A 72089-nucleotide genomic window follows, 5' to 3' on the forward strand; every position below is an offset into this window, starting at 1 on the left:
ATAACCACGAAAGTTTAGATCAAGTTAATATTTATTTATTTTTCTTTCATCCAAATTTATATAACATTATCAGCTGGTTGGATGGTTAAAAAACATTACAGTGGAGGCTAGGAAGCTTTTAACGGCGGGAGGTCAATGACTATTGTATCAACTTCATTTTTTGAGACGTATGCTAAAATAATCTTGGAAAAACAGATGGAGAGGGTGGATATACAATGAATAAATTAGAGGTCCATTTGTAATCATGGATTCTAGTACAATTGGAAAGAAAAAGGCAACATAATTTTGAGCTTAGAAGTAAAATCAGGGTTCCAAAAGCCGCGCTTTGTTTGCTTCCCAAAGAAAACCAAAGTTTTATATTTCATCAGACAATTGTAATCTTATTTTTTAAATTAGAAAAATGTAATCTAATTTTTGATTGCAAATCAAATACTAGAAAAATATCAAATGAAGAGAAGTTATCTTTTATTCCCATGGAATCCATGATTTCAAATAGGTGTTATGGCCAATGGGCCATTCATCATCCACATTAACATTAAACTTAGGGCCTGTTTGGCCGGACCGGTCCCACAATATTAGGAGGGATGGCATCCCGATATCCCAGGATATGCATGACATGCCAAACAGGCATGGTGAAGTTGTCGTAGGATATAAGCAATCCCATGGATCTTAAAACAATCCACTGACATCACTATTATTGCCTTAAAATTAATCCCATCCCCTGGTTGGACAGATTGGAAGGTAAAATCTCGGGATATGTTGGTCGTGCCAAACAGACCCATTGAACCTATTCCAGGATATAGCAATCCCATGGATCTTAAACCAATCCACTAGCACCACCATCATTACCTTAAAATTGATCCCATCCCTCCTAATCCCATGGGATTCGCCCAAGGGCCTGTTTGATGCATGAAATTAGGTATGATTAAGTGAGATGGAATTGTGTTACGGGCACGCAGGGTGGTATTCAAGAAGTTCATTACGTCCTATTTCAATTTGGAATGTAACTATCATCTCATGTATATCACTCTTGAGTCAATTATTGTGTTTGGCTAGCAACGGTGAAAACCCACCAGCATTTGGTAGAGGAAATACCGTGGATTGTCACGAAAATGCACCAACTATGTTTGTATTTATATCACTACATTCTCTGGGGTCCACAATGACCTGTGTATTACATCCAGACCAGTCCTAATTGAATTGGGCTATTCCGAACGGTCTATATTATTTTTATTACGGTTGAATCCCTATATATATATATATATATATATATATATATATATATATATATATATATATATATATATATATATATATTTGGTCTTTCAATTATTCACTCTATTTTAAAGAAAAAGCAAAGCTGACTTTATTAGACTATCCCATCAACTACAACAAAATTACTAAAATACCATTTTCCCCTTGTTTCCAATCCGCTCCCGTCTCATTTGATGGTAGAGAAACATTTAACCCCTGCTACTCGCATTATCTACGGTAGGGATCAAGTCAGGCTGGCCCAGGCTATGATAATCTAAGTCCAAGCCCAGCCCATAATCCAAACTAAAAAGTCAAATCCCGGCCAATCGCCGCCCTTCACAATTCCAAAATATAAAGCCAAATCTGAATCGTTCGTTGCAATATGACCATTGGATATTTTCATTTTAGCCGTCCACTAATTTCTACAAGTCTGACAAATAAGTGTTGCTTTTGGTGGGTTTTTTTTTTATATTTTTTAATGTCCAGTTGGGACCACAAACCTAATTTTGAGTTACTGGTATGCCACGTGCACAATCTCCATCCCTGCGCATCATCCGTCACACTCTACCGGAGCATCAAAGCACTTAACCTTGGACGCGGATTTCCTGCGAAAGCCTTTCGCAGGAAGTTCCTGCGCTGGGAACGCAGATGGGGCCCACCGTAATGTTTGTAGGGAATCCACTCCGTCTATCCGTTTTGTGAGCTAATTTTAGGAGTTTATACAAAAATTGGATAGGATCCAAGACTCAAGTGGGCCGTACTAAAAGAAAAGGTTATTTAGAGAAATTCCTACCGTTGAAACCTCCCTGGGTTCGACAGTGATGTTTACATGCCATCCACACCGTTAATAACATCATTCCTACTGGGATGAACTGAAAACACAAATATTATCATGATTCAAAATTTCTGTGGCTCCACAAATATTTCAACTGTGGACGTTTAATTATCACGTTTTCGGCCCACTTGAGCATTGGATACGATTCATATTTGGCCTGATGTCCTAAAATGAACTCACAAAATGGATGGACAGTGAGGATTTCTCACAAACATCCCAGTGGGCCCCACATGCGTTCCCAGTGCAGGAACTTCCTGCGAAAGGCTTTCGCAGGAAATCCGCGTCCCTTAACCTTCGTACACGTGGCACGCATGTATGAGATGTGTTTTTTTCTCATTGTGTTGTGTTATACACCAAAAGCCACAACAGTTGGATGATCCTAACTACCAATACTAGTACTTTTGGCCATTGAATGTAGACCGTTGGTTGGACTTTTCCCAACCCACCCATTGTAAATAGTCATCCAATCAGCAGCTAGGGCTGCCCAAACGGTGAAGTCAATGGTTAGGATCTCGTGGATGTATCCCAATGTGTACTTAACCTCCTATTGGCAGGCTGGACCAACCTCCTATTGGCAGGATCTTGGCCTGGGCTGGCAAAGTGAAAGGCCCAAGCCTCATGTTCTGTGGAGAGATGGCCCACCAATTCCAAACCGCTGATTTGTGTATGAGATATATCCAGACTGTCCAATCATCAAACCTTTTCCTGTTCAAACCAAAATCTACAAACGGTTCCAATTAAAACTTCATAACCATCTGATCCATCATCGACTTATGGACGGCCAGAAAAATGTTTAGAGAAACTATCCATAGAGGAAATGAATAGATAGAATAGTACAAACACCTCCACACCCACAGCAGTAATTAAGCATAAAGCATCCATTGGATGGGCTATCAATTCGTACGGTCCAGATTGATGATATGATCACCAGATTTGGCACATGAGTTGAAGTGCGGATGGGCAGTGTTCCAAGAGCCTACATTGCTTGAATGCCTGGCAATGCAAAAGTGAAAGTAGAGTACAGCAACCAGAGGGACGCGGTTGGCTGGTCACCCCAACAATAGCCAGCCAGCTGCTGTCAAATCTCTGTGGGCCCCACCATATGTATGTGTTTTATCCAGCCGTCCATCCATTTTTCCATCTTATTCTAGGGCATGAGCCCAAAATCGAGGTAGATAATAATCACAGGTGTACCACACCACAGTAAAACAGTATTGATTGAACGGACACCATTAAAAAAAAAAAAAAAAACTTCCTAGGGCCCACTGTAATGTTTATTTGCCATCCAACCTGTTGATAAGGTCATACAGGCCTGGATGAAAGGAAAACATAAATACCAGCATCATCACAAAACTTATGTAGCCCCTAAAAAGTTTTAGGCAGTAAGCGCTCAATCCCAATTGTTTCCTGTGGTGTGGTCCACCTGATATTTAGATCTGCCTCATTTTTGAGCTATGCCCTGAAATGAGCTGCAAAATGTATGGACGGCGTGGATAAAACATATACATCATGGTGGGGATCGCGTGGTGAACCCAACACCATGGAAGGACAGTGGGGACCACCCTAACATCTAACATATGTTTTATCCACGCCGTCCATCCGTTTTGCCAGATCATTTTAGGGCATGAGCTCAAAATTGAAACATATCCAAAGCTCAAGTAGACTACACTAGAGGAAATAGTGGGGATTGAATGCCTATCATTGATAACTTCATGGGCGCCACATAAGTTTTGGATCAAGATGATATTTGTGTTTTCACTTCATCCAGGTCCATGTGATCTTTTGAACAGGTTGGATGACAAATAAACATCACTGTGGGCCCAAGAAGGTTTCAACGGTGGACATCATTATCCACACTGTTTCCCGTGGTGTGGTCCACTTGAGCTTTGGATATGCTTCAATTTTGGGCCCATGATCTAAAATGAGCTGGAAAAATGGATGGACAGTATGATAAAACAGATACATCACAGTGGGCCCCACAAAGTCCTCACACATAGCTTCATGGTGATGGGTACACCACACAATCCGTGCCCCTTCAAAGAGGTTGCGTTTGGATGAATTGAATTGCAATAAGGACACCAAGAAGCTTCCATGCATTTCAAACTGGAACAAGAAACAGTTGGGATTGCCATCATGGAAGTTACATGATGCGGCATCTTTCCAAAGTTCTCAATTCCAAGTGGGACCCATTGTTTGGTGATCCAGACCATTGGTCTTGTTGCATCCGATGGGCCTCAAAAGTTCTCCTTGATGGGCCAATGACAACCTAAGAAGAGAATTACAAAGCCAATCCACATTAAACTGAAACAGGCAACGATAATGGCTGATGGGAAACTTCCAATTTAGGAGATTTTTGGAGCAAGCTCCATACATGGTGAGACACAACAGACTAATGGTCTGGATTGCTGAACCATGGGCTCCACTCATCAGACATAAAAACCCATGCACACACCGCAAATATGCAGCCACTTGTCCCATAATTCCTCATTTTGGTCATTTCAACTTCATCCCAATTCAATTCAATTGAACATCCAAACACACCCAACGCATCTTTCTGAGAACTATATGTAAACCAAATCAATCTTGTACACAATTAAAAAAAGAAGAAGAAGAAGCTCTCAATTCCAAAAAAATTGCAATCCCGTGTCTGAAAATTTCTTACGATCGTTCGATGGTCCTTGATTACATAATCACCGGTGGCTATAGCTCATGCACACTGTAGAAATCCAAAACTCTATTTACATTCATAAAAAAAATAATTTACAATTCAGCTACCTATTACCCTACAACAAACCTGCATTGCATTTCAAATGGACATTAAAAACAACCGTAGATTCAAAGGCCAGTGGAAAAAGAATTGACAACCTTTGAGAATCAGTCAAGTCTAGAAACCATACTTAGTTTTCTCTATTAGTTTCATGTTCAAATCTTCCTCAGACGGCAGTTTGCCATCACCTCTCAAGGTCGCGCACCACCACGCCATGAGCTCATCCTGTAAATTCAGATGTTGTGTGATGGCTAAGAATAACACTTTTAAATATTGGTACAAGGCATTCATTTGTGGGGCTTTCAAATTTTCAATTCCAAATGTAGGTGGATAGATAACAGCCTTCCACATGGTACACCACATGCATCAAAGTCGAGCATGTGAGGTGGGTCTGCGTGGATACTCCAGGGCAATGTATGAAACAGATGGGGCAGCCAAGAGACATTAGGCAAGGTTTACTGGCAGCCCACTGTTGCAAACGTTCTGGCCCACATGATGAACGGCTGAGCTTTGGAGCATGCATAAAGTTGTGTTGGGGATCAATCTTCAGTCCATGCTGGAATGTGAGTTGTGTCAATGCAAGCCCTACCATGGCCAGTTCAAGAGGCCAGGTAAAAGAGAGATTGTGCTAGTGGTAGACAATTGTAAAACTTCTGCCAATCTACTATTTAAAAGCAACCCAAATTGCTGGGAGAAAGGCCAAGGTGTGCGCTCGCACATGCTCAGAAGATACAAAGGCTCATCAATATTCAGGTTATTGTGGGTGCACGCACACTCAAAAGGATACAAAGACTTGTCATTCCATGACAAAAATATTTAAATATCATAACAGATAGAATGGCAGATAAAATACATAAAGATATGGTTGAATGTATATCTTAGTGGATATCAGCCAGATAGAATTTAAAGATGTGGACTGGCGGTAGCAATTTACCTCAATGAAATCATGGTTAGATATGTAACGGCAGTCAACTAAGCATTTAAAACCCCCTACTTCCACAGAAATGGGAGTTCTACAAGTTCCACATGAACTTTCCTGGGATGCCCCTGTACATCAAAGAAACAAAATGAGGAAAACTGGAAAAAAAGAAAAAAAGAAAAGAAGAAGAAATAACCACACTCCAATGTGAGTCTCCTCAAATTCATTCTAATCACACAAGTAGGAATACCAAAGTTTGATTTTAAACTTCAATACTGTTATAGATTGATTGGTAAAACAAGTCTTGTATAGTTGGCCACAAATGGCTCAGATGAGTCATTATAGAATTGGCTTCTTTTTCTTTTTTTTTGGCTGGGCATAGGATTGGTTTCATAAAATGCCGCTGTGTGAATTGATTTGAAATAAGTTGGTGTACATGAAATCACTATAAGGAGGTGTTGAGCATACTTTAGAAATAGAAGAGACGAAAGAGGAAGAAGAGAAAAGAAAGGGAACAATGAAAGTAAGAAGAGGATCAGATATATAGATCTGCTACCATGCTATTTGAGAGGAAGAGAAGAGTGGGACCTGTTAATCTCCTCCCCTCTCCAAGCTTTATTTATAACCATTCAACAATCCAAGAAAACTCATAATCTAAAATTACATATAATCTCCAGTATACATCTCAATCTAGAAGGGTATGGTACTCTGAGGTACCATTCTAAAGTATGCTCAACACCTCCTCATAGTGCTTTCACGTACACCAAGGTTTGTGTACTCTAACAAAATAATTAGTATAATTGATTGGAAATGACCATCTCCTAGTTAGTCTTTAGCATTCATCAACTAGCTTGTAGCCTTCAAATTGAAAATGTATCGACTCATGACACAAGGTAAAAAGGGCATCATCTACAAGTTAGACAAGGAGAAGGAATACAACCATGTGGACCGGGACTTCCTTGATTACGTGTTGGGGGGATTGGGATATGGCAAAGATGGAGGAGGTGTTTCCAAGCACGTATCGGTTGGCCAAGTTCTCCATGTTGATTAATGGGTCACTCAAAAGGTCCTTAAAGGCTACAATGGGTCTTCAATAGGGGGATCTGCTATCTCCTTTTCTATTCGTGGTGGTTGCAGAAGCTCTCAGCAAGATGTTGGATAGAGGTTAGATCAACGGCCTCATTAGCGAGTTCAAGGTGGAGAATGCCACGCTTCATATCTCTCATCTCCATTTTACCGATGACACTATTATATTCTATGATGAAGAAGAAGAATTCGTGGACAATTTGAGGAAGATTGTGAGGTACTTTGAAGTGGCGTCGAGCTTGAAGGTTAACATCTTAAAAAGTGAGATGTTGGGTGTTCATATCTCTAAGGGGGAGGTGGTGAGGTTAGTAAAGGTTTTTGAGTGGTGCTAGCCGCTGGGTATTTTCTATCTTTATATCTTGGTCCACTGTTATGTGTAAGCAAACATGCGGAGCATTTGTGGGATAAGGTTATTGAATGAGTTGAAACAAAACTGCCAAGGTGGAAGAGTAGGCATCTTTGTTTAGGCGGCAAAATTATGCTCATTAAAGCAACAACGTCAAAGTTTCCACTTTACTTCATGTCTCTATTTAGATGCCTGAAGTCTGTTCTGAACCCAACTAGAGAAATTGAGGTGGGATTTCTTATGGCAAAGGGCCATAGAGAGCTAGAAGTTTCACCTATTGAGGTGGGAAGAGCTATGCAAGCCATATGGAAAAGGGGGAGCAAGTATGAGGAGGTTGGAGGCAGCAAGTATGAAGAGGTTGGAGGCCGTGAACCTTGCATTGTAGAAGATTTGGCATGGAAGAAGGGAACTTATGGAGAGATGTTATTGCAAGTAAGCAGTGTCAAGAAAAGGGGATGGTAGGTCAGGGATTCATCCTTATACAGGGCTTCTGGGATATGGAAGGCGGTTGCAAGTATGGTGATTAACTTTAAGGAGGGAGTTAGCTTCTCAATAGGGTATGGGAAAATGATTCATTTTTTGGGAGGAAGTGTGATTAGGAGAGGGTCCGCTCTAAGCTGAGTTTCCGGGGTTAACGCTTCTCCTCATTGGGTGAGGAAGTGGTTTGGTCTCCATGTAGGAAGAACTTGTTGGAAGAAGAGGTTAATGAATTCATTTGGCTTTTGGCATGGCTTCAAGGCTACTGCCCTTCGGTAGGTTAGAAAGATGTGATGGTGTGGATAAAGGAAAAGTCGGGTTGGTTTTCTGTCCGGTCCTTCTATAGGATGATTCTCCAGTCATTGGTGGGCAAGTATTATAGTCATACACCTTACGTGTGGTACTATAGGCTATAGTGTCCCCCCCAAGGTAGTGGCCTTTGCTTGGTTGGTGGCTAGGAAATAGGAACAAGGTACTTACAATTGATAGCTTAAATAGAAATCGATGGTTATCCCCAATATTTGCATCATGTGCATGCAAAGCGCGGAGTCAATAAATCACTCATTCATCCTTTACTCTTTTACTAGAATAGCATGGGAGAGATTCTTCTGCTAGACAGGTCGCATGCCTTGTATAGCTAATTAGATGATTCTGTATTTCTAATTTACATTGTATAGATGGCTGTAGATCTCTATATATTCAACACCTTTGGGTTGTCTTAAATACAAGAAAACCAAAGGAGTTCTCTTTGTTTTCATGGTATCAGAGCATACCGATCCTAATCCGGCACCTCCTTCGTCACCGACACCGCCTCCTGACAGATCCGACCGTTCTTGCGTCATCTCCTGACAAATCCGACCACCCTTGCCGGTCACACAGCCCCGTCTGACCACCCCTGTTGCTACGTCCGACTGCCCCTGCGTCATCCGACTGCCCTTGTTGCTCGTCCGATTGCCCCTGCTGTACCCTTTGCCTACGATTCGCTCCATCCCTTGGGTATCTCCTTCTTCTGCTTGCTGCAACTCTTTTGCTGCTAGGTACATCCAGAACTTCCTTCTGCTGCGACTCTTCGCATGATTTCCATTACTTCAGATCTATGGACAAGGACTCATCCTGTACAGAGGCCCCATGTTGTAGTTTTGATGAAACCAATTACAATCTATGGGCCATCCACTTTTAGAGCTTCCTCAAGGGTCGTAGTTTGTGGGGACTAATTGATGGATCTGTTACTGTCCCCACTTCCACCGATGCCGACAAATTAGCTGAGTGGGAAATGAAAAATGGACGAATTATTACATGGATTCTCGATTCAGTCGATCGGTCCATTGTTGTTGGCCTGACACCTCATCGCATTGCTAAGGCAATGTGGGAGCATCTCCAGACAATTTATCAATAGAGTAATGCGGCTCAGTTATACCGCCTGGAACAAGATCTGGTTAACCTTACTCAGGGTGACGACAGTATTCAATCATTCTACTCTAAAATTATCGCAATTTGGACAGAGATGGCTATGATGGATCCTGCATTTCCTCATGACTTTAAGATATTCCAAACTATGCACGAGAGTGTGCAAGTTCGACAGTTTCTTATGAAGCTGCATCTGGAATTTGAGCATTGTTGGGCTGCTCTCCTGAATCGTAGCCCTACTCCTTCATTGAATTCAGTTATTAATAATTTATTCGCTGAGGAACAACGACTGAAAGTTCTCTCTCTTATGTCCCCAACTTCAGAATCATCTGATCTGGTGCTTGCTGTATCCACCACTGCACCAAATTGTGGTTCCACTTCTTTGACTTGTCGCGGTTGCAACAAAGTGGGTCAAATCGTCGCTCAGTGCAAAGATTGGTGCGCTTATTATCGACGGACTGGTCGTGGTATTCAGGACTGTCGTTCACGTGCCTATGCATCTTCTTTCGGCCGTGGACGTGGTGTTCGTAGTCATGGCCATGGTTGTGCTCTTTCTGCTATTTCTGCCACTAATTCCTCCGAGCCTTCTGTTAGTGATACTGCATTTACTGTTTCTGCTGATGGTCTTTCCTCGCCTTTGACTCCTACGATGTTCTAGCAAATCGTGCAGGCTCTTTCTACGGCCGGTATGGCAGGTATATCCTCATCTTCTATATGGTTCTTCGATTCGGGTGCTTCCAATCATAAGACTGGTGCTGTATCCCATCTTCGCGATATTCGTCCCTACACCGAAAATCAGGCTATTTCTACTGCGAATGGCACTAGATTACCCATTCAGTCCGTTGGATCCTTGAGCTTCTCTCTTCTTGCCCATCGCCAGTTCACCCTTCGTGATGTGCTTCATATTCCCAACCTCTCCTCCAATTTAATTTCTATTGGTCAACTTACATCCAATAACTGCTTAGTCATATTTCTTTGAAATTATTATTTTGTACAGGATCTGGCAACGAGGAAGGTACTTGGGATGGGTAGGCGGCATGGTCGTCTGTACGTGCTGGACTTTGATCCATTTGTTACTCCAGCTCGTTGTTTCTTTTCTCCATCTTCATTAGATATTTGTTCAGCAAATAAATTGTGGAAACGTAACACTTTCGCCTGGGTCATCCACATTCTGATCGATTAATTCAGTTATTTTCTTCTGGCATGTTAGGAAATATTTCTCTTAATAAAAGTGATTTGGATTATTCTTGTTATTCTTGTTGTCTTTCAAAAAGTAAGTGTATTCTATTTCCTCTAAGTACTATAAAATCATCTTCTATGTTTGAACTAGTGTATACGGATGTCTGGGGTCCTTCACCAATTATGTCTCTCTCTAGGTTACGATACTATGTTATATTCATTAATGATTTCACACGTTATACTTGGATTTATTTTTTGCACTCTAAGTTATAGGTTTTTGAAAAATTCAAGTTATTTCACTCTATGGTGGACATTCAATTTCGGGTACCAATTCAAACTCTCCACTTTGACTCAGGAAGGGAATATCTCTCAACAGATTTTCTTACATATCTTAAGGGTTATGGGATTATTCATCAGACCACCTATTCTGATACTCCACAACAGAACGGGGTGACTGAACGAAAAAATCATCATATTATTGAAACTGCCAATACCCTGATGACAGCTATGAGTGTTCCTCATTCTTTTTGAGCAGAAGCAATGTTACATTCAGTCTACTTGATTAACCGGATGCCAACCAAAGTTCTGAATAGTAAATCTCTCTACTTTGTTCTCACCGGCTTACCTCTTACATATTTCACATTTCGTGTTTTTAGTTGTGTATGTTATGTTCACTTGGCTTCACGTGAACGTAACAAACTATCTCTAAAATCGATCAAATGTATGTACTTGGGATTTGGAGAAACTCAGAATGGTTTTCGATGTTATGATCCGGTTTCTCGTCATGTTCGGGTTTCACGAAATGTTGTTTTTCTTAAACATATTGCCTTTCATTCATCTGTTCCTCCTCCGCACGCACCAAACTCTCCTGGTCTTACCGCCTTTCCTGACATTCCTTTAGCCTCGAGTACTCTCCCTCGTCCATTGCAAGTTTACTCACGACGACCACGCACAGATCCACCACCAATTACTCAACCCAAACCTACTATACCTATTGCAGATCCCGAACCTACCTCGATACGTTGTTCCGCTTGTGTATATCGACAACCTGATCGCTTGATATGCTCTGTCTGCCATGAATGCTACTCTGGATACTATATTTATTCTTACTTCATACACTCAGGCAGCCACTCATGATTGTTGGAGGAAGGCTATGGCAGAAGAACTTGCAGCAATGGATGATAATCATACGTGGGACATTGTCACTCGACCCACTGACCAACAATTAATTGGCAGTAAATGGATGTAAAGCTCAAATTTGATGGATCATTGGATCGATACAAGGCTCGGTTTTTAGCTCAAGGATACAAACAGGAACACGGAATTGATTATGATAAGACATTCACTCCTGTGGTTAAGATGAAAACTGTTTGTACTCTTCTAGCAATATCATCCGTTCGTTCTTGGCCACTCGCTCAGATAGATATGAAAAATGCTTTTCTTCATAGCGACCTCCAAGAAACAGTATATTTACAACCTCCTCCTGGCTCTTTAATCCCTGCCAATAAGGTATGTCGCCTAAAGAAAGCTCTGTATGGCCTCAAACAGGCACCTCGGGCATGGTTCCAACGCTTTTACGATGTTGTTACGGGTGCTGGCCTTACTCAGAGTGGTCATGATTCATCATTATTTTTGCGCACCACTAATCGCGGTATCGTCATTGTTCTCGTATATGTTGACGGCCTACTCTTAACTGGTAGCGATGCTACTGGCATCTCAGCATTCAAGGACGTTCTGAAATCATCCCTCAAGATGAAGGACCTCGGCCCTCTAACATATTTTCTTGGGCTTGAATTTTCACGTTCTCAACGTGGCATCCTGGTCAGCCAGCGTAAATATATAAAGGATCTTCTCGCTTTAGCCTCATTGACGGATCAGAAGATAGTTCAAACTCCCTTAGAACTTAACGTTCAATATGATCGTGACGATGGTCATCTTCTTGTGTTGGTTGGGAGTCTGGTTTACTTAACAATGACTCGCCCTGATATTGCCTACGCTGTCTAAGTTGTCAGCTAATTTGATTCCGCTCCTCGAACTCTGCATATGATTGCGGTGTTGTGCATCCTTCGGTATCTATGTGGAACTCTAGATCGATCACTGTTCTTCTCTTTTACGGTACCTCTGGACCTTCGTGCTTATTCGGATGCGGACTGGGCCGGTTGCGCTCTCACATGACGATCTACCACTAGTTACTGTATTTTTCTCGGCACTTCTCTCATCTTTTGGAAGTGTAAGAAGCAGGCCACTGTTTCCAAATCCAGCACGGAAGCCGAGTATCGAGCGATGTCCGCTGTTGTAGTGAGATTGTCTGGTTACATGGTCTTCTTTTAGAATTGGGCGTGCATCTACAGAATCTTACTCCACTCTATATTGATAGTCTGAGTGCCATTCAAATTGCCTCCAACCTTGTTTTCCATGAACGGACAAAGCATCTTGAAGTTGACTGTCACTTCATCTGAGAGAAGTTTCAGTCTAGGTTCATTTCTCTTCCCATGTCACATCTCATGATCAAATTGCAGACATTCTCACAAAGTCCCTCACTTTTGCATGTCACTCATTTCTAGTTGGCAAACTATTATTTGTCGATGACTAGCATTAGTTTGAGGGGGGATGTTAGACAAGTCGTATGCCTTGTATAGCTGCATGCCTTGTATAGCCACATGCCTTGTATAGCTAATTAGATGATTCTGTATTTCTAATTTACCTTGTATAGATCTCTATATATTCAACCCCTTTGGGTTGTCTCAAATACAAGAAAACCAAAGGAGTTCTCTTTGTTTTCATCTTCGACCTCTTGGAGTGTCATGGTTGATGCTAGGGACAATTGAGGGCTTGTTTCTAGTGTGGCATAAGGGTGGATTAGGAAAAAAGGTAAGGTGATGTGGAAGTTAGCCATGCCAGCGGGTGGTCTTCTTTAGAATGACAAAGTCGGATGTTTTGGGATGGGCTTTAAGTTTAAATGTTGTTGATGAGTGTGTTTTTCCTTCTTGATTGGGCTTTTGCTGTTATTGTGTTTCTGTAATCCTTTGGGTGCTCTTGTCGGCACTCTTTCTAGTAAATTTTCATTACCTTTAAAAAAAAAACATTCATTTCATGTCCAACTTGCAAGTAACATGATTATGAACTAATTATTGCAATTTGAGGCAATTACAATTTGGTCATTTCCACTTCATTGAACTAATTATTGCAATTGAATGCCATAGTGCATTAAAAAATAGCCTAGAAAGGTAACATACTATAGAGTGCAGCTTTACCACTAATGCAAGCCACATGGTAACCGGTGCCCCCTAATCCTTCTTCCCACTTCCCAAGCCGTAGCCGAAGGAAAAAACCTTCAATAGGGAAATTCTGAACCGGGGATTTCATCCATCTGTGGAATCCATATAAGAAAACATATACATGAATCTATTTTGAATATAAGTTAACCTCAGTTAAAAAAAAAAAAAAAAAAAAAAAAAAAAAACTAGGTTGTATTCCAAAATTATCATAAATGGATGGAGCTCCACAGATTATGCTCGTCCAAAGAGCATCCCAATTAGACTACAATGGTAGAAATGGACTGTGGTGGGTGAGAAAGCATCTACACCTAAGGTATTCACCAATTTGAAAACATTTAGGCACCATTTTGATGCAAAAGTGCAAGGACTGCAAACTCTCAGTTTAATCAAGAAGGCATTACAAAAACTAGTGATATTTTCTAATTTTCAACATTCACAGCAAGGACGTAAACTCAAAAGGCAGTTACTTTTATTTAAAGTCCAACTTGAAGGCAATGTAGTCAGCCTATATCTCCCATATGAAGGCTACGGAAGGAAAGTGAATTTTAGATATATTTCCACTTTACTACAGTAGTAATTACAGTTCAATATGATAGCGCATTCATATGCACAAGTGAATTGAATTGCATTGATTAGTCAATTAAAGCAGAACCAATCAAGTTGTACTTTCTTCCAAAAGAATCAACTAATTAAATCTAATGGTGAAACTCGGGCATGTTGGGTCTGGTTGAGTGTCAACCTGACCCCCACCCGACCTCAAGAGGACCCAACCTGCAACCCAATCTGACCTGAATTCCAACCCAAGGTGCCCAACCTGAACCCAACCCGAAAAATCCTCTATACTCGACCCAACCTGAACCCAACCCAAAGAGTCCTCTATATTTGACCCAACCCAGCCTAACCTGACCTGAATCCACTCAACTCTAACCCAACCCAAATTCATATTGGGTTGGTGTTTTCCAACCTGGACCCAACTCAGGAACCTTGGCAACCCACCCCGACCCACACTCGGGTTTGGTCAATCAGGTTCTGGTTGTCCTGAACTCAAGTTGCAGCCCTAATTAAATCTCTGTGCAGTGGATCGGAGCTATCCATCCATTAACTGAATGTTTAAGTTCTAAAGAGGAAAGCATGATGCTAATGAAATATGCTCTTACTTGAGAATATCCGACCGTGACAAACGAAGCCGCCTTACCACTTCAAAGATTCCTCTTGGTACATCTGGGATGGGTCTGTTGACATAGTTGAAGGGCGTGATTTGATTTTCTTTCAACCCATTCTCCTTGGAACTTGAAGAAGCATGCTTCCCGTTAAGTATAAATTCTCTAGAGGCTTTCTTCCCCTTCATATTTCCATAATAACAATCTTTTCCTATAATATCCTTCTTGGCTGGCTTCAAATCCGAAATGCTTCCATTTAGGATCCTAGTTTGGGTTAGCTTGTTGTGGGCATCTGTATGAACCATATACTCATTCTCCTCTCTTGAACTTTCGCAGTGAGAATTTGTAAACGCAACAAGCAGTTGGCGTTTTCTGTCCAAAGAGGCATTACCATCTGGGTTCGTTTGTTTTCTGGAGGATGCATATGGGCATGCGATGGCCCAATGATTGAGCTGCAAGCAGCGAATGCATAAGCAGGATGATTCTTCTGCTCCATCATATAAATTTATATTTTTCAGAAGATCATCAAGCTCAGACTCAAGCACCTCTGAGCAGTCTCTTAATGTATGATCCCTGACGCCACAAAAGAAACACAATGTGGTTGCACGGCTCTCACTATCTGTAGCTTTTGAGCGTTTGATATGCTTGAGCGCATCCAACCTCCTTGCAAAAACAGAAGCCATCGCCTCCGAATTTTGTAATCTTTCAGAAGGTAGGATCGGACTTAATTTAGATTTGAACTTCTGATCAGTATGTACCATAGTCCTTTTTGAGCCGCATGAGACAGAGGGGCCCACTGAATAGTTCTGTATATTTCTGCTTCCGGTGTTCATTTCTTCTTTGGTGGAAGGCTCATGCCTATCCTCTACAATGTTTGGGCCCTTGACAGTAAAGACAACATTCTGAGAATGAGGAAGAAACCTATTATAATCAGTAGATACCTCGATAGCTGCTGCCATATCGGGATTGCATTGAACTGAGTTTAAAACAGGTGCAGAAACTTTTGGAGAAAAGCGAGTTATCCAAAGGCTCTCGAACAGACTGCTTCTGTTGGTCACCGAGTTCGAAGACTTGTTTCGACCAGCAGAATCATGTCTACTGGCCCCCTTACATTCAGTTGGAGAGATGGAATCGTTCTGGAGAGATGAACCGGAAGCGTGTCCTCCTCCCAACTCGATGGCATGTGCAACATTGCATGAATGGCGGTTCTCCCCAAAGTCACTTGTGGGGTTTTCCTCAACTCTAATAATATTGATGGAAGGAACGTTGGGTCGAGTTGAAGGACATTCTCCAGCTTGATAGACACCCGGGTTTGATATTGGGATTAGTTCAAGCAATTTAACGTTCTTCTCCCCGTCTGAGGACGTATGCGTGCTGCCACCATCACAAGGGATCTTGTGGGCCACCTCAAGTTCTTTTGGACCTTTTGTGTCTATTTGAGGATCCAAACTACTGGTTTTCTTGCCTGCTACCCTCAAGGGTGGACAATACAAGGCCTGAAAGATGCTTTGGAAACCCATAGGTCTGAAACTGGGATCTTGAATTCTGTTGGGCGAAATGACAAGTGAATCATGAAATCTGCTTCCATGATGAGTTGGTTTTCTGGTAATTGCCAAAGAAGGCATGTCGTCTGGATTGAACTTAGGAGACCCCTTCATCATGTTAGATATGTAATTCATGAAAGAGCTATCTTGTCCAAAGAAAGACGCCGAACATTGAGTTTCATGGCATTGTTTCTTCATCTTTTTACTTCTGATAAGCAGCTGCTGTTCAAAGCACCATGCTCTCTTTCCTGTGGAAAACAACCCTCCACTATTCCTGCTTTCGACACTCTCATGGCTGTCGTCCTCTTCCTTTGAAACAGCCCGATTGACTTCCACATCAGAAAGAGCCTTTTCTTTACCTTTTCTTCGATCAGGATGGATTCCACTGATATATGGAGCAGCTTCAACTGGAGTAACTTCATTGAACATCGGAGGTACCCTTTGATTCTGGTCTATGCAACGTTTACCTTCGTCCTCTGGCTGGGATGCGATTACAATCATGCCAACCTCAGCAAATGCACTTCCATCTTCTGCAGCTGTCTTTGAAGGTTGTACATCATTTTCTGCAGTCGACTCAGGCCTTTCCATGGAAGAAAGTTTTATCAACTTTGGAGTCTTTGTTCCATTTCCATTGTTTTCTTTGGCAGCTAGAATTGAGTCAGCATGTTTTCTCTCTGAAATTGGTGCCGGACTTTTGGGGAGATTATGTTGTTTAAGTGTAGAAACTTCAGAACACAATATATCTGTTGGCCCCACACACCGAATATTCCCACTGCCAATGTCTCTGCTTTCCTCAGAACGGTCACAGCTTGCTCCTTTGTTGCTATCTCCATGCTTGAATTCTATTGGTGCTGAATCAGAATCGGGTTCTTTTGGTTTAAATTGTAAAAAGCCAGCAGTTCTCCCATTGTATGGACCTGAAAGAATACCTGTAAGTAGGGAAACTTCAAAGAGGAGTGTTGATTGTACACTACCTTCTGCACATGACATCTCTACACAAGTTCCAGTGGGACATGCTACAGAGTGCATGTGATCGGACATGAATTACCTGTAAGTAGGGGTTACAAGCGATTCCTGTAACCCCTGATGTGGCTCAGGGGTTACAAGAAATTCCTGTAACCCCTGATGTGGTTCAATGAAAAAGCATTGTTTATGCCTGCCAAATGCAAGGGCTTGGAAAAGGGAAAATTTTTCATTTCACACTGGAATCTTTGCTTTTCACTGTGGTCCCTACATCTGATAGGCACAAATGCAATTTTTCATTGGACACATCCAAGGGTTGCAGGAATCCCCTGTAACCCCTAGTCACAAGCAATTCACATCCCATGTGATCTTGACAAGTCATGTTGCTCGCTACAGAGCTATGGCCCAAAAATCAAAAGGTTTGGAAGAAAATGACCAGCCCCATTTTTTGGGTTCTGAGAGGTGAGGATCAACAAAGAGGACTTTTTTTTTGGACCACATGCAATGTAAGGAGTGGCTTGCCAAATGAGGGACTTGGATCTTGCACGTTTCTTTAATGTCTCCTCTTCGACACACGTACAAAAAGCCGTGCAATTAGCAGCTCTCACATATGATTAAGTTTGCAGTCATGCACTTGCCTGGACTAGAAGCCTCGTCAGGGAAAGTTGCGGCTGTCTCTGTCCTGTCTTTGCAAACATCTACAATTGTTCGGGCCTCTCTCGGACAACATGTATTCATCTCTTTCTTCTCTGATTGATCGTTCTCCATGTGATTAACATCTAAACCCAATACTTTCATGGTCACAGTCAATGGTTCCATGTCACCACATGATCCTACTTGTACAAGAGATTCTCATGGTTGATATCTCGTATCTTTTGATATATATATTTTTTTTTTCTCACAAGGAAAATGGTCTTAGGTAAAAAAAAAACACTGCCCTATGTATAGTAACCTTGGGACCTAAGTTCCTAAAAGTGGGGCCTGCAGTTGAGTACCCAGTTCTGCGGATCTGATGGGTCCCAACATGTATGGGAATGCCCCTATGCCTTCCAGCTTGGAAGATCCTACCCATCCACTCTTTAGTTTTTTTTGGTTCCATTGGATGTGGACTGTCACTGTACTCTTTTTCTTAACTGTCTATTTACATGCAACTGATAGGATTGTCCAATCTTTGAGATTTTTGGGGAACAGCCCATTTATGACGAGGCCCACAGAGCAGCAGCCTGGGTCACCAAACCACTTGCCAGCAATACGGAGACACAGATCATATATCTCCCTCAAACAGAGAGATTTGTCTCTCCAATAAAAAACTGATAAGTGGTCACATTCAACTGTATGCAATTTAATTAGGGTTGCAAACAGGCTCAGCCTGGGTTGGTTCCGGCCGGGGCCTATTCAACATCTTGATTTCTCTCAGCTACCCTGGCCCATTTGCCATCCTAATTTTAATTGCATCAGTAACCTAATACCTACAAAAATAAAAATGAATTACTGCTCACTTGAATTTTGTCCATGGCTTGTCTGGCAGAGTGTTGTGATGCCAGCAATGGTTGTAGGAGACGGGACTGAAGTTCCTTTATCAGAAATTTCATTATTTGGATTGGGTGTCAATTGCATTGAGTTCACATTTCCTTCAGCCTCAGTTCCAGCCTCATCACTCTCATTGGCTTGAAGGCTTTGTGGTGGAGAAACTATCATATTGCCTGATTCTGTACTCCACAAAAGAGAGGACCTCTTCTCGGCTAGGCTAAAATCAGCACATTTAAGACTCAAACCTTTATGTGGGGACCACACCAGTTCAGAGAGGGGATTGTTGTTTACGAATGTTATTTCTGTCCTTGTACCTGCATTTGCACCTGCACCCGAATCTTTACTTAATCCCTTATGAGTGCAAGGGCTAGCAGAATCCAATGTGGGCCCTACTTCTGCAATTGATTTCTCATTGTCATCGACTGTGTTATTCCTCTGTGGGATAAATTGTTCAGTAGGATATGCTGAAATGCAGATTGAGTCCACGGCTGTCCCCTCCATGCCACTGCCCGTGGATCCTACACCTACAAACAGCACAAGAAATTATTTTCCTTTGTTTCGAGTTGATTTTAAATAAATAAATAAATCAAAATTTAAGTATGCGTGAAGGACATATAGATGAAATAGAACGAGAATTTAAGAACAAAGCCTATTCCAATCAAAAGGAAGTCAACCAAAATCTTCCTTATGGCCAAAAAAGATAAATGCAAGATGAACATTTTTACCTATATCCATATGGATGGATGTGGCATTATGGAAGAATGATTATAGACAAAGGCTTAAAGGGTATTAGAAGAGAACAAGATGACTAATATTTGAAAAAGCAACATTGGGGTACCTTGTTATTGACCCCATTGATTGAACTAATTAGTCACAAACTTTAATTTATTTTGAATGGGAGTTCTATCTAGGGTGTCTGCCCCTTCTTATAAACAATAGATGCATGGGTCTAACCATCTGCAGAATTGTGCCTTTTTCTTCTTCTAGGGCAACACTACTTTGCCCACAGCCAAATTCTTCATTCATTACTAAATTTCTCTTTACCAACCGTGAATTAGAAGTAAATTACCGGGGAAACGAGTACAATGAACCCACTCTTCCTTGTCCTCTCACTCTATTCTCAAGTCATACCAGAAAGCATTCTGACATAAGGAGTGTCAGGCAATAGAGGAGATGGTTACTCTTCATCAGACACTAGGGATCTAACCAATCTACCTATTGGTAAACATGTTGTTAGTTGCAAATGAGTGTACACTATTAAGTTTCATGTTGATGATGCGGTTGAACATTTCAAGGCTCATTTGGTTTCTAAGGGGTATACTCAGACCTAGAGCTAGGTAGAATCTGACCCGATCCGATCTGAACCGAAGGCCAGGATCGGGTCGGTTCGAGTAGGCCCACTCAGATCTGAATGTACATCGAGTCGAGTTCGGATCAGTGGCCAATCCGGGATCCGATCCAATCCGCACAACATTCATTCAACACTGTTTCCTGTAATGTTGTCCACTTGAGATTGGGATATACCTCATTTTTGGTTTAATACCATAAAATGATCTAAAAAAATAGATGGACGGCATGGATGAAATAAATACATCATGGTGGCGTCCACGGAGCATCGACCACCAGCCATTGGCCGGTGGCAAGGGGAGTAGCCAATCCGTCTCCTCTCAGGTGTACTTGAGACCAACCATAGCAAAAGAGAGAAATGTTTACATCAACCACGTATGTTGTTCCATGAGACGCTAACATTCTCGGCATTTTATGGCTTTGGCAGGATATCCAAGCCATGGAACAGGTGGAATGCATTATTACCTTTGGATGGAATGCAGGATGGTCCACTTACAAGGCAAACTGTAACATTAAAATCAATGGACATCCAATATCTGACTCTATATAGGGGTACAGCCTATCTAGATGGCTGGATTGGTCTGAATTTTGAATAAGAATCATGATTATGGTGCGGTACATTACTTTCACCGATCGGATTTTCCACCGAAGTTGATATAGCAAAGGAAAATCGGTGGTTGTATGTTAAAGTTCCCATGCAACACGGTTCGGTCAACGTTGTCTGAAGGGAAGATAAAGATGCATTCAAGCTGACGTGATAAAACACATCAAGTGCCTCGAGACTCCTGACAGGTGTACTGAGGTGACGTAGGAAGCGGATTGGCAGGTGTATCACGCACCAACTGTTATTGACGTCAGCAAGTTCTGTGGGTCCCATCATGAGGTATGTGTTACATCCAAACTGTCCATCCACTTGGCGGGCTCGTCTTAAGGCTTGAGCCGAAAAATAAGACAAATCTAAAGATCAAGTGGACCACACTGCAAAAAGCAGTGGGGGGTTGAACGTCTACCATTGAAACTCTTTTAGGGGTCACAGAAGTTTTGGATCAATATGAAAATTTTTTTCCTCTTCATAGCTATGACCTTATTAATAGATTGGATGGAAAATAAACATTATGGTGGGCCCTACGAAATTTTTAACGGTGCAAATCACATTTTTTAAAATTTTTCAAAAAAAAAAAAGTAGAAGACTCGATTCGAACTGTACCCAACCCGATCCGTCTCGGTTTCCCTGACCGAGTCGGACTCAGTTCGAGTCAGGCCAACAATGCAACAGATCGGATCGAGTCAAATGACCCGGACTCGGTCTTGAATCGGATCGAGTTCGGGTCAATTCATTAAAAATTTCGGACCGAGTCGAGTTGGACCCAATCCGGTCCGACTCGACTCGATGCCCACCTCTACTCAGACCCTTGGCATTGACTATATTGAGACTGTGAAAAAGGGAAAGAAGAAGGGTTCTAATAAAAAAAATAGAGACAAGAAAAGAAAGATGGAGAAAATAGGAGAAAATAAGAAAAGGGAGGAAAGAAGAAGGGAAGACTGCTCTCTCACAACCCTCACACGTCTCCACTCTTATTTTATTAGGGCTCAACTAATTACATTGAAAAATTACAGAAATGTACTCTTTGCTTAAGGATTTACTAAAACATCATTCCTACCAGCCTAAACTCAGACCGATAAAAAAAATAAAGCCCAAAGAGTCCCAAGGCCCCAAAACATGTGAATGTACAACACTTTAATGGAGACATTTTCTCATATTGCCAAGTTGAATTCCATTTGTGTTATCCTCTCTTTGGTCGTCAATCATGGTTGGCCCCTCTTCTAACTTGACGTAAAAAATACATTTCTTCATGGTGACCTCATTGAGGAGGTCCATATGAAGCAACAACCTGAATTTGTTGCTTAGTGAGAGTTGGACAAAGTCTGAGTAAGGAGATTAATGGGTCGAAGAAGTCACCATGTGCATGATTTGACAAATTAGTAAAAGTCATACTGAACTATAGCTTTATTCAGAGTCATGTTGATCATTCTGTCTTTGTATGGAAAAATACTTCAAATCTTATTGTGTCAGTAGTATCTTTTGATGATATTGTTGTTAAAGTGATAATAGGGGGATTGAGGACAAAGTATATTCAAAAGTATTTTTTCATAAAAGATCTTGGTCATCTTCGATATTTTCTTAGTATAGAAGTTGCCCAATCCAAGGAGGGAATTCATTTGTCTAAATAGAAACACGTTCTAGATTTGCTCGCGAAGACGGTTCTTCTTGGTAATAAGTCAGTTAATACACCAACGGATCCAAATCACAAACTTGTTGGTGATCAAGTTGACGTAGTTGAAGACCCAGAGGGGGTATAGAAAATTAGTTGGGAAATTTATCTATTTAACTATCATTCAACCAAACATATCTTATGTTATGAGTGTGGTGAACCGGTTTATAAGCTCTCCAAGGGCACCTCACATGGATGCAATTCTTTGGATTCTGTGATATTTGAAAGGAATGCGAGGACAAGGAATTATGGACAGATGGAACAATCATCTTTATATCATAGAGTACTCTAATACAAGCTAGGCCGACTCTTTAGTAGATAGGCAGTCTAATATTAGGTATTGCACATTTGTGGGAAGAAATCTAGTCACGTGGAAAAGTAAGAAGTTGAATATTGTGGCTTGATCAAACGTGAAAGCAGATTTTAGAGCAATGGCTCATACTACTTATGGGTTAATCTGAATCAAGAAACTATTGCATGAAATGAGGTTTGGCATAAATCTACCTATGTAGTTCTTTTACGATAATTAGGTAGCATTTAATGTTGCAAACAATCCGGTCTGTTAAGAAAGAACTAAACATATTGAAGTTGACTATCACTTTATATGTAAGGTCTCTAGTGATGAAATCTCTACACCATATGTCTGGTTTCATGATCAACTTGTCGATGTGTTAACCAAGGCCTATTCTCACAGTCATTCTATGCACATATACTCCAAGCTTAACATCAACAACATTTATGCTCCAGCTTGAAGGCCAGTGTCAACGCATGAGGACGTGGGCCATGTAGATGTACGACTCAACTAATAGATGTACATGTGGGCCGTCCCACCGTATGGCCTACCTAGCTTCTTTCTCTTTTATGTTTACTATTTACATGGATTAGGATTTGTTTGGAATATGAACATTAATAGTGATGGTATTTTTTTATACTTATTGGTTTTTATTATTAATACGAGGAAAAGTGAGGACATCCAACCCTAACTCTTGTTCCTCTCCTCTCAACTTTCTCTTCTCTCTCTTTTCTTCTTTTCTCTTCTTCTTTCTTTAGTCTATGATTCTACATAAATATTATGGAGTCAAATATTTTTATGAAGTAAAATTTTGATTATAAACCAATTTAAAAATGGGCAAGTTTCCAAGTTTGCAATATTTGGCTTGGCTTTGCTTGTCAAGTGTCTTAAGTGCTGGATACAACAAACTCCAAATCTAGGCACAAAGACAATTCCGCACGCACATAAGTAATTTTTTAACAAGTAAATCAATCAATCAATCGTCATCATAACCTTGTCCCAAGTATTTGGGTTCAACTCTGCAAAGCATATTTTACCAATTGAAACATGAATTCATAAAAAGCAAATAACGACATAAATGATGAAAACAAAAAATCAATGGAAATTTATGAAGTACTTTGGTATTGGGAGGATTTAAAATATGGAATAATTAATGTTGTTATTCTTTTTCAGAATTTATAAAGAAAATTCAGAAAGAATATTCACTTATTTCTAAGAAAAAAAATCAAACTACCAAAAAATCAATTAATAGAACATCAAATCACACAATAATCCTCTTAACAAATGGTAGTTTATATTGAAAGCAAAGAGATGTAGAAGCTTTTCTGTGTATTCGAGACAACCCAATGGGGTTGAATATATAGATATTACAATCATCTATACAAGGAAAGAATAAACGCAGAATTTTCTATCTATAGAAACAAGATATATAAGGTATGGATATACAACGTATGTGAGCTGTCTAACATCTCCCCTCAAACTAATGCTGGTCATCAACAAGTAATAGTTTGTCAACGAGAAAAGAGTGACGTGCAGACGTGAGGGACTTGGTGAGAATGTCAGTAATCTGATTATGGGATGCCACATGTGGAAGAGAAATGAGCCCAGACTGAAATTTCTCGCGGATAAAATGACAGTCAACTTCAATATGCTTCGTCTGTTCATGAAAAACCGGGTTAGAAGCAATCTGAATTGCACTGAGATTATCGATATGGAGTGGAGTGGGATTCTGTAGAGGAAAGCCCAAGTCTGAAGGAAGTCCACGTAACCAGACGAGCTCACTACACGCAGCTGACATCGCCCGATACTTGGCTTCTGTACTCGATTTGGAAACAGTGGCATGCTTCTTACACTTCCAAGAGATAAGAGAAGTGCCAAGAAAAACACAGTAGCAAGTGGTAGATCTTCATGTGAGAGCGCATCCAGCCCAATCAGCATCCGAATAAGCACGAAGATCCAGAGTGGCCGTGGAGGAGAAGAACAGAGATCGATCTAGAGTGCCACGAAGGTACTGTAGGGTGCGCAACACCGCAGTCATATAAAGAGTCTGAGGAGCAGAAACAAACTGACTGACGACTTGGACAGCGTAGGCAATATTAGGGCGAGTCATAGTTAAGTAAACCAGACTCCCAACCAGACGGCGGTATAAATCGAGTTGTGCAAGTAGATCACCATCGTCACGGCTATAATGAACGTTAAGTTCTAAATGAGTCTGAACCGTCTTCTGATCCGTCAATGATGCCAAGGCGAGAAGATCCTTGGTATATTTACGCTGGTTGACCAGAATTCCACGGTTAGAACGCGAAAATTCAAGTCTAAGAAAGTATGTTAGATGGTCGAGGTCTTTCATCTTGAAGGATGCTTGCAAAACTTCCTTTAAAGCCGAAATGCCAGTAACATCGCTACCAGTCAGTAGGAGGTCATCAACATAAACCAAAATAATAACAATGCCGTGAGCAGTGGTGCACAAAAATAAGAATGGGTCATGACCACTTTGAGTAAAGCCAGCACCCGTAACAACATCGTAAAAGCGTTGGAACCGTGCCCGCGGTGCCTGTTTGAGGCCGTATAGGGCTTTCTTTAGGCGATATACCTTATTGTCGGGAATTAAAGAGCCAGGAGGAGGTTTCAAATATACGGTTTCTTGGAGGTCTCCATGAAAAAAGGCATTTTTCACATCCATCTGAGAGAGTGGCCATGAGCGAACAGAAGATATAGCCAGAAGAATACGGACAGTTTTCATCTTGGCCACAGGAGTGAAAGTCTCATCGTAATCAATTCCGTATTCCTGTTTGTATCCCTGAGCGACAAGTCAAGCCTTGTATCGATCCAATGATCCATCAGACTTGAGCTTGACAGAATAAATCCATTTGCTACCAATTAGCTATTGGTCAACAGGTCGAGTGATAATGTCCCATGTATGGTTATCATTCAATGCCGCAAGTTCTTCTGCCATAGCCTTCTTCCAACAATCATGAGCCATGTATGGTTATCATTCAATGCCTGAGAATATGAAGTAGGAATAGAAACATTATCCAGAGTAGCATTCATGGCAGACATAGAGCATATTAAGCGATCAGGCGCTCGATGTTCACGAGCAGAACGACGTATCGAGGTAGGTTCGGGATCCGCAACAAGTACAGGAGGTTCAAGTTGAGTAATAAGTGGTGGATCTGTACGTGGTCGACCTGAGTAAACCTGTAACGGACAAGGGAGAGTACTCGAGGCAAACGGAATTTCAGGAAAGGTGGTTAGACCAGAAGAGTTTGGAGTGTGCGGAGGAGGAGGAGAGGAATGAAATGCAATATGTTCAAGAAAAACAACATGTCGTGAAACCCGAACACGACGAGAAACAAGATCATAACATCGAAAACCCTTTTGAGTTTCCCCAAATCCCAAGTACATACATTTGACTGATTTTGGAGATAGTTTATTACGTTCACGTGAAGCCAGGTGAACATAACAGATACAACCAAAAACACGGAATGTGGAATATGCAGGAGGTAAGCCGGTGAGAACAAAGTAGGGAGATTTACTGTGTAGAACTTTGGTTGGCATCCGGTTAATCAAGTAGACTGAATGTAACATGGCTTCCGCCTAGAAGGAACGAGGAACACCTATAGCTGTCATCAGGGTGTTGGCAGTTTCAACAATATGACGATTTTTCCGTTCAGCCACCCCGTTCTGTTGTGGAGTATCAGAACAGGTGGTCTGATGAATAATCCCATGACTTTGAAGAAATGTACGAAATTCGGTTGAGAGATATTCCCCCCCTGAGTCAGAGCGGAGAGTTTGAACTGCAGCCTGAAACTGAGTCTTCACCATAGAGTGAAATAACTTGAATTTTTCAAAAACCTGTGACTTTGATTGAAGAAAGTAAATCCAAGTGTACCGTGTGAAATCATCAATGAATATAACATAGTATCGTAATCCAGAGAGAGACATAATTGGTGAAGGACCCCAGACATCCGTATGCACAAGTTCAAACATAGAAGATGATTTTGTAATACTTAAAGAAAAGGGAATACACTTGCTTTTTGAAAGACAACAGGAAGAACAAGAATAATCCAAATCATTTTTATTAAGAGAAATATTCCCTAACATGCCAGATGAAATTAACTGAAGTAACCGATCAGAATGAGGATGACCCAGGCGAAAGTGCCACAATTTCCACAATTTATTTGCTGAAGTAATATCTGATGAAGATGGAGAAAAGAAACAACGAGCCGGAGTGACAGATGGATCAAAGTCCAGCACGTACAGACGACCATGCCGCCTACCCTTCCCAAGTACCTTCCCCGTTGCCAGATCCTGCACAAAACAACAGTTGGGAAGAAATATGACTAAGCAGTTATTGGATGTGAGTTGACCAACTGAAATTAAATTGGAGGAGAGGTTAGGGACATGAAACACATCACGAAGAGTGAATTGACGATGAGCAGAAGGAGAGAAAGTCAATGAACCAACGGACTGAATAGGTAGGCTAGTGCCATCCGCAGTAGAAATAGCCTGATTGCCGGTGTAGGGATGAATGTCACGAAGATGGGATACAGCACCGGTCATATGATTTGAAGCACCCGAATCAAAGAACCATGTAGGAGATGAGGATATACCTGACATACTGGCCGCAGAAAGGGCCTGAACGATTTGTTGGAGCATCACAGGAGTCAACGGAGATGAAATACCTTCAGCAGAAACAGTAGGTGGAGAACTACTAACAGACGGCTCGGAAGAAATAGCAGAAAGAGCACGGTAGTAGTAGCAGAAAGAGCACGAGCACGAGCATGACCACCACGGCCACGGCCTAAAGAAGATGCATAGGCACGTGTACGGCAGTCCTGAATACCATGACCAGTCCGTCGACAATAAGCGCACTATTCTTTGCATTGAGCGACAACATGACCCACCTTGTTGCAGCCGCGACAAGTCAAATGAGTGGAACCACATGTTGGTGTCGTAGTAGACACAACAAGCACCATATCAGATGACCCCGGAGTTGAGGAAGGAAGAGAGAGAACCTTCAGTCATTGTTCCTCAGCCAATAAATCATTAATAACCGAATTCAATGAAGGAGGAAGGCTACAGTTCAAGAGAGCAGCCCGACAATGCTCAAATTCCGGACGCAGCTTCATAAGAAATTGTCGTACTTGCGCTCTCGCGCATAGATTGGAATATCTTAAAGTCATGAGAAAATGTTGGATCCATCATAGCCATCTCTGTCCAAATAGTGACAATTTTGGAGTAGAATGATTGAATACTGTCATCATCCTGAGTAAGGTTAATGAGATCCTGTTCCAGGCGGTATAACCGGGCCGCACTACTCTGTTGATAAATTGTCTGCAGGGGCTCCCACATTGCCTTAGCAGTGCGATGAGGTGTGAGGCCAATAACAATGGACCAATCGACCGAATCGAGAATCCAGGTAATAATTCGTCCATTGTTCATGTCCCAATCAGCTAATTTTTCGGCATCTGTGGAAGTGGGGATAGAAATAGATCCATCAATGAGTCCCCACAACCCACGACCCTTGAGGAAGTTCTAGAAATGGATGGCCCATGGAGAATAGTTGGTACCATCAAAACTACAACGTAGGGCCTCTGTACGTGATGAGTTTTTGTCCATTGTTCTAAAGTAATTTAAAGTACTCAAAGAGTTGCAGCAGAAGGTGTAAGATGTACCATACAGCAGGAGATACCCAAGCAATTGTAGTTTCTGGATCTGGCCGAATAACACAGTAACAACAACAGATTTGAACAGAGATAGGATTCAGACAAGCAGATCTGGAACAGGATGGAACAACAGCAGCAGTAATAGGTTCGAACAGCAACAGTATTCGGACAGCAGATCTGGAGCAGCAACGGGTTCGAACAGTAGCAGGGTTCGGATGAGCAGATCTAGGACAGGACGAGCAGATCTGAAGCAGAGGGATCGCCAGACGACGCAGCAGGGGCAGCCGGATGACGCAGGGGCGGTCGGATGTGCAGGAACAGTGACCGGACGCAGCAGGGATGACCGGACGACACAGCAGGGGCGGACGAATGATGCAGGAGGGGCGGTCGGATGATGCAGGCGGTCGGATGCGTAGGGACAGTGACCGGACGCAGCAGGGATGGCCGGACGACGCAACAGGGGCGGCCGGATGATGCAGGAGGGGCGAATGATAAACATTATAATCAATATCACTTGTCCTCATTAAAATTTATAATCTTAGAAAAAGAACGAAAATGCAAAATGAACAACAAGATTTGTGATTTTTGTTATGTGTACCATGGTACGTAAAATAAAATTTGAACTAAAACATAAGAGTGTGAGAGGGAGCCTCTGTGATTATTTTTCTTCAGCACCAAGATCCCAGAGGTAAGCTTAAGGGCAAGGAGTGGAATGTCTTTGGCTAGACGAGAAATTTACATAATAATTTGAAAAAGATTTTTAAAAAAAATCGACAACCATATGCCTAGATGCCTTGCTTAAAATGTCCAAATTATGGTGCTTTTGTTTAATATCTTGGGACACTTTGTCCCTACACCTTTTGAAGTGTCGTGTCATGTTAAGAAGTGTCAACACATCATAAAAACCAACAAGTAGAGGTGCTTATGTTGCTAGAAGTGATACTATCTCATGTGCATCTTTGCATGTAAGGTTAGGGTTATTTAGCGTGTTTCATGGCTGAGAAAGAGATAAGATACAATGGCAAAAATCAAGTGCCAAAGATAAATATCGTTTCCTATCCATGGTTTGCAAATTGCTATTTGTGCATCAAATCATTCGTCATAGCGCCCCATATCAACCATGTATCTTTCATGGACGATACCAGTACCCTATACGTATTGGTATTGGACGATACGTGAAACCTTGGTCATGTTTAGCGTTGAAGTGAGATAATTTGGATTAGCACATGCTTCTTATTGATTTGGGAGTTCATATGTCCTCTCTACAACTCTCTTTGTCACGACACAAGAAGGATAAAGATTATACATATAATCTAGTGCTTCGGACTGCCACTTCATTTGAGAGCAATGCCGAAAGGGCATCGTCCCACTTTACATGCATTAACCACAATACAAACTATTGATATCTTTACTAAAGCATTAACTTCAACACAAAATGCATTCATTGACACTTACTGACCCACTAGTGTTAATTTGAGGGGTAGTTGATGCAGGACAATTAACCACCTGCTCTAAAAGCTCAAACTGTTAGAGTATGGCGAATTAATCCCTTTATCTCATAGCCTAGGCCCCATATCTCATGAGTTTAGGACCTCGGCCGAATCCCCTTCGTGGGACCCAAATCACATGGGCCGCCCACCCCGAGTGTGTCCCCGCATCTCACGGGCTACCCCACTCGAGTCCGATGTGAAATGCGCATTAATCACCCCTGGTGAGGAGTCTCGAACACGAGACCTCCCCCATGGGCCGCACCCACCCTGAGTGTGCCCCTACATCCCACAAGCGACCCCACTCGAGCCCAGTGTGAAAATGCCCCTGCATTAATCACCCCCGGTGAGGAGTCTCGAACACGAGACCTCCTGCTCTGATACCAAATTTGATGCAGGACATGGAAAATTAAATATGATATGCAAGATTTCAGGCTTAGATCCTACCAATTCAAAAACAATCACACAAATTCCACGTCCCACATAAAAATCCAAACATACAATTAAAAGGGGAATCAATGCGGGTCCAAGCCGACACAGGCTAGGACTAGACTAATAAAAATTATAAACCAAACGATGTCAAAGGGAAATAAAATCAACTACTCATGCATAAAAATCAGTCCCTAATCCAAGGGATTCCCTAATTTCAATTCAAGGAATCTTAAGGTGATAAAAAGGGGCAAATCAATTAGGGATCATGTAATCTAGGGTTAGGATTCATGAAAAACAGCTATGAGAGGATAAAAGAGGATAAAAACCTGAGCCAAAAGATGATCCCGCGTGTGGACAGCAACAATGGCCTAGATGGAAGTGCGTGTGATCCAGGCCGCACGTGTGGGGCCCACTATTTAGAAAAAGGCCACCTTGGCCCTGGTCGGCTAGGGATGGACTCCAAAACCCCCAAATCTCAGCTCGATCCAATGTACGGTTTGTGCGTAGTGCTCCGCCGAAGTTTCAGCTCACCTGCGGGCCGAAATCTGGAAACCTGCTGTAATGAAGAAATCTGATGCAACAAAAGGACAAATTCGAAGTACAGATGGTGGGGGAAGATGGAAAAAAAGATGATGGAAGATGGGGATGAATTGGGATCGATGTGGCTTCGCACCACGGTAGTTAGCCCTTCGAAAAGGGAGGGCTTCGCACCCACTTTTGAATTCTTCCACAACTCACGAAGAGAGCAGAAAAATAAAGAAGGAATTTTTTTATTAACTTCAATGAATCGAAAGAACTACAAGGGGTGCCTATTTATAGGGAAAATCCTATACCCCAAAACTCGGACCATGTGCGCAACCTATTACTTGGCGATGAAGTAAACTAAAATAAAAACCAAACAGAGAAATCTAAGGGCCAGTTTGGGCAGTTGGCTTAATCGGTATTACGGTGGATGGGATTCTCTAATCCCTGATGTGACGAATGAAGAAGTGTTTGGATGGCGTCCGTCTCTTGGCGTATTAAGATGGATAGGCATGTGCGATGGAGTTGGCGGGATTGACGCCAGCTACAGTCATTCAATCCCTCGAGCCGCACCGATCCTCTTCCCCAAAACGTCGTTCGGAGCCTGCGAGATGGGATTTCAGCTTATCTTCTCAACAGACCCGAATTGGAGAGAATGCAAATTGAGAAGAAACTCACACAGCAGCAATAGACGGCAATGGAGGGCAGAGAGTCAGCAGCAGGGGCGACACAGGCCATGAACTGACAACTGGAGTCGACGCCACGCTGCTGTAGAAAGCCATGAAATCCAATTGACGGGCGAGCTTCTTCAGCAGGAAATCAAGCACCAGCCCGGAAATCGACCATGCAGCTACCGGTTGAAGGCTTTGCTCCATCTACCCTGAATCTGATGCCCAAAAACTTTTAAAGGAACGAAATTTGATTCAGACGATTTCGCATCCTCCAGAAACCAAATCCTCGGTGCAGAAACCCGACGTCAGCGTTGAAATTACCGAAAAATCCAGAATCCTTGGATCAGAGATCGACAGACGAGAGGGAGAGGGGGAGCGATAAGGTCCCAGTGGGTGAAGTTGCAGGGAGGGAGGCCGTTTCGGATATCCAGTTGAATCCCATGGGAAATCCAAACAACCCCATTCCCAAACACTTCACCGGTGGTGCATGGGATAGAGGTGTACACCATATGCAACCGACAATCCACTGCAGCTCATAAATGATGGGATGGCCGTAATTCCATCCCATGTAATCCACCATAATTCACACAGCCAAACAGGCCCTAAAGCGTTCACAATGTTCTAAATAATAATAATAAGCAAATATGAAATCAATCCGATGAGTGGGCCACAATCATGAGATCCCATGATGGGCTTTTCTTGACTACCGGGCCCACTTTTCTGAACCAAAACTTGTCTTTTAGCTAGGAGGCCCTCCCTGGACGTCGTCATCGAGCCAGATCGATGGTGGGGTCCTCCTTCTGCGTACGTACGTGCGTAGGGGTGGTGTTGTGCGGGTGTGCGTGTGCACGATGTCCTCCTGAACCGCTCTAGGATGTCGGGATCAAGTCTCTGAAGCTCCTCAGTGAGCCACGAGCTGTCCGAAGCTGGGCGTGACTTCCATTTAACTAGGTATTTCTGAAACCCGTCATCCGACGTGGAAATTATCTCATGGTCCAGGATATCGTCATCCGACGTGGAAATTATCTCATGGTCCAGGATATCCTCTATTTCCTCTCTGGATGTGTGAAGGCTAGGTATGGGAGGTAGAGGCTGTGATGAAAGGTCGGGAAGAGGCCTTGGATCAAAGGGTAAGGTTGGGACATTAGGATGGGTGGGTGAAGGGCCGGACAAAGTATCAGTGGGTCCCTGAAAAGCAACTAGATTCTCCACATTGAATGTGGAACTAATTCCCATGGAAGGTGGAAGATCTACCTCATATGCATTGAGACCGTTTCGCTTTATAATTTTGAAGGGCCCAGCGCTACGCGCGTGTAACTTACGAACGGCCCCTGGAGGGTACCGCTCGGGCCTGATACAGACCATCACAGAGTCCCCAATATTGAACTCTTTGAAATATCTATGTAGGTCTGCAGAAAATTTGTAATGCTCATTACTAGTAGTGATCTTTCACCTGATTTCTTGATGCAATGAATGTATGTGATGCGCAAAAGACTCTGCAGACTCTGATGGCCTATGGGACAATGACATGGGGATAAGTTCAATAGGTTTCCTAGGCTTATAACCAGTAACGACTTCAAAAGGACTTAGACCTGTGGACCTATTGGCAGAACTATTGTATGCAAACTCGGCTATGGGTAGTACGGCGTCCCATGTCCTAGTATGCTCTATATCCCTCCTAGGGGACTCATCCGGTAGATCATTAGTACAAACATCACGAAACTCATCCACTACTGGAATGACCTCAGTGGGTAACTCTACACTAACATTTGGTGCACTCTCTCCAGTCACAAGGCTGCACATGTTGTACCCCTCAAAATAGTGGTCTTGATGTCCCTCATGGGGTGGGTACACAGGTGCACGCCCATAACTGATTCCTTGGCCAACTCCATTCATCGGTCTCTCCTTCAGGCCACTTGCCTGAGATTGGACATCTACCCCAATGGTGGGGTTTGTCTTGGAGATGGTCTTTAGTCGGGCAATGCGTTCATCAAGCTGCTCAAAGCATTGGTCCATTTCCAAGCGCTTAATCATAAACTCCAACTTCTGGGACAACTTGTTTAGTGACTCTTGCAATTATTCCATGTTTAGTGTAGGGTGCCAACCAAAATTTAGCAATATAGTTGTCAAAATATAAGAGATTTTTTTATTTTTTTTATTTTTTATTTTTTTAAAAGAATCGACCTAGTTTCTAAAAAACGAAAAAGGAAAGTTTCTAAAGAAACAAATTAGGAAAGCTTCTAAAAAAAAAACAAATTACAGAAGTTTCTAAAAAAAACAACCTAGTTTCTACAGAAAAAGAAAAAAGGAAAGTTGCTAAAAATAGAAGTAAGTTAGTTTCTAAAAAAGAAAAAGGAAAGTAAATTAGTTTCTAAAAAAGAAAAAAGAAAGGAAATTAATTTCTAAAAACAGATTAAGAAAGTTTCTAAAAAATTAGTTTATAAAAAAACAGAAAAGGAAAGTTTCTAAACCTAGAAATAGAAAACTAAGTTAATTTCTAAAATAATTCAAATAAGGGGATAACAAAAAATTTCAGTAGCTTATTTCAGGGTTTATGGACCTCTAAACAGCCATATATGATAAGAATTGATGCGTAATGGACATAAACAACCAAACCCTAAACATGTAATGAATTCCCCTACAAGAACCCTAGGCTTTGATACCAATTTGATGCAGGACATGGAAAATTAAATATGATATGCTAGATTTTAGGTTTAGATCACACCAATTCATAGCCCAGGCCCCACATCTCATGGGTTTAGGACCTCGGCCGAACCCCCTTCGTGGGACCCAAATCACATGGGCTGCCCACCCCAAGTGTGTCCCCACATCTCACGGGCTACCCCACTCAAGCCCGATGTGAAATGCGCATTAATCACCCCTGATGAGGAGTCTCGAACACGAGACCTCCCCCGTGGGCCGCACCCACCCCGAGTGTGCCCCTGCATCCCACAAGCGACCCCACTCGAGCCCAGTGTGAAAATGCCCCTGCATTAGTAGTGCATCCCTTGTGCATCTATGCATGTATGGTTTATGTAAGGGTAAGAGATGTGTGCATAAAATGTAAGTAAGTGTGGGTATCTTAGTCATTTCTATTTTATTTCTTAAACCTCTTTTTAAGATAATCATGTATTATGAAATAACACAACAGGTCATTCCAATGCAACAGCTCAATGATAGTAAACAATGTCTTTCCGCTAAAACATCCCTAAATAAACAAATTCTTTCTTTGAGCTTTTCAAGCATTTTCTATTGTTTCACATTGTATTCAGTTGATTCATTTTTTTTTTCTGAATTTTCTGGCACAAAAATAAATAAAATATAGTTTCAAATTTCAACATGTTTGAATCAACTTCAGCTGTGTGATCTCAACTCAGAATATAATATTTTGAACTTTAAATTGTCAGCTCAATAGAAAACTTCCTTATATGAGGGCAGTTCCTCAAGAAGCATGAGCAAGAGCAAATAATGGCACGAGAAAACTAATCAATAAAGCAAGTTTGAAAGAGGAGGATGATCACAATACGGATAGAGATGAAGAAAATCAGATGTTCAGTGAAAGCATGGAAAAATCCAGGGAAGACTTCAACTGCTCATCAAATGCAAACGAGTTGGGGATTGGTACAAGTTCATATTACTTATGGTAGGCATGAAAACATGGGTGCTACTAGCAAAAACAAAAGAAGGCAAACGGCCACATTATTTTCAAGAATGGCAATAGCCTTCATTGTTTTTTCACTGAGTTCATTCTCCACGATAAATTTCCCAAGCCCTCCTTTCTGTCACCGAGGATGATTTTAAGATCTACGCACACTGGCGTCTGTGTCTATTATTTAGTGCCAAGTTCGGGCATCCTACCTAACCTATTGCTTGTCCTCCAAAAAAAGGGGCCATATACATAAGAGAACACTTGGAATGATTGAAGCCAAATGCCAACACACTAGTAGCAAGCATGAAGTGAACAAGATTGTTAGATCATGATGCTCAGTCGGTTCAACACATATCCAACGTACAATCAAGCCAATCAACTTAGATAACATATTCACCAATCATCATCAACATCACCACCATCATCATAGCCTTATCCCAGCTACTTCAGGTTGGCTTTACAATTCATGTTTCCGTAAGGCCCTATTGTCGGTAAGTGAACGAGCCCTCATTATACCTTCTCACCAACATTCACAGGAAAAAAAAGAAAGAAGAAGAAACAACGAGATACTAGCAAAAGAAAGTTGTAATTGTAAACAAGGAGAAAACGATAAAGGCTTCTAGGAAAATGATTCTCCTTTTGGTTTTCTGTGTATTTAAGACAACCCTAAAGGGTTGAATATATAGAGCTTTACAACGACCATACAAGGTAAAATGATAAATACAAAATCCTCTACTTATACATCGTCTATCTATAGAATCGGCTATACAAGGCATAAGGCCTGTCTAACATCCCCTCTCAAACTGATGCTGGTCATCGACAAGTAATAGTTTGCCAAGTAATAATGAGTGACGTGCAGAAGTGAGGGACTTCATGAGAATGTCTGCGATATGATCATGGGATGTGACGTGTGGAACAGAAATGAGCCGAGACTGAAACTTCTCGTGAATGAAGTGACAGTCAACTTCAATATACTTTGTCTGTTCATAGAAAACCAGATTAGAGGCAATCTGAATTACACTCAGATTATCTACACGGAGTGGAGTAGGATCTTGTAGATGAACGCTCAAGTCGGAAAGAAGTCTACGTAACCAGATAAGCTCACTACAAGCAGTTGACATTGCTCTATACTCGGCTTTCGTGCTTGATTTAAAAACAGTTGCCTGCTTCTTACACTTCCAAGAGATGAGAGAAGTGCCGAGAAAAACACAGTAATCAATGGTAGATCTGCGCGTATGAGAGTACAACCGGCCCAGTCAGCATCTGAAAAAGCACGAAGGTCCAGAGTGGCCGTGGAGGAGAAGAACAGAGATTGATCCAGAGTTCTATGTAGGTACCGTAAGATGCGCAATACTGCAGTCATATGAAGAGTCCGAGGAGCAGAAACAAATTGGGTGACAACTTGGACCGCGTAGGCAATATCAGGGCGAGTCATTGTTAAGTAAACCAGACTCCCAACCAAACGGCGGTACAATGTGGGTTCCGCAAGGAGATCGCCATCGTCACAGCCATATTGAACATTAAGTTCCAAGGGAATCTGAACTGTCTTCTAATCCGTCAATGAGGCCAAGGCGAGAAGATCCTTGGTATATTTATGTTGGCTAACCAGGATTCTACGTATAGAACGCAAAGATTCAAGTCCAAGAAAGTATGTCAGATGTCCCAGGTCCTTTCTCCTGAAGGATGACTTCAGAACTTCCTTTAATGCCGAAATGTCAATAACATCGTTACCAGTCAGAAGTAAGTCGCCAACATATACGAGAACAATGACGATTCCACGCTCAGTGCTGTGCAAGAATAAGGATGGATCATGACCACTTTGAGTAAAGGCAACTCCTATAACAACATCATGAAAGCATTGGAACCATGCCCGAGGGGCCTGTTTGAGGCCATATAGAGCTTTCTTCAGGCGATGGACCTTATTGGCAGGGATTAAAAATCCAGGAGGAGGTTTCAAATATATTGTTTCTTAGAGGTCTCCATGAAGAAAAGCAGTTTTCACGTCCATCTGAGTGAGTGGCCAAGAGCGAACTAATAATACTGCCAGAATAGTGCGAACAGTTTTCATCTTGGCTACAAGAGCGAATGTCATCATAATCAATTCTGTGTTCCTGTTTGTATCCCTGAGCGACAAGCTGAGCTTTGTATCGATCCAATGATTTGTCAGACTTGAGCTTTACAGAATAAATCCATTTACTGCCAATTAATTGTTGGTTAGTAGGTCGAGTGACAATGTCCCACGTATGGTTATCATCCAATGCTTCAAGTTCTTCTGCCATAGCCTTCTTCCAACAATCATGACTGGCTGCCTGATGGTATGAAGTAGGAATAGATACAGTATCCAGGGTAGTATTCATGGCAGACATAGAGTATATCAAGCGATTAGGCTGTCGATGTACACGAGTGGAATGACGTACCAAGATAAGATCTGGATCGATAACAGGTACAGTAGGGAGAGTAGTGATGGATCTGTACATGGTCGTCGTGAATAAACCTGCAATGGACAAGGAGGTGTACTCGAGGCAACCGAAATGTCAGGAAAAACAGTAAGACAAGAAGAGTCTGGTGTGAGCGAAGGAGGAACAGATGAATGAAAGGCAATATACTCAAGAAAAACAACATGTCGTGATACCGGTACACGATGAGAGCGGATCATAGCAACGAAAACCCTTGTGAGTTTCTCTAAATCCCAAGTATATACATTTGACTAATTTTGGGAAAAGTTTGTCACGTTCACGTGATGCCAGATGAACATAACATACACAACCAAAAACACAAAATATAGACTGTGTAGGAAGTGAACCGGTGAGAACAAAGTAGGGAGATTTACTGTTCAGAACTATGGTTGGCAACCGATTAATCAAGAAGATTGAATGCATCATAGCTTCCGCCCAGAAGGAACAAGGAACACTTATAGCTGTCATTAAGGTATTGCTAGTTTCAACAATATGGCAATTTTTTCGTTCAGCCACCCCATTCTGTTGTGGAATATCAAAACAGGTGGTCTGACGAGTAATCACATGACCCTAAAGATATGTACGAAAATTTGTTGAGAGATACTCCCCCTGAGTCAGAGTAAAGAGTTTGAATTTTTACTCGAAATTGAGTGTCTACCATATAATGAAATATTTTGAATTTTTCAAAAACCTATGACTTAGAGTGCAGAAAGTAAATCCAGGTGTAACGTGTGAAATCATCAATGAATATAACATAATATCGTAGTCCAGAAAGAGATATAATTGGTGAAGGGCCTCTGACATCCATATGTACTAGTTCAAACATATATGATGATTTTGTAGTACTTAGAGGAAAGGGAAGACACTTACTTTTTGAAACGCAACAAGAAGAATAAGAATAATCCAAATTACTTACATTAAAAGAAATATTCCCTAACATGCTAGAAGAAAAGAGCTGAATCAAACGATCAGAATGTAGATGACCCAGGCGAAAGTGCCAAAGTTTCCACATTTTATTTGCCGAACAAATATCTGAGGAAGATGGAGAGAAGAAACAACGAGCTGGAGTAACGGATGGGTGAAAGTCCAGCACGTACAAACATCCACGCCGCCTACCCTTCCCAAATACCTTCTCCGTTGTCAGATCCTGCACAAAACAACAATTCGGAAGAAATATGACTAAGCGGTTATTGGATGTAAGTTGACCAACAAAAATTAAATTTGAGGAGAGTTTAGCGATATGAAACACATCACGAAGGGTAAATTGGAGATGGGCAGAAGGAGAGAAAGTCAATGAACCAACGGATTGAATAGGTAGTTTAGTGCCATTCGCAGTAGAAATAACTTAATTTCCAGTGTAGGGACGAATATCGCAAAGATGTGATACATCACTAGTCATATGATTGGAAGCACTCGAATTGAAGAACCATGGAGAAGATGAGGTTATACCTAACATACCGGCCGCAGAAAGGGCCTGCACGATCTACTGGAGCATCGCAGGAGTCAAAGGTGAGGAACCACTGGATGTAGTATCACTAATAAAACTAATGGATGCATATCACTAACAGAACTAGTGGATGCAGTATTACTAACAGAAGACTCGGAAGAAGTAGTCGCAGAAGTAGCAGAAAGAGCACGACCATGGCTACGACCTTGACCACCACGTCCATGGCCGAATGAGGATGCATAGGCACGTGAAAGATAGTCCTGAATACCATGACTAGTCCTTCGACAATAAGTGCACCAATCTTTGCACTAAGAGACAACATGTCCCACTTTGTTACAGCCACGACAAGTTAAAGGAGTGAAACCACGGTTTGGTGCAGAGGTGGATACAACAAGTGTCAGGTCAGATGGTCCCTGAGATGTCCCCTGAGAGAGGACCTGCAGTTGTTGTTCCTCAGCTAATAAATCATTAATAGCCGAATTCATTGAAGGAGTTGGGCTACGGTTTAGGAGAGCAGCCCTGCAATGCTCAAATTCCGGACGCAGTTTCATAAGAAACTGTCTAACTTGCGTACTCTCGCGCATTGTTTGGAATATTTTAAAGTCATTTGAGAATTCTGGATCCATCATAGCCATCTCTGTCCAAATTGTAACCATTATAGAGTGGAATGTTTGAATACTTTTGTCACCCTAAGTAAGGTGAACCAGATCTTGTTCCAGGCGATATAACCTAGCCGCATTACTCTGTTGATATATTGTCCAGAGGTGCTCCCACATTGCCTTAACAATGCGATGTGGTGTGAAGCCAACAACTATTGATCGATCGACCGAATCGAGAATCTCGGTAATAATCTGTCCATTTTTCATTTCCCAATCAGCCACTTTGTCAGCATCGGTAGAAGCAGGGACAGTAACAGATCCATTAATCAGTCCTCACAAACTACGACCCTTGAGAAAACTCTGAAAGTGGATGGCCCATAGATTGTAGTTGGTGCCATTGAAACTACATCATGGGGCCTCTATATAGGAGTTTGTCCATAGATAAGAAGAGATAAGAACTATGCCAAAGAAGAAAGTACCTTGCAGCCATAGATCAAAACAACAACTAGCAAAAGACAGAGACAACAATAGATCAGAACAATAGACAACAACAGATCAACAGACAAAGACAACAGGATGTGCAGCAGTAGGTGTAGCATGAGGTGCTGTAGGAGGGATCGGATGCAGCAGGGATGTGCGCAAAGGCGTGCTCAGGGTCGTGTACAGGGGCGTGTGTAGGGACGTGCGCAGGTGCGTGCATAGGGTCGTGCGCAGGGGCATGCGTGGGCAGGGGCGTGCACAGGGGCATGCAGACAGGCCTGGAGAAGATCGGACGTGCCTGGGGATGGCTAGACGAGGGTTGTTGACGCAGCAGGATAGCAGGGCAGGGCCGGATCTGAAAGAGGAGGGCCGGATCTGACAGGACAAGGCCGGATTTGACAGAGGAGGAGCCGGATCTGACAGGGCAGGGCCGGTGATGAAGGAGATGCCGGATTAGGATCGGTATCGCTCTGATACCATGTAAATAAGGAGAAAACAATGAAGGCTTATAGAAAAATGATTCTCCTTTTGGTTTTCTGTGTATTTGAGACAACCCTAAAGGGTTGAATATATAGAGCTTTACAAAGACTATACAAGGTAAAATGATAAATACAAAATCATCTACTTATACATCGTCTATCTATAGAATCGGTTATACAAGGCATGTGGCTTGTCTAACAGCAATAGCCCACCCACTAACAAGAACTCAATCATAGGCAGTCTTTATGTATCGTTATCATTATATGTATCGCACAGTTCGCACCCCTCAGATACTAAAACATCTATCAATATCATCGATAATTTCACAGATGCTGGGAAATGTATCATTGTCTGAGAGAAACATTGGGAAACATTAGGAAATGGCGGAAGTATTCAGTGAAACTTCATGAGTTGTTAAAAGACACATGATTACAAACTTAAGATTAAAAAGATTACAAAAAAGAAACCATGCATAGTAGTTTTCCATTGTTTACGATGAACCATGCCTTGTTGGCCATGAGTGATGCAATTCTATCCAGAATGGGTTCATATCATTAAAATGTCACGTAATACAAGTAATACAACACAAACAATACAACCAAAAACTAATAAGAACCAAATGTATTCCTTGACTTTTCTGATTTGTTGGGAGAACACCCTTAAGAAGAGATTTCCCCAAAAAAATTTTGAAAAGATTGAGGATTTTTAACTTCTTTTCTTTTCTTTTCTTTTTTAAAAATTTATTTTCTGAATTATGTTGTTATCTTCAATACATGCAGTAATATCGATAATAATATCGCATGTATCAACGATACAATGCATTCTTACTAAAGGGTTTAGCCAATATCTCACAATATTGTTGATATTGTGATATATCGGCATTTATCAGCCAATATTATCAATAATATCCTCAATATTTTGCAAAGTTTGTTATCCCCCATGTGTTTCATACCAATAGGGTGTGATACTAATAATATCAACCGTTTTATAGGTTGCATTATTGATACATAGATCACTGCATATAATAACACAAGTAGCCACAACATCCATGGACATCAAAAGGAGGGGGCATTCACAACTATCGAAACTGAGGCAGCAACTTGGGTTTGGGTCAACCCGATCCTGTAAACAGTGAAAACAGAGAAAAGACAATAGGTTTTCTGTATTTGAGACAACCCTAAGGGGTTGAATATATAGATATTACAGTCATCTATACAAGGTAAATAATAAAATCAGAATTCTCTACCTATGGAAATGAACTATATAAGGTATACAAGGTATACAAGGCATGTGGCCTGTCTAACATCCCCCCTCAAACTAATGCTAGTCATCGACAAGTAATAGTTTGCCAACTAGAAATGAGTGATGTGCAGAAGTGAGGGACTTGGTGAGAATGTTTGCAATCTGATTCATGGGATGCGACATGTGGAAGAGAAATGAGCCCAAACTGAAACTTCTCGCAGATGAAGTGACAGTCAACTTTAATATGCTTCGTCCGTTCATGAAAAACCGGGTCAGAGGCAATTTGAATGGCACTTAGATTATCTACATGGAGTGGAGTAGGATTCTGTAGATGAATGCCCAAGTCGGAAAGAAGTCCACGTAACCAAACAAGCTTACTACAAGCAGCTGACATCGCCCGATACTCAGCTTCCGTGCTCGATTTGGAAACAGTGGTCTGCTTCTTACACTTCTAAGAGATGAGAGAAGTGCCGAGAAAAACACAGTAGCCAGTGGTATATCTTCGCGTGAGAGCGCAACCGGCTCAATCAGCATCCGAATAAACACGAAGGTCTAGAGTCACCGTGGAGGAGAAGAACAGTGATTGATCTAGAGATCCACGTAGGTACCGTAGGATGCGCAACACCACAGTCATATGAAGAGTCCGAGAAGCAGAATCAAACTAGCTGACGACTTGGACAGCGTAGGCAATATCAGGGTGAGTCATTGTTAAGTAAGCCAGACTCCCAACCAAACAGCGGTATAATGCGGGCTACGCAAGGAGATCACCATCGTCACAGCCATATGGAACGTTAAGTTCTAAGGGAGTATGAACTGTCTTCTGATCTGTCAATGAGGCCAAGGCGAGAAGATCCTTGGTATATTTACGCTAACTGACCAGGATCCCACGTTGAGAACGTGAAAATTCAAGCCCAAGAAAGTATGTTAGATGGCCGAGGTCTTTCATCTTGAAGGATGATTGCAGAACTTCCTTTAAAGTCGAGATGTCAGTAGCATCGCTACCAGTCAGGAGTAGGTCATCAACATATACAAGAACAATGACAATTCCACGAGCAGTGGTGCGCAAAAATAAGGATGGGTCATGACCACTTTGAGTAAAGCCAGCACTTGTAACAACATCGTGAAAGCGTTGGAACCATGCCCGAGGTGCCTGTTTGAGGCCGTACAGGGCTTTCTTTAGGCGACATACTTTATTGTCATGGATCAAAGAGTCAGGAGGAGGTTTCAAATATAATGTTTCTTGGAGGTCTCCATGAAGAAAAGCATTTTGCACATCCATCTGAGCGAGTGGCCAAGAGCGAACGAATGATATTGTAAGAAGAGTACGAACAGTTTTCATCTTGGCCACGGGAGCGAATGTCTCATCATAATTAATTCCGTGTTCCTGTTTGTATCCCTAAGCAACAAGCCGAGCCTTGTATCGATCCAATGATCCGTCAGACTTCAACTTGACAGAATAAATCCATTTGCTACAAATTATTTATTGGTCAGTGGGTCGAGTGACAATGTCCCACATATGATTATCATCCAATGCTACAAGTTCTTCTGCCATTGCCTTCTTCCAACAATCATGAGTGGTTGCCTGAGGGTATGAATTAGAAATAGAGATAGTATCCAGAGTAACATTCATGGCAGACATAGAGCATATCAAGCGATCAGGTTGTCGAGGAACACGAGTGGAATGACGTATCAAGGGAGATTCTGGATCGGCAACAAGTATAATAAGGGGAACAATAGGAGATGGATTTGTACGTGTTTGTCGTGAGTAAACCTGCAACGGACGAGGGAGTGTACTCGAGGCAAAAGGAATGTCAGGAAAAGTGGTAAGACCATGAGTTAGGTGCGGGCAGAGGAGGAACAGATGAATGAAAGACAATATGATTAAGAAAAACAACATGTCATGATACCCAAAGACGACGAGAAATCGGATCATAGCATCGAAAATCCTTCTGAGTTTCACCAAATCCCAAGCACATACATTTAACTGATTTTGGGGAGAGTTTGTTACGTTCACGTGATGCCAGGTGAACATAACAAACACAACCAAAAACACGAAATGTGGAATATGTAGGAAGGAAGCCAGTGAGAACAAAGAAGGGAGATTTACTTTTCAGAACTTTGGTTGGCATCCGGTTAATCAAGTAGATGGAATGTAACATAGCTTCTACCCAGAAAGAATAAGGAACACTCATAGCTGTCATCAGGGCGTTGGCAGTTTCAACAATATGGCGATTTTTTCGTTCAACCACCCTATTCTGTTGTGGAGTATCAGAACAGGTGGTCTGATGAATAATCCCATGATCCTGGAGATATGTACAAAACGATGTTGAGAGATATTCTCCCCCTGAGTCAGAACGGAGAGTTTGAATTTTTACCCGAAATTGAGTGTCCACCATATAATGAAATATCTTGAATTTTTCAAAAACCTGTGAGTGCAGAAAGTAAATCCAGGGGTAACGGGTGAAATCATCAATGAATATAACATAATATTTTAAGCCAGAGAGTAACATAATTGGTGAAGGACCCCAGACATCCGTATGCATAAGTTCAAACATAGATGATGAATTGGTAGTACTTAGAGGAAAGGGAATACACTTACTTTTTGAAAGACAACAAGAAGAACAAGAATAATCTAAACTACTTTTATTAAGAGAAATATTCCCTAACATGCCAGAAGAAAATAATTGAATCCGATCTGAATGTGGATGACCCAGGCGACAGTGCCAGAGTTTCCACATTTTATTTGCCGAACAAATATCTGAAGAAGATGGAGAAAAGAAACAACGAGCCGGAGTCACAAATGGGTCAAAATCCAGCACGTATAGACGACCATGCTGCCTACCCCTCCCAAGTACCTTCCCCGTTGCCAGATCCTGCACAAAACAACAGTTTGGAAGAAATATGAACAAGCAGTTATTGGATGTAAGTTGACCAATAGAAATTAAATTCGATGAGAGTTTAGGGACATGAAACACATCATGAAGGGTGAATTGACGATGGGCTGAGGGAGAGAAAATCAATGAACTAACGGACTGAATTAGTAGTCTAGTGTTATCCGCAGTAGAAATAGCCTGAGTTTCAGTATAGGGACGAACGTCGCGAAGATGTGATACGTCACCAGTCATATGATTGGAAGCACCCGAGTTAAAGAACCATATAAAAGATGAGGATATACCTGACATATCGGCAGTAGAAAGAGCCTCCATGATCTGCTAAAGCATCGCAGGAGTCAAAGGTAAGGAAGGTCCTTCAGCAGAAGCGGGACATGCAGTATCACTAACAGAAGGCTAGGAAGAAGTAGCAGAAAGAGCACGACCACGACCATGACCTCAACTACCACGTTCACGGCCGAAAGAGGAAGCACAGGCACATGGACGACAATCCTGAATACCATGACCAGTCCGTCAATAATAAGCGCACCAACCTTTGCAATAAGCGACGACATGTCCCACTTTGTTGCAACCGCGACAAGTTAAAGGAGTCGAACCACAATGTGGTGTAGATGTGGATACAGCGAGTACTAGATCAGATGGTCCCTGAGTCGGGGATGTGAGAGAGAGAACTTGCAGTCGTTGTTCCTCAGCTAATAAATCATTAATAACAGAATTCAAGGAATGAGTTGGGCTACGGTTCAGGAGAGCAGCCCTACAATGCTCAAATTCCGGACGCAGCTTCATAAGAAACTGTCGAACTTGCGCATTATCGCGCATTATTTGGAATATCTTAAAGTCATAAGGAAATTCCGGATCCATCATAGCCATTTCCGTCCAGATTGCAACAATTGTAGAGTAAAAAGATTGAATACTTTTGTCACCTTGAGTAAGGTGAACCAGATCTTGTTCCAGGTGATATAATCGAGCTGCATCACTCTGTTGATAAATTGTCTGAAGATGTTCCCACATTGCCTTAGCAGTGCGATGGGGCGTGAGGCCAACAGCTATTAACCGATCGACCGAATCAAGAATCCAAGTAATAATCCGTCCATTTTTAATTTCCCACTCAGCTATTTTTTCGATATCTGTGGAAGGGGGGACAGTAACAGATCCATCAATGAGTCCTCACAAATCACAACCCTGGAGGAAACTTCAAAAGTGGATGACCCATAGATTGTAGTTGGTACCATCGAAACTACATCGTGGGGCGTCTTTATCCATAGATCTGAATTGATGTAAACTAAATGAAGGAAGGATTTACCTTGCAGCAGAAGGGTTGGTCACAGCGACGGCAATAGAGTAGCAATAACCATAGCAGAGGTGGCAACAGCAACTGTAGCAATAGCAGGGCCGGACGCAGCAACAGGGGTGGCCGGACGAAGCAGATGTGGCTGGAGTAGCAACAGGGGTGGCCGAACGTAGCAGAGGTGGCCGGAGTAGCAACAGGGGTGGTTGGACACGACAGGGACAGCCGGACGCAGCAGTAGGGGTGGTCGGACACAGCAACAGGATGGTCAGACAAGTTGTGTGACGCTGCAGGGGCGGTCAGACGGGGCTATGCGACGCGACAGGGGCCGGATCTGGCAGGAGGTGGTGCCGGTGACGAAGGGGGTGCCGGATTTGGATCAATATGGCTTTAATACCATGTAAATAGTGAAAGCAGAGAGAAGACAATAGGTTTTCTGTATTTGAGACAACCCTAAGGGGTTGAATATATATAGATTACAGTCATCTATACAAGGTAAATAATAAAACCAGAATCCTCTACCTATGGAAATGAACTATATAAGGTATACTAGCTATACAAGGTATACAAGGCATGTGACCTGTCTAACAGATCTAACCTGAACCTGATTGACCTGCCCTGAGTTCGAGTTGTTGTCAAGGTTCTTGGGTTGGGTTTGAATTTGAGTGGATTTGGGTTTAGCAAATTTGAGTCGGGTCGGATATAGAAGACTTCGAGTTGGGCACCTCGAAGTTGGGTCAAATTTGAGTTAAGTTGGGTCGGGTATAGAAGACTTCGGGTTGGGCACCTCAAGTTGGGTCAGGTTGCAGTTTGAGTCCTCTGGTTGGATTGTGATGTAGACATCAGCAGTGCACCAGTTAGAGTATACCAGAGGAGGAGGCGTCGTCGACAGAGTACCGGAGTGGAGGAGTTGATGTGGATGGACGTTAGGTCCATTGGACCCATTTTCTGGCGCGCTATGAGCATGGTGTGCCGTAAAGGCCGTTACAGGGCCTTAAAAGCTATTACGTAAAGGTAACGGTGGCAACCATTACACGTTACGGGGTCATAACAACCGTAACAGCCGTTATGGAAAAAAATGACCTGTAATTGCTGTTACGGGCATGTTATATTCCTTATAAAGGAGATAATAGCCCCGTAATGGTCTATTACGAGACATATACAGGTTTTTCATACTTTTTAATCAACATTATATGGCAGATACAGGTTTATCGGAGGGTTTTTCAATAAATAAATTAAAATAAAAAAGAGAAACCGTAACGGCCGTTACGGGGCCGTAACAGGGGCCGTAACAGCCGTTATGCCCCATATCGTAAAGGTAAAGGTGGTGGCCGTTACGGCTACCGTTACCGTTACGGAACACCTTGGCTATGAGTGCGGGAGCAGCCTAACCGCACCCTGACCATAGATCCATGGGTCGGATTTCACACCCTACCATACGGGTGTTTTAGTTTTAGGCGTTTTTGTTCTTTTCCTTATTTCAGGGGCTTTATTGCACTTTCTTTACTTTTTGTCTCTTTTTTTTTGTTATTTTTCTTTTTTCAGGGGCTTTAGTGTACTTTTACTTTTTCCATGGCTTATATATACGTTGTGAGAAACCATTTTTTCATTATTATTGAATGAATAGAAATTTGTCACTTTTCTTCCTCTTTATTCAAAATATTAGAGTTTCAGGATTAGCCCTTGGGAGTTGAGGATTCCACCCCGATTTCAGGTTTCCTTCTTTCTAGATCTTCGAGGTGTAGGAAAAGATAAGAATCATCCCCCTTCTTTTCTTTTAACGACAAAAGGGCCTGTACTTTCTTCATCTCGAACCTTTCATTCTTCACCCCTTTCGTTCCTCTCTGGATATCCCATTTCTAGTTTGAACGAAAAAGAGGGATGGTTAGTCAGTAGAATCAGATCCAAACTTGACTGTGGACTGACTCATGCTATATCTGGAATATTCTCATATCCTTAGGTCCTCCCTTTTTACTGTTTACGTGATTTTATGCTAAGAGACATGATCCTGACGGAATGACTCCATCTTTGTTTTGAAGTTTACCTAATCTCTTTGACTGGAAACGGTTAGTTAATTGGTGTATTTATTTGAACATTCTTTAACGTGATTATACATGCATCTAAGATTAGCTCATCACATGTCCCTCAGATTGGGCTCAGGTCAACCCCCAACCTGCCAAAATTGCTCCCCTAACCCAAGCCATAGAAAATCCTCAATTTCACAACTGCTAGTCTCCTTTATCTGACTGTAATTGGATGGAAGATATAGCCCTTAGTCCCTTATCCCTTAAAAAAGAGAAAAAAGATATAGCCCTTTACTTTTTATCCTTGAGGAATCCATAACCCAAATTTCTTTAACTACAAAAAGAAAGATCCAGTGTGAAACGCCACATTGTTCTGTGTAAATCTCATCACAAACCCCATCAAGATCTAATTGTAATGATATCTGGGACCCACCTGGTCTACTTTAGCAGGTGATGAAGTGGGCCACACATCTCCTTGGCATCCAATCCTGTTGTGAGAACCCAAATCAGATCATGCATTTCTGATCTTAAGGACACATTTTCTGTCACCAGTGTCCAGATGCCAATCTGTTTCCAACTTGTGTTCCTCCATATCAAGTCATCTCATGATCTCAAAGAAATCTTTCAGAAGATTTAGAAAGAATCAACTTATAACATTCCTGAATTCTGATATACCTAACTAATCCAAGTGAAGCCAAGCGCAATTCTTAACTTTCTTTAGTCCTTTGAATTCTACACAACAAATTTCTCTACAAAATCAGATATCATCCAGCCTCAAATTACAACAGACAGAATTTCTGTGCTAGAACACCATCCCTGACCTTAGTTACTCTATAATGCAATTCATCATCAACACCATAGCCTTGTCCCAGATATCTGGGGTCAGCTACTGCAAGATGCAATTATTCGTATCAGTCGAGAAACTCAATCAGTGAATAGAGCGAAAACCACAGTTTAATCTCACTACTCAATGAATCCGAAAACCGAAAAACAAGGCAACATAACTAGAAAGGAAGAGCAATTCACTTTCTTATCAGGATCCTTTCACTTGAATTTTTCTAATTCAATTCATTTTTATTTTTTTTTCAATTTGTCGTATGCAGTTCATGTAGCAAGCTAACGTTAATCCAAGCACCATACAATCAATAATTTAAATTTATATAAAATAGAAATAGAGAAATGATTCAGTGGTCTAATATCAGTACAAGGTATAGTTCTAGTTATACACGGACACATGATTCAGAGGTCCTAACCATCCATTCCATGATTAGGAAAACCAATGGCTACCAAAGGAAGAAGAAGAAGAAGGCTCCCAGATGGATAAGATCATCCAATCAATCAATTTTTCACATGGTCGCCACAAAGAACAGAACAGATCTAACAACGACTCAGATCAATTGATCAGACTGTCCACATATCCAGATGCAACTATGAGCACGATATCCAGTCATTTCTCTACAAATAAAAGAAAATATACAAACAATTCCAAGAGAAAACACCATAAGAACTGAAGCTAATAAAAGGGTCGCCTCCTAATCCATGGAAATGAAGCAATGAAACAAATTTCATCAAAAAAAAGAATACCCACTAAAGATTGAGAAATTATAAGGCCCTGATACATCCAGTTAGCACAAGTGGGGCCCAAATTTAGATGATCCAAGCCGTTGCGATGGGTCCCGTCGTGGATGGTGGATGCACAAAGAGAAAACTCCCAAGTTGGAAATTCTAACTCTTTGATCAGTGGCCCATGAACAACAGGAATAAAAAGGCCAGATGTTTGATGGCTAGGATATTCTAATCTAGAATGTTTTTGGGGTGTGGCCCACCATTTACACGGTTCTGATCAATAACAAGAAGTTGGGTTATTTCACATACCTCTTCCCACTAAAATCCATGCAATTCTTTTGGGGTCACATGAATTTTTCACGAAGAGAGAGGAGAAAATTCAGAGAGAGGGAGAGAGGGAGAGAGGCCGAGTGAATGCATGGACGTCGGAAGAGCAGGTGAGAAGCTGCTTCGGTTTCTCTGCCTTCACTGCCATGCGTCCTCCAAAGCTAGCTTCATGGAAATCTGTCCTTTACCACCGCTTTCTATTTTTGGAGGACAAGACTCTGCCACGTGGATGCTTTTCAGCCAATAGCTGAAGTCCCGACTAGCATCTCTGTTAAAGTGTTCTTTCATTTGTTAAATAAGTAATTAAGAGATACGCAAGAGTATGGTATGTGTTTGTCACCAGGAAAAAAAATGTGGTCGATCAATCTGGACCGTCCAAATTTCTGGGACTCAAGGAGTGGGCCTAGATATTCAAGTGAATGGAATATCATGGAAATCCAATTGGCGGTTTTGAAGGAAATGGTACGGGGAATCAACGCAGCTTCAACCAACATTGTGTGGCCTTGACCATGGGGCCCACCATGATTTATGTATTGCATATCCATGCCGTTCATCCGTTTTTTCAGCTCATTTTAGCTTATGAGAACAAAAATAAAGCAGATCAGAACGTCAGGTGAACCACACAATAAGAAAGAGTGGTGATTGAACACCCACCATTAAAAACCTTCCTTAGCCCACCTAATGTTTATTTCCCATCCAACCCATTGACAAGGTTAAAATAAAAATATTAGCTTGTCCAAAACTTTTTGCCGCTTATAAGAAGTTCGTAACAGTCAATCATAATTATTTCTTGTGTGTGGCCCACTTGATAATTGAATCTCTAACCATTTCTTGTGGTGTGGTCTACTTGTTAATTAAATCTCTTGCACTTTTAGAATAATATACTAAAATGACCTCACAAGCACATATGCAGCTGCGTCGGTATGCAATACATGTACATCAATGTGGGCCATGGTCACATCGGCACATTGTTGTGTGAGGTTGGGTCGCACCTAATCGGCTACCAATGGTATGGCGTTCAAATTTGATCGGTGAAATCAAACGGTTGATACCATCTGGTGTTACTTTTACGGTATGTAACTGCTGTACAGTGGGCCACACGGTTTGGATGGTCTGCATAGACGCTTAAGCTCTTCACTTGTGTATTTGATGAGTTTCCACAATTTAATAAATTTGGACTTGTGACACACACGCTAGTGCTAAAAAAAAAAACAAAATTATCTTTTTTTTCGTAAAGTGTGATTTTCTTCTTTAAAATACAATTCATCAAGGAGCTTTTTCATACCGTACGACTTACTTACGAGCCACACACCCTACCATGCTCTCCCAGTCTTACCTTCCAAGAATACTTCCCCATTGTACGGACACACATTTACGGGATAAAAATGCCCCTGTTTTATTAGAAATGTTATTTCTAAAAATTGGATTCCCTATGGTTATAGATTATAACAGTATCCATTGAAATTAACCGCAAAGTGAAGGAAATTAACCGCGAAGTAAATGGAATTGGTCGCGAAGTAAAGGAAATTAACCGCGAAGTGATGAAGTGAATGGAATTGACCACAAAGTAAAGAAAATTCATCATGAAGTGAATGAAATTGACCATAAAGTGAATGAAATTCGCTACGAATTGAATGAAGGGAATAAAACTGACCGTGAAGTGAAGGAAATTCATTGCGAAGTAGATGAATTGAATAAAATTCACCGTAAAGTGAAAGAAATTCACCACGAATTGAAGGGAATTGCCGCGAAGTGAATGTAATTGACCGCGAAGTGAGCGAAATTCACCATGAAGTGAACGAATTGACCGCGAAATGAATGAAATTGAGCGTAAAGTGAATGAAATTGACTATGAAGTTAATGAAATTCACCACGAACTAAATGAAATTGAGCGCGAAGTGAATAAAATTCACCATGAACTAAATGAAATTGAGCGCGAAGTAAATAAAGTGAATGAAATTCACCGCGAACTGATTGAAATTGACCGCGAAGTGAATGAAATAGACTGCGAAATTAATGAAATTGACCACGAACTGATTGAAATTAACCACGAAGTGAATGAAATTGACTATGGAATTAATGAAATTGACCACGAACTAATTAAAATTAATCGCGAAGTGAATGAAATTCACCGCAAAGTGAATAAAATTGACTGCGAAGTGAATGAAGTTGACTGCGAAGTGAATGAAGTAAATGAAATTGACCGCGAACCGATTGAAATTGATCGCAAAGTGAATGAAATCGATTTTCAACCATCGACCTAAAGGCGTGTTTGATTTTCCGGTGAAATGGTAAATATCGTGTAAAAAAGTAATAATTATTTCCCCATGCATTTACAGTGTACCTGATTTGACTGTTTACTTTTTGACACGAAAACTAATAATATTACAAAATATCTATGGGTCCCACTGTGATGCATTTCGCTTATCCACACCGTTCATCCATTATTCCAGTTGAATTCATAGCGTGAGTAAAAAAGTGAGGCATATCCAATACTCAAGTTGACCACGATCATATAAAAAGAAAATCGAATACTTACCGTTAAAAACTTTGTGGGGCTACTGTTTCTTTTGGCGTGGGCCACTTGAGTGTTGAATCTGCTTCATTTTTTGTCTAATGCTCTAAAATATTGTAATAAAACAGATGGACGGAATGGATATATCATATGTATTACCTTGCAGTTTAAAAATTTAAATTATCCCTTTTGAACCAATTTCAAAGGCATGAATTTTTTATGAATTTTCAAACACGGTGAAATCGTAATAATTACCAATTCCCGTGTATTTCCCAATGCTCTGATAAAACAAACAGGCCCTAATGAAATCTTCTCATTGTTAAAAAATAATAATAATAATAATAATACTGCACAGACTATTGCAATAGCCTCTACACTATTTTTTTGTTTTTTGCTGGATCAATCCCTACTGCTTTTGTGGGTCCCATCATGAGGTATGTGTTATATCTAAACTGTCCATCCATTTGGCGAGCTTGTATTAAGGCTTGAGATGAAAAATAAGGTAAATCTAACCATCAAGTGGAGCACACTGGAGAACGTAGTGAGGGATTGAAAGTTAGAAATTTTGGATCAATGTGAAATTAGTTTTTACCCTTTATCTATGTCTTTGTAACCTTATGAATAGATTAGATGAAAAATAAATGTCATGGTGAGCCCTATGAAATTTTTAACGGTGAAAATCAAATTTTCCGCTGCTATATATGACGTGGTCCAATTGATTTTTGGATATGATTTTTTTAATTTATTTATAATGCCCTAAAATGATCTCGGAATATGGATGAACGCCTTGGATATAATAAATGCATAAATATGGGGCACGTAACTTTATCTCTTTTGAACCGTTCGTACGATTCGGAGTTCGAGGAGCGTCAGCGCTCGTCTTCCCGCACCAGCCAATCCACTCACGAAAGGAACGGGGGTATTTTGGTCTGGTAAAAAGTCACCCGTACGTCAGGGGCTTATTTTGGTATGGTAAGTTAGGACGGGCGTGATAAGGTGGTGGCTTAAATGTGAGACGTACAGAAGGAAAACACTCTATTTTTCTCATGTCAAATCGCTGACGATGATGATGTGATCCCCGGGCCTCGCACACGCGGCTGGCGTGACGCGTGCAGGATGCAGGCCAGTCATTGTTGGCCTCGCCACACGTGCCAGAACGGCGCACAGGTGCCAGATCTAATCCATCCATCTTTGTTGCTCTGACTTGTACATGTTTTCATCACAAAAAATCTGGTGCAATCAGCAGTGGGCCCAGTATTAGAAACCGGTGGATGGGTTAGAAAAATTCAGCCAAGTTTTTCAGATCCGCACATTTTTTTTGCGAACTGTGGACCACCTGAGCAGCTGATCAACCCTGATTCTTGGGCTACGACATCAATATTGTGGTGCCTTTCTGATGGATGGATTGGATCTCCGACCTATCATGCTATTCTGGCACGTGTGGCCTGGACACGAGCTTTGGACGTGGTTTGGGTAGTGACGCTGCCAGCAGCCAGGTGGCTAGTGGTCGTGAACCCGCCATGATGTGTGTGTTTTATTACGCTGTCGATCCATTTTGAAAGATAATTTTAAGAATTGACCCAAAAACATGAGGTAGATATAAATCTCAACTGGACCACACCATGGGAAAACAGTTGTGATTCATTGTCCACTATTAAAAACCTTCTAGGGTCCACTATAATGTTTATTTGACATCTAACCTCTTGATTAGGTCATACGGACTTGGATGAAGGGATAAAAATATAAATCAGCTTGATCCAAAACTTGTGGCCTGGAAAACTTTTTAATGGTGGGCATTTAATTAACACTGTGCGGTCTACTTGAGATTTGGATCGATCTCATTTTTAGGCTCATTTTATAAAATTATCTGGAAGAATGGGTGGACGGCATGGATGAAACACCTACATAATGGTGGGGCCCACGGAGCACCGACGACTAGCCATTGGCTAGTGGTAGGGAGAGTAGCCAATCCCTTCTCAGTCATGGATGACCCATGTACCAAAAATTTTCCTTTATTGGATAGATCCTGGCCCTTGGATAAGTTATTAGAAAGAATCACAACAATGGTTCAAAGCCAAAAAAATACCAAATATGGACGGCTAGGATTTTTCAATCACCAGACCTTTCAGCCTAGTGTATCTGACGAGCAGCTATGATCTTGCACACGTGTGCCCACTCACATGAAACAACAATGGTTAACACTTGGCACGTGCCAAGAGTAGCACGTACATTTCTGGAATACCTCTTTCGGTCAAAGTCGTGTTCGGATAGTGTTTTGATAGGCTATTTGAATACACCAATTTAACTATAAAGGAAATGATTGGACACTGATGTGGACGGCCATACCTGGACTTTTTTTTTTCCTCACCCTTGATTAAGACCGCTTGATCTCAGCTTGGCGACCCTTGGATAAGATTGTATTAGTTGTTGCTTGTTTCTCTCACCATGATGGATTTATACAGCTTGCTGAACAATTATATAATTCCTGGGGACCAAAGTATCATTGATCTAAACCATTGCTCTCATGGGCCCCACCCTTGGACGGGAGATGCAGCAGAGATATTCCAGATTGATAGATCCTAACCCTCTGAGACCAGAAAAAGAAAAAGAAAAAAAGAAAGTATGGATTCTTCCAGCATGGGAGATTTATCAATGGTCGGTGAAAAAATGCCAATTATCAAAAGTATAGATTCTTTCAACATGGGAGATTTCCAAGGCATTGCTCATCGACAATGGGGCCTACCTTAACAATGCTTTCGATTTTGAAATTGTGGGCCACGCATTTTAGGCAGTAAACCTTAGATATAGATCTGTACACGAGTTGAACCGTGTCATCCTGGGCATCGCTCGGCTCAGCTAGAAACTAATCCCATGTAGAATTCGGCTTGGCTCGGTCAACAGCACGGGCCAATTCAAGCCTACGCCGCAATTTCTAAAATACAAAGCATTCACTTAATGCAAAACAGTTCAGCAGTTTATAGGTATTTTATCAAACACGGGTGGGCAATATCAAAATCATGATTTGAGAACAGTTTCCGTGGGGAAATATCAAAATCATGATTTGAGAACAGTTTTATAATGTGAATTTATTATTATTATTTTTAATTTAAAATTTTTTTTTTGTAATGATTTGTTTGTACCCATTACTTCCTTGCCACTAGCCGATCCCATGGAGAATTTTTGCTCATGAAACAGGACTTCATTTAGACATTTCATTAAACAGCTGGTGAGCAACATCAATATCAAAATAACCAACTCACCAAGCCGATTCAATCCGAGTCAATTCGAATTGAAGTTCGATCCAAGTTGAGTCGAGCTTGGGTAAGCTAGAAATTTCAAGCTAAAAAAATCAGCTCAACTCAGCTTGAACTCAATTTTGAACTTAGCCAAATCGAGCTTTTTCGAGTTGAGTCGAGCGAGTTAACTGAGCTAACTCAGTTCGTATACAAATCTACTTAGATATTAGTAGGACCTGCAATCTCGAGCTATTAAGAACTTGGAAAAAATGGATGTATCCTAAGCAGAGAGAACAAAGGAAAGTGATAAAAATAAAGAGAAAAAAGTTGCAGTTACATGAGACGGTGAGCAAGGCAGGGACATTAGGTGATTCATGCATACTTTTTAGTGTTATGGTCCACTAAAGCTTTAAATTTATCTTATTTTTAAGATGATGTCTTAACATAAGATAATCTAAATAGTGTAGGTGTTATACAGACATCATAATGAACCTTTATTGCACAACTGCCCTCTTATCATGCTTACATGCAGGCTTCACCCAAATAGAAGGTGGGATCCCTGACTATGGGGCCCCTTAATGTATTTGTCTTATATCCATGCTATACATTTGTTTGCCAACTTATTTTAGAGAATGAGCCTAAAAATAAAGTAGATCCAAATCATAAGTGGACCATGTTTACACTTAACCTAACGGAGTCCACATTATCGTTGTCACATGTCGACGTTATTGTATGAGCAATGGAAGGCAAATCGCACTCGTGCCTTGAGAAATTCTTGATATATATTCTTAGCGACATGTAGCCTGTCAAAAGTAGCATGAATTAGAACTGTATACGTTTATTGTAGAGAAAAAAAAGATTGCGTAAAGAATATGTGACCATTGCACGAGTGGCATGTGTAACCTAGCAGTATAGCAAGATATATAAAGCCCCGCTGATGTCGGATATCTTACAATCCAGGATATGCACGGTAAGGCCACTTATACAATCATGCAAAAAAAAAAGTTTTCTGGAGACGATCAGTGCTTTCATAGAAACTACAGAGAGTTAAGAAATAAAATCGTCCAAAATTATAGAGGAGAAGATCACGATGGCAACATAATCCAAATCTTGTTAGGACACAACTAAGAAACCTTTGAGAACAAACAAGAAAATCTCGACTTGGCCATTGTCCTTCCAAGTCTATATAATCAGCACTTGATGGAGAGATCCAAGCCATCTCCACACACAAGCAATCAACCTCTACAACACAATGCTATCTGTCTTGGTTTCTTAGCTTAGATATTTTACTTTTGTCTAGTCATACTGTATTAAGTTCGAAATCCTTATATTAGCTTAAACTTGTTATTTTCCAATACCATTGTTGCAGTGCGCGTTAAAAGTATATTAAATATCAACGACCTCTATCATTGGATCTTATCGATCACCAAGTCCATATTTGATAAATCATACCAGCCACGTCTTACAAACTATACACCTTCGTTGTTCTGTCTACACAGGCATTCGTAGATAAATTTTTATTTTTATTTTCTCTACTTAATTTGATTTTATTTCGTTGATTGTACTATTTTTACATACTAAATCAATAAAATTGATGATCAACCTTATTTTTAATCTTATTTGTCCATTATCGCATTGCTGAGAAATTTGAAACCGCGATCACTATTGAAAGAAAAGTCCTTACTGCAAGGCAAAAAGATTCCATGGAAGGACTAACCCTCCTATTCTAAATCACATGATTGCTATAACATTAGTGGTTAAACAGTCATATTACAGGTTTGATCCTAATCCAGCTAGTTTGGCACTCGGAGTTGCAAGTGTTCAATCGATATCAAATTGGGTGCGACTTTAGCACGCTTGATACTATTTCTAATTGCACACAGTTAACAGAATATGGGTCATTTGTTACATGTGTGGCATTGTGTAACGCCCTGAATTCGAGAGTCAAGCAAAGCTCGACTCCCGAGATTCCGAACATCACTTATGCTTTGCGGAAGCCAATTCCCCGATTACTTTCACATTGGGCATTTGAGCATGCATAGAATTATACTAAACAATATATTATACTCCAAGTTTAATGTGATCAAAGCAGATGTGTAAATCAAAACATATATCATAAAGTTCCTTCTAAAGTATGGGTCCACAGCTGGGTTTAATGTATATATATACGATTCCAAAAAAATAAGCAAAATGTGGCAGTATAACATCTAGCTAAGCCTATTTGTCCAGCGCTCCCTGTCCAGAAGTACGTGGCCTACATCGGCCCATCCAAGAGCTGAAAATATGAGAACTCCTCCTCTTCATCCATGAATGCTTGCTCCAGCGCATCGGCATCGACGGTACCTGCATCTACACTAGCGTCTAGTTGGTGTTTTAAAACACCGTCTCAAAGTGGGAGTGAGTGATCAACTCAGTGGTTCCATAAAGCATGGGTTACACATGTTATCAAGTCTATTAATAAAGGAATGATAAGACAATGTAAAACAAACATTTCCTATTTACTCTTCTTAATACGAATAATGGAGTTTATGAAATGATGTATGCCCTCACCATACAACATTTCCTCAGCACGCGACTCTGACCACTTGGTTCGCAAAAGACAATGCTTCCTCAACACGCGACTCTAATGCCTGTTTCACCACATTCTAAGCTAATGCAATGCATTAGATGATTATGTTAGTGGAATAATTAATTATGACCATTCATTCAGCAGTTTGGGGAAGCTAGGACACCTTCCTCTTTAAACATCGATCTCAACTGAATCACTAGGTGTGAGACGACCACAGTAGTCTTACGCCCGTGTTCTTGATCCGTCTAGGTTCATCACTCCTAGATAAATATATACAATAGGCAAGTTGTAAAAAAAATGATGCTTGCAGTCACTACGGGTAGGCTCGTTACCCCAGTGAAGGCCGACAGCATAGACATGGTGTCCCATACCACCATTCCTGGCTCACGAGTCTTGAGGATCATGGTACAATAGTTAATGATGGATATTTACTATAGTGAGAGGGTACCCTAGATTCAAGCAATTGCGATCATACATGGAGAACATACAATAGGTCATCCAGTCCTTTGGGCATTTTTGGTTAGTACGGGCGCACACTAACATTACCGGCATTGAGTGTGTGAGTGACCCCCTTGGCTTAGCCTCTGTCGATAGTCAATGTCCAACCCACATCGCTTAAACTTACCCAGGGTGGCCAACCTAATTCGGTCACCAAAATGTGAAAATTTACCAGCTACCTAGACTACTCTCGTAGTCCTATTTGTCATACCAATCGACTCAAGTCATATTTAGAACAAAGGGTATTTACATTTGGAAATCAAATTCAATCATGTACTCATTCGTGCATTTCATCGAAAACATACATAATACTACGATACAACTTACAATTTATTTAATAAAAATTTAAGTATACTTAAGATAACAAGTAAACTCCACCTTAGCAATCATAAATCATAACTGAATAATAATATTGATAAATCACAATCTAAACATTTATAGTCCGCACCTTTCGGTACCACGTCCAACTTGTACTCGCTCCTAGGAATATGTTTCTAAGGAAGAATTGTCGATCACCTATACAAGTACACAGATTCTTTAGGGTTGGGAAAGACCCATTTGGAGACCTATATCTATAAGGAAGTTTGTGGTCTTTACCCTAGGTCATAGCCAAAAAAGTTCAGATAGTGGAAGTGGTGGCAGTTAGGCTTGTGAGTCAACGAAAGAGAATCACCCTTCGCAACAAGCAACCCTTCAATCTCTCTTTTCCTTATCTTTCTCTTTTCTCTTCTCTTTCTCACCGTAGGGTTCCCAATTTCGTATTTGGAGGAAATGGGGTGATTTGAGAGTCATTTATAGCTCCAGAAGGTGTGTAAATGGCCCTAGCGCCACTTAATTTGATACTTGTACCTTATGGGCGGTCCTTTCTAACTAATGGGTCCCCCGGGAGGGCCCACGGGCTCATCTATACCACGTGGTAGGTTCCCTATCAATGGATCAATGCTGGGACAGTTTCGGTGTGATCGAATAAGCAGATCAACCTTGGGAAGCCTGTGTCCATTTAATGGTTGGTAATATTCAACCAGGGTAGCGGTTATACGGATGTGTGTGAGGAATTATCCTTATCCTATGTGTAAAGTTTGGTTATAAACTGATGCTGCAAAGCTCTCAACTTTGCGCAAGAGTGGACAACCCAATTTACTTAAGTTTTAACTTCTTCTTTTAGGGTATTCGTGCTTCTCATGCACCCATCTTTTGGCTCAAGTTGAGCGGTCCTGTACACCATCCAGGTTTGACTCCCGCGATGGTCGTCGAGCCCAGTAAGATGAACATTGCTCTATAGTTTCAAGGCTAACGGACCGCCGATGTGCGGTCTAGGTCCCCTACGAAGTTTCAGGGCACTCTCAAAAAGGGTGGCCCTCAAGATTTCCGTTGGGTTTTCAGATGGCGTTGGGCCAATGACACTTGCAATCCTAGCCTCTCATCATTTGTAAAAATGGTGGCCCGAACTTAATTTACATAATGCTTAGTATGTACATAAATCTCGTCATAAGTCGCTAGTTGGGTATGGCCCTTGGGCGGTTCCGCCCATGGTCAAACTCGGGTCTCTATACAGATTTTCCTAGGATGTTACAATTTACCCCCCTTAAAAGAAAATTTCATCCTCAAAATTGTACCTTCTCATATTTCTCGAGAATTTGTAAATGGTTCTTACGGACCTTAGCTTCCGTCTCCCAAGTGGCTTCCTCCTCTGTGTGATGTATCCATAACACCTTCACGAGTGGGATGACCTTGCTGCGCAACACTTATTCCCTTTTGTCTAGAACATGTGTGAGCCACAATACATAAGCAGTATCTTCCCTTAGTTCTACTTGGTCCCACTTAATGATATGAGTAGGGTCAGGAACGTATTTCTTCAACATTGACACGTGAAATACGCTGTGCACGCCCGTAAGTAGCGTGGACAAGGCGAGACGGTATGTCACAACACCCACTTGGTCAAGGATCTAGAAAATCCCAATGAATCTCGACGTGAGCTTCCCTTTCATTAGAGAAACTTTGAGAAACACATGATCCCCAACTTCGAATACCAAATGTCTCCGTCTTATATTAGCGTAACTCTTTTGTCTACTCTGGGCCACTAGGAGTTGACGCCTGATAATGTCTATATTTTTCGAGGTTGCTTGAACTAAGTCTGGGCCAACTAAGCTCCTTTCGTCGACTTTCACCCAACAATGTGAGCTCGACATGGGTGTTCATACAAAGCCTCGTAAGGAACCACGCCAATACTTGCTTGGAAGATGTTGTTATAGGCAAATTCGGCATAGGGGAGGCAATCATCTTAGCTATCCTTAAAGTCAAGCAAGCACGCTCGAAACATGTCATCAAGTATCTGATTCACTCGTTTCGTCTGCCCATTGGTCTAAGGGTGGAAAGCAGTACTGAACTTCAGCTTCACCCCCTTCCTTAGATTGAAGTTCAGAAAATAAATGTGAACCACATGTCTCGGTCCAACACAATCTCTAAAGGGACCCCATGCAGTTGTACTACTTCTTTGATGTATAGTTTGACTAGGTCATCTGTGAAATTAGAAACCCGAATCAGAAGGAAATGGGATGATTTCTGTAAGACCCAAGGCCTCGACATCTGGTTCGTACACTGGATAGCCGTTGACTGTAGGTCCATTAGCCTCGAGAATATTTTGACTTGATCAAAATGTTGTTCTATTATCGAGCCGTAAGCCGCATTTCAACCCGATGTTTGAATTTTAATATATGGACTTACAATTAAACAATCTGAAAATTGACAACTATGTCCTTATTTTATCTCGCGGTGGGCCATCATCGAGTTTTCAAAATCCGTTAGGTATGAGAGCCTAACCGTTGTGACCATAGTCGAGTTACGGAATTACTGGCGAAAACGGCATGTCAATATAACACCCAGATTGTAAGTTATGAATAGATATGCATATATATATTTTTTGATAAAATAACTCAAATGACCTCGAATTTTTTTATTATCCTTGGAATGTTTTATGTCAAATCACTTAAATAACATTTTTCTTTATTGTTACCATCAGCTTAAACTTCTCAAAAATATCACAAAACACATTCTCAACTCTTCTTTTAGACAAAAGTTAATTTTAAAACCATTTTCAAGTTCATAAACATAAAAACCCTCTTTCAACAACTCATTTCCAATAATTTCTTCTAGCTTAAGTTAGAAGAAGAAGAAAAGGAAGTAAAAGCCAAGTTTGAAATCCAATCCTCTGATTGTTACAGGTGAGTGCATAGATTATGAGCATACATATATGTGCGTTAGATTACTTAAAAGCCTTATAGAAGAATAGATTTTTTTGATTTAAGGTTAGGTTATTGCTGGATTTTCTGATGTAGTTGGTTAGGTTTTTGTTGAATTTTCCTTGAAAGCTCTTTTGAAGACTAGATTTTCTTATTTCATTGGTTAGGTTACTGCTGGATTTCCTTATACATGGTTCATAGTTGTTGTATCATTGTATGATTGAGAGCGAATGATTCATATCATGGTATGGTGATCACAGTGGATTGTATTGCAACACACGATTAGTATGTGAACCGTCTAAATACTGGATGCATTACATGAGACCCCTATGAGGAACTTAAATTCATAAGGAGACCATATGAGGAAGATCGTCCTATGCTTGTCTTGAAAAACATGATATATTGTACTTGTGTGTGGACATATACATACGGTGATTGTAAATGCGATGAAACATATTTTGTTATGACTTGAGCTGGACACCACACCGGAAATGTGTAATTCAATAGGACATGATTAGAGGGTCCCTAGGTGAAAGTCCCTAAACCTTGATTGGTACCATTGGAAGCAACTAATTCTTATACCGGGTGGAAGAACAGAGTGCTGGAATGCCGAAATACCAAAGTAAGTGGTGACTCCCACCGACGCGTGTCGATTGGTTGAGAGGTTTGACCTGACCTGCTTATGGGCAAGCAAAGATAGGTTATGTGTGGCGAGCTCGTAAGTTTTCTGCTATCATTTTGCCATGTGACTTATGACTTCTTGATATTAAGAAGATAGTGAGGTTCAACATAAGTAGGTTAGACTAGTTCGGCCCAAGAATTATGTAGTCTCACCTCTGTAGTGGACCACGGTGGAAAGGCCTGTGCAAGTGGGTAGCAATCATATGCGAGTCCCACCTCTGTTTCAGACCTTGGTGATCCAATTGGGAAATGTGAAAATTTTGGGACATGAAAAATGACATCATGCATTGTATCTTTCTTTTATTGTTATTGGCCCAGTAGGCCTGTGCATGATATGAGCATGATATGAAACATACATTTTCACTGCACACACGCACTCACTGGACTTTATAGCTCAAGATTTCCTTTCTATTTTTTTTATAGGTAATGAAGGAGTAGAGATTACAGACTCTAGTTGTCCCTTTTGTCTTGTACATATCAGTGTATATATTTTTTGTAGTGCCCTGTATATGTACAGTAGGTATAGTAAATATGACATGGTTTATGGTTTGGTTTTGCCTTGGTGTGCTCAGTTGTACATAGTAACACATGTTAAATATGATGAAATTTTGAGAAATGATATGTAAGTGTTGTCTTTACTTTTAGAAATCCTCCTTGTAGAGCCCCGCTTATGGGACTTATGCGGTAGTTGGAAGCTCCAAAATCGGAGTTCTACAGAGGCTGTCAACCAAAATTTGGTGTATCGTAATCACGGATTACTGACACGAGATTTAGGGACATGACAGAAGATGGGATCAGAGCATGATCTGAAAAATATCTGCATAAATCATATATTGTATTTACTATATATTGTTGTGTTAGAGTTGTTAGGTTCATGCTTTGCGAAGTAGTGGAATTATATGATTATTTAGTATTGTGTATATTGTATAGGTTTACTTGTTCTTTTTAGGCTAATTTGGTGTTTTGTCTATAGGATGCCGCCTAAAAAGAATTCTGTTCGAACTCCTCCAGTGCAACCTAATTCTAAGTCAAAATCTACGTCAAAATCTGTTCCAGACCCAGTTATACCTGTTCCTGCAGCATAACTTCAACAAATGTTGCAAACTATGTCAACTATAATGGCTAATCAAAAGTAGAGATTTAGTTATACTCCTGAGACATTAGCGCAAGAGCGGGCTAGTGCTCTTTTTATGAATTTTAGATGTCTAGATCCACCTTATTTTTCTGGCAAGCCAGAACCTATGGTAGCCGAGTTATGGAAGTCAGAATTAGAGTAACTTTTTTAAGTTGTGGGTTGTACTTCTAAGCAATGTGTTACCTTAGTGACATATCAGTTGCAAGGAGAGGCAGAACAATGGTGGAAGTCAGTTGTTCGTTTAGTAGATCCAAAATTTGTGTGGACATGAGAAGCATTTAAAGAATAGTTCAATCGTAAGTTTTTCCCTGTAGTTGTTCGTCGTCAGAAAGCACATGAATTTGATTCTTTGGTTCAGGGTGAGATGTCTGTTGCTGACTATGAGACTCGTTTTATAAAATTATCTTATTTTGCTCCACATTTAGTAGTCAATGATGATTTAAAGGTGGGGAAATTTGAGGATGGTTTGCGTCCTAGTTTACGATCTCGAGTTAAAGGGTTTGAGTTGCAGACCCTTGAGGGAGCAGTAGTGAAGGCACAGATTTTTGAGTCTAATTGGAATCAACGACAAAGTACTCATCCATTTACTTCTAATCAGCAAAGGAAGAGTTGATTTATTTCAGAGAGTGGTAGTAGTTTTTAGTCCTTTTCACCCCAAAGAGGCCTGCAGTTAGATATGATAAAGCAGCCAGACCTGATGTCAGATCCCCAGTAACATAGTCTGTTCTTCAGCGACAGTTTTTCGAAGCCTGTTATAATTGTGGTGATATAGGGCACCGTAAAAAGGATTGTCCCAATCCGCGGAAACAATAATTATATCAACTACCTAGACATCAGCAGTCCTAGCAGCAAAAGCCACCATATAGGTCACAGTATAGGTCCCAACAACAACAGTCTCAGGAGCAGGCACATCAGTAGCAAGGTAGATAACCCTTATCCCTTCAGACATAACCTAGTGTTTATGCAATCCAGTAGAGAGATTCTCAGACTAAGGGAGGAGTCATAGAAGGCATACTTGTAGTATCATCCCTTTTAGCATGTGTCCTTTTCGATTCTGGCGCATCACATTCATTTATAGTAGATAATTTTTATCTGTCGTTGGATTTTTCGAGAACATCGATGACCAGGGGATTAGAGCTCTCGACTCCTTTAAGGAAACGAATGGTGTTGAGTTCTATATGCCAGGACTATCCTGTTTACATAGAAGAGTATGCCCTTCCAATCAATTTTTATGTTTTGGTGTTGTTAGAGTATGATGTGATTTTGGGAATGAACTGGTTATCTAAGTACCATGCAGTGTTGGACTGTATAGCTAAGACAGTTTACCTTTTCTATACCTGACCAGCCTCGATTTTAGTTTGTGGCTGATCCTAAAGATAAGTTTATAGAGACTTTGATGTCTTGTATTCATAAAGATTCCAATGGTCTACGTATTGAACAATTGCCGGTAGTACATGATTTTTCAGGAAATTTCAGGTTTACCACTCGTTAGACATATAGAGTTTTACATAGATCTTATCCTCGACACTGTCCCTATATCTAGAGCCCCTTATCATATGGCACCGTTAGAGTTGCATGAGTTACAAAGACAGATAGATGAATTATGTCGTTTGGAGTTTATTCGCCCGAGTACTTCACCTTGGGGAGCGCCTGTGTTTTTTGTGAAAAAGAAGGATGGTTCTTTACGGTTGTGTGTTGATTATAGAGGGCTTAATAAGGTTACGATTATAAACAAGTATCCGCTCCTAAGAATAGATTATTTATTCGATCAGTTGAGTGGTGTGCAGTATTTCTCAAAGATAGATTTACAGTCTGGGTATCATCAGATTTGGGTTCGGGAGGAGGATATTCCGAAGATAGCTTTTGTGCCTCGTTATGGACAGTTTAAATTTCAGGTTATGTCATTTGGTCTGATTAATGCACCTGCAGTATTTATGCAGTTGATGAATGAGGTATTCCGTCCGTATTTGGACCAGTTTCTTGTTGTTTTTATTGGTGATATTTTAATATATTTAAAGATAAGGGAAGATCATGAGTGTCATTTAAAGATGACATTACAAACCCTTTGTGCCCACCAGCTATATGCTAAGCTGAAAAAATGTGAGTTTTGGCAGAAAGAAGTAAAATTTTTGGAGCACACAATTTCGAAGAATGGAGTTTTAGTTGATCCATCTAACGTTGAAGCAGTTTTACAATGGAAACAGCCGAAGAATGCATCTGAGATTCAGAGTTTCTTAGGTCTACTCGGGTATTACTGACATTTTGTTAAAGGATTTTCTCGTACAGCTGCCCCACTGACTCGATTGACTCGTAAGGATGCAATGTTTGTTTGGAGTGGAGCCTGTGAGTGGGCATTCGCGGAACTAAAAACTCGTCTTACACCGGTACTGATTCTCACTCTTCCATCTGGGAGTGAGGGATTCGTTGTTTATATAAATGCCTCACTTATAGGTTTGGGGTGTGTCCTAATGCAACAGGGCAAGGTAGTGGCATATGCATCTTGCCAACTTAGGCCTCATGAGCAAAATTATCCGGCACACGACCTAGAGTTAGCAACGGTAGTTTTTACCTTAAAAGTATGAAGGCATTACTTGTATGGGGTTAGATTCGAACTCTTTTCGGATCATAAGAGCTTGAAATATCTCTTTTTATAAGCCAAGTTGAAAATGAGGCAGAGACATTGGACGGAATTGATGAAAGACTATGATTTTGATCTTCAGTACCACCCAGGAAAAGCTAATGTGGTGGCAGATGCTTTAAGTTGTCAGCCACAGGCCCAAGTGACACAATTGATGATGCGAGAGTGAAAAATGGTAAAAGATATAGCTGAATTTGATTTTGAGATGACTCTACAGTCCTCAGTTGTTCAATTAGCAAACTTGACGATTCAGCTCTCTTTGATATCCCAAGTAATAAAAGCCCAACGGTTTGATCAATGGGCGTTGCTTTGTGAAGATGTGATAATAAGGAAAAGTCAATCAGAGTGGCAGATAGGTTTAGATGGTGGACTTCGGTTTCAGGGTAGATTATATGTTCCAGATATCTCAGAATTGAAGAAGGCCCTTATAGATGAGGCACATCGTACTAAGTTTACTATTCACCCAGGATCTACGACATGAAAAGGAAATTTTGGTGGACTGGAATGAAACGTGAAGTTGCTAGGCATGTGTCAGAGTGTGACGTTTGCAAACGAGTAAAGGCAGAGCACCAAAAGCCTGCAGGGGAATTGCAACCTTTAGAGATACCAGTATGGAAGTGGGAACATGTAACTATGGATTTCATTGTGGGTTTACCAAGAACCTTACGTCGACATGATGCTATATGGGTTATTGTAGACCGTTTGACAAAGATAGCCCACTTTCTTCCTATTTGTATTTCTTGGTTTAAAGATCGGCTCGCAACTTTGTTTATAAACGATATTGTTAGATTACATGGTGTACCTGTTTCAATTGTATCTGACTGAGATTCAAGGTTTACATCAAAGTTTTGGAAGAGTTTTCAAAAAGCAATGGGGACTACTTTAAAATTTAGTACATCATATCATCCACAAATAGATGGGTAGTCTGAAAGAGTTAACCAGATTCTTAAGGACATGCTCAGATCATGTGCATTAGATTTCTCTTGTAGTTGAGACGACCACTTGCCGTTAGCAGAATTTGCATATAATAATAGTTTTCAGGTGACTATTGGCATGGCTCCCTATGAGGCGTTATATGGTAGACCTTGTAAGTCCCCAAGTTGTTGGACTGAGATTGGTGAGCGATATCTTTTAGGTCCTGATGTTGTATAGAAAGCGTCTAAAAAGATCGATCTTATTCGACAACGTATGCTTACAGCTCAGAGTTGGCAGAAGAGCTTTGCAGATTACCGACGTAGACCCTTAAAGTTTATCGAGGGAGACCGTGTATATCTCCGAGTTTTACCAGTGAAAGGTATAGTATGATTTAGTGTTAAGAGAAGGTTAGCCCCGAGGTTTATAAGACCCTTTGATATTATTGAACGAGTTGGCACCGTAACTTATCATCTCGCTTTGCCACCCCAATTATCTGGACTTCGTAATGTTTTTCATGTCTCGATGCTTCGTAAATGTGATCTAAAGATAATAGCACCTGTTATTGATTGACAATCCTTAGCAGTTCAAGAAGATGCATCCTATATCGAACAGTCAATCTGTATCGTGGATAGAAAAGAATAAGTTCTTCGTACTAAAGTCATCTCTTTAGTTAAAGTCCAATGGGGTTATCATTCTGTAGAAGAAGCAACCTGGGAACGAGAAGCAGAGATACGTAGTCGTTACTCTCATCTATTTGATTCATATGTACGTATAAGTATGATATAGTTATTATTATATTGTATTGTTATACCCGAATATGTTTTGAAATTTCGAGGACAAAATTTTTTAAGGAGGGGAGAGTTGTAAGACCCGAGGCCCCAACATCTGGTTCGTACACTAGATAGCCGTTGACTGTAGGTCCATTGGCCCCAAGAATATTTTGACTTGATCAAAATGTTGTTCTGTTATCAAGCTGTGAGCCGCATTTCAACCCAATGTTCGAATTTTAATATACAAATTTAAAATTAAACAATCTAAGAAATGACAACTATGTCCTTATTTCATCTCGCGGTGGGCCATCATCGAGTTTTCAAAATTTGTTAAGTCTGAGAGCCTAACTGTTGTGACCATAGTCAAGTTATGAAATTACTGTCAAAAACGGCATGTCAATATGACACCCGGATTGTAAGTTATGAATATATATGCACATATATATTTTGATAAAATAACTCAAATGACCTCGAATTTTTTTATTATCCTTGGAATGTTTTATGTCAAATCACTTAAATAACATTTTTTTATTGTTACCATCAGCTTAAACTTCTCGAAAATATCACAAAACACCTTCCCAACCATTCTTTTAAACAAAAGTCAATTTTAAAACCATTTTCTAGTCCATAAACATAAAAACCCTCTTTCAACAACTCATTTCCACCACTCTCTTCTAGCTTAAGTTAGAATAAAAAGAAGAATAAGAAGAAGAAGAAGAAAAGGAAGCAGAAGCTAAGTTTGAAATCCAATCCTCTAATTGTTATAGGTGAGTGCATAAATTAGGAGCACGCATATATGTGCGTTAGATTACTTGAAAGGCCCATTGAAGAATAGATTTTTTTTGATTTAGGGTTAGGTTATTGCTAGATTTTTTGATGTAGTTGGTTAGATTTTTGTTGGATTTTCCTTAAAAGCCCTTTTGAGGACTAGATTTTCTAATTTCATTAGTTAGGTTATTACTGGATTTTCCTTGAAAGCCCTTTTGAAGACTAGATTTTCTGATTTCATTGGTTAGGTTATTGTTGAATTTTCTGAAGGTTATTGTTAGATTTTCTGATTTAGTTGGTTAGGTTATTAATAGAAGATTGGATGATAGAGATGATTTAGTTTTGTTTAAATTCATACATATTTCCATTGGTTTCTCTCTTTGTCCCTTGCGAAGTTCGCCCGCTACCTGTTTGCCAAAACATTTGAAAGAGTTATCCTTCCTCCTTTTGGTGTAAGTAACTCTTGAGAAAAAGCATGCTTGTGGCATGAAGTCTTGTAGCGGAATGAATCTCGGATTGGATTTAGATTGGTTAAGTCATGTGTATATTATATGCATGGTTCATAGTTGTTGTATCATTATATGATTGAGAGTGAATAATTCATATCATGGTATGGTGATCATAATGGGTTGTGTTGCGACACACAATCAGTATGTGAACCTTCTAGATACAGGATGCATTACATGAGACCCCTACGAGGAACTTAAATTCATGAGGAGACCATATGAGGAAGATCGTCCTATGCTTGCCTTGAAAAACATGATATATTGTGCTTGTGTGAGGACATATGCATACGGTGATTATAAATGCGATGAAACATACTTTGTTATGACTTGAGCTGGACACCACACCGGAAATGTGTAATTTAACAGGACATGATTAGAGAGTCCCTAGGTGAACGTCTCTAAACCTTGATTGGTACCATTGGAGCAACCAATGCTTATACCGAGTGGAACAACAGAGTGTTGGAATGTTGAAATACCAAAGTAAGTGGTGACTCCCACCGACGCGTGTCGATTGGTTGAGAGGTTTGACCTAACCTGCTTATGGGCAAGCAAAGATAGGTTGTGTGTGACGAGTTCATAAATTGTCCGCTATCGTTTTTCCAGGTGACTTATGACTTCTTGCTATTAGGTAGATAGTGAGGTTCAACACAAGTGGGTCAGACTAGTTCGGCCCAAGAATTATGTAGTCCCACCTCTGTAGTAGACCACGGTGGAAAGGCCTATGCAAGTGGGTAGCAATCATATGCGAGTCCCACATCTGTTTCAGACCTTGGTGATCTAATTGGGAAATGTGAAAATTTTGGAATATGGAAAGTGACATCTTGCATTGTATATTTCTTTTATTGTTATCGGCCCAGTAGGCCTATGCATGATATGGGCATGACATGAAACATGCATTTTCACTGTACACACGCACTCATTAGGCTTAGTAGCTTAAGGTTTTCTTTTTATTTTTTACAGGTAATGAAGGAGTAGAGATTATAGACTCCAGTTGTCCTTTTTGTCTTGTACATATCAGTGTATATATTTTTTGTAGTACCGTGTATATGTACAACAGGTATAATAAATATGACATGGTTTATGGTTTGGTTTTTCCTTGATGTGTTCAGTTGTACACAGTAACACTTGTTGAATATGATGAAAATTTGAGAAATGATATGTATCTGTCGTCTTTATTTTCAGAAATCCTCCTTATGAAGCCCCACTTATGGGACTTATGTGGTAGTTGGAAGCCCCAAAGCTGGAGTTCTACGGAGGCTGTCAACCAAAATTTGGTGTATAGTAATCACGGATTACTGACACTAGATTTTGGGATGTGATAATTTCGTCAACTAGTCCACAATTGCTCAAATGGAGTCATGCCCCTTTCTTGTTCTTGGTAATCCAGAAATGAAATCCATAGATATGAAGTCCCACTTCCACTCGGTTATGGGCATGGGTTGAAGTAGACCCGGGGTTGGCAGTGCTTGGCCTTGACTTGCTGACATGTAAGGCATCGGGACACGTAATCTGCTATTTGGGCCTTCATGTTATCACACCAGTATAAATGCTTCATGTCCCGATACATCTTCATACTACCCGGGTGCAACGTTAACTTAGAACTGTGAGCAGTGTTTAGAATCTCTCCTCAGATTGTGAAGGTTCAGAAAGCATAGGCGATCACGATATCTCAAACCTCCATCTAAGCCAATCCTCCATTATGATTTTTCATCGTCACCCGCTAGTTCTTTCATCCTTAACAATAGTTCATCTTCTTTCTGACCCTCAATGATTTGATTATCGATTAATGGTTGCACATGAAGGTGGGCAACACTCTCGAATGGCTCTTCTACCATCAATCTCTGTTCGAAATCTCGCACAAACTCCACCATATTCCCTCTCTTATCATCAGTGGGGCTGTAAATTTCATGGTTTTCTTGCGGCTCAACGCATCTGCTATAAGATTGGCTTTATCAGGGTGGTAGCAGACTTCAAACTTGAAGTCTTTCAACGTCTCTATTTAACAGTGTTGCCTCATATTCGAGTCCCTTTGCGTGAAGATGTACTTGAGGTTTTTATGGTCACAAAAGAGCTCGAACTCTTCTCCATAGAGGTAATGCCTCCAAAGCTTCACTGTAAAGATAACCACCGCCAACTCTAGATCGGGAGTGGACTAATTTTCCTTATGTTTCCTTAACTGTCGAGAGGCATAGGCGATCACTCTATCCTTCTGTATAAGTACACACCTCAAACCGACTCAAGAGGCGTCAGTGTAGATGGTGTATTTGACCCCTTGCTCAGACAACACAAGTACGGGTGCGGACGTCAGCTTGTCCTTCAATTCTTGGAAGGTCACCTCCACTTTCTCATTCCAAGTGAACTTAATATCCTTCCGAGTAAGCTGGGACAACGGTTAGGCTATCCTGGAGAAATCTTTAATAAATTGACAATAATAGTCGGCCAGCTTGAGGGAACTCCTCACTTCCGTAATTGAACCGGGCTACTCCCAGTCTTATACCACGATCACTTTGGTGAGGTCCATGGCGATCCCTTCTTTTAAAACTACATGCCCTAGAAACTTGATTTCCAATTTCCAAAAGTCACATTTTCGAAATTGCGCAAACATCTGATTCTGCAGTAGAGTATTAAAGACCACTCGGGAGTGTTCTTCGTGATCTTCCTTACTTTTTGAGTATATCAGAATGTCGTCTATAAACACGATGACAAATCAGTAGAGATAAGATCGAAACACC

The 72089-nt window shown here is 41.0% G+C and overlaps 1 protein-coding gene across 10 annotated transcripts; it reads right to left on the reverse strand.

The window, feature by feature from the left end:
* Positions 1-4733: 4733 nt before the first annotated feature.
* LOC131232693 (uncharacterized) lies at positions 4734-50048 on the reverse strand. 10 transcript variants are annotated; one of them, XM_058229107.1, is made up of 8 exons: positions 49870-50047; positions 18715-19263; positions 17854-18051; positions 14706-17169; positions 13507-13640; positions 5791-5903; positions 4987-5081; positions 4734-4883 (listed from the first exon to the last, which is right to left on the reverse strand). In XM_058229107.1, exons 2-8 carry the CDS (start codon positions 19244-19246, stop codon positions 4868-4870), a joined length of 3552 nt encoding a protein of 1183 aa, XP_058085090.1. In that variant the 5' UTR covers positions 19247-19263; positions 49870-50047; the 3' UTR covers positions 4734-4867. The 10 variants fall into 10 exon arrangements, 8 of the variants coding, with proteins under 8 accessions (XP_058085090.1, XP_058085094.1, XP_058085092.1 ...); XM_058229111.1 differs by having other exon boundaries at positions 17854-17964; positions 18715-19269; XM_058229109.1 differs by having other exon boundaries at positions 17854-18048; positions 18715-19269.
* Between the last annotated feature and the right edge of the window lie 22041 nt (positions 50049-72089).

This window comes from Magnolia sinica, chromosome 18, assembly GCF_029962835.1.
Source record: "Magnolia sinica isolate HGM2019 chromosome 18, MsV1, whole genome shotgun sequence".
Lineage (NCBI taxonomy): Eukaryota > Viridiplantae > Streptophyta > Magnoliopsida > Magnoliales > Magnoliaceae > Magnolia > Magnolia sinica.

Excerpts from the sequence above, each read along its gene's own strand:
- LOC131232693 (XM_058229107.1), bottom strand. The coding sequence starts at position 19,246 with ATGGAGGGGACAGCCGTGGACTCAATCTGCATTTCAGCATATCCTACT. Across the intron at positions 17,170-17,853 it reads TGACGAGGCTTCTAGTCCAG|GTCCATACAATGGGAGAACT; the intron begins GCAAGTGCATGA and ends GTATTCTTTCAG. Across the intron at positions 5,082-5,790 it reads CTAACCATGATTTCATTGAG|GATGAGCTCATGGCGTGGTG; the intron begins GTAAATTGCTAC and ends CTGAATTTACAG.